Source organism: Beta vulgaris, chromosome 9 (genome assembly GCF_026745355.1).
Source record: "Beta vulgaris subsp. vulgaris cultivar EL10 chromosome 9, EL10.2, whole genome shotgun sequence".
Taxonomy (NCBI): domain Eukaryota; kingdom Viridiplantae; phylum Streptophyta; class Magnoliopsida; order Caryophyllales; family Amaranthaceae; genus Beta; species Beta vulgaris.
In genome coordinates, this window is record NC_079210.1 from 39,276,869 (window position 1) to 39,348,957 (window position 72,089).

The 72,089-nt window shown below is 31.0% G+C and overlaps 2 protein-coding genes across 4 annotated transcripts; both read left to right on the top strand.

Moving 5' to 3' along the window:
* The first annotated feature begins 31,326 nt into the window (after window positions 1–31,326).
* Window positions 31,327–36,078, top strand: LOC104883127 (auxin-responsive protein IAA26). Of its 2 annotated transcripts, none has more exons than XM_010667580.3 (7): window positions 31,327–31,414; window positions 32,109–32,155; window positions 32,295–32,851; window positions 33,619–33,896; window positions 34,451–34,598; window positions 35,178–35,242; window positions 35,575–36,078. In XM_010667580.3, the coding sequence occupies exons 3-7, from the start codon at window positions 32,391–32,393 to the stop codon at window positions 35,622–35,624; spliced, it is 1,002 nt and encodes a 333-aa protein (XP_010665882.2). In that variant the 5' UTR covers window positions 31,327–31,414; window positions 32,109–32,155; window positions 32,295–32,390; the 3' UTR covers window positions 35,625–36,078. The 2 variants fall into 2 exon arrangements, with proteins under 2 accessions (XP_010665882.2, XP_048492171.1); XM_048636214.2 differs by lacking the exon at window positions 31,327–31,414 and adding an exon at window positions 31,542–31,887.
* Window positions 36,079–66,647: 30,569 nt separating this feature from the next.
* Window positions 66,648–71,867, top strand: LOC104883128 (probable 2-oxoglutarate-dependent dioxygenase AOP1). 2 transcript variants are annotated; one of them, XM_010667581.4, is made up of 4 exons: window positions 66,648–66,708; window positions 68,678–69,073; window positions 70,716–71,037; window positions 71,342–71,867. In XM_010667581.4, exons 2-4 carry the CDS (start codon window positions 68,694–68,696, stop codon window positions 71,597–71,599), a joined length of 960 nt encoding a protein of 319 aa, XP_010665883.1. In that variant the 5' UTR covers window positions 66,648–66,708; window positions 68,678–68,693; the 3' UTR covers window positions 71,600–71,867. The 2 variants fall into 2 exon arrangements, with proteins under 2 accessions (XP_010665883.1, XP_057247832.1); XM_057391849.1 differs by lacking the exon at window positions 66,648–66,708 and having other exon boundaries at window positions 68,599–69,073.
* The last annotated feature ends 222 nt before the right edge of the window (window positions 71,868–72,089 follow it).

Here is a 72,089-nt window from a genome sequence, read left to right on the forward strand (position 1 = left end):
ACTTTGGTGCTTTCTCTTCACTCGACAATCCTTGAACTTATTTGAAATTATTTGAGCTTATTGAACCTGATTGGAACATATTAGACATAATTGGACTCATTGAATCTGATTGAACCTGATTAAACCTAACTATACAAATTAAGATGCGTTCTCTTCACCTTTAAAAAAACTCTAGGTCCTATCCGTTCTTTTTTTTTATTATAGGAAAAAACGATTTCATTCATAAGGGATAGCCAAACGACACTACAGTCAATACCTGAAAAAACCGAAATTCCAACAAAAATATAGAACACCTTAGAACTAGATACATCGCAGATTTGATTAAAAATAGCCTTAATAAAAAAACTTCATCGACAACAATACAATATGTCAGTTTGCTCTAATTCGACTTAACTTCCGCTGATGCATAGTCGTTTGGGTGAAAATACTTTTGTGGTCTTATAGATTCTTACAGATAATAGAAATTGTTAGATCTTCATTCTTCATCAAACGAACAAAAAAAGAAATTGAACACCCTAAAATATATATCATCGTAAGGATGGGATATTCTCATTGTAAACAAATGAGTCCAAGAAGAAAAGAGATGAAAGAGAAATAAGGTTAAAGAATGAAGGAAAAATCTAGCGATGGAGGCTAGGAAAAAACCCTCCCAAGGAGAAACCTTAGAGAGAGAAAAACTCTTTCAAGGAGAAGTCGTAAAGGGAACCGAGAAAATATCAGGTCCATTCAGTTTAGATAAGTTCAGGTAAGTTTCACTAAAGTTCAATCAAGTCCAATAAGGTATGATCAGGTAGAATACGTTTCAATTAGGTCCAATAAGTCTCAATCATGTTTAAGCATGTCAAATAAGTTCCAATAAGCTCTATATAGTCAATGATCAATAAATTAAAATTATATTTAAAGTTTTAATTAAAGTACCACTATATATATGTTTATACAATCTTATGATCGCATTATTGTCTATTACTCCCTCCGTCCCAAAAAGATTTGGATAGTTATCGGGACATGTATTTTAAGGTGATAAGTTATAATATGTTCATCAAATGTTATTTTATTTAGAATGTAGATATGATAGGAGTTAGGTGAGAGAAAGTTGAGAGAAAGTTGGGTAACTTTTTATTAATAAAAGGAAGAGTGTGTGCCGAATGAGTGTAAAAGAAATAATATATTAATAGTGGGACTATGCCAAAAATCAAAATGTTCAAATTAATTTGGGACAAACATAAAAGGAAAATGTTCAGACTATTCTGGGACAGATGGAGTATTTTATTATTTTTATTACTGTTAGTTGATTATGTTATAACTAAAAAAATATAATATTAATGGTCAAATAAGGTTAACAATAATAATCATAAGAGATCTTTAGAAAGTGGTATTCATAGGAGATTACTAATTACTATATTTTTGAAGGGTAAAGTTTAATAATTATTATGTCATAACTAATTTTGAGGGATAGTATTTTTGTTATCACTCATCAAATTTTTTGTCAAATAAGTTTCAATATGGTCCAATAAGGTTTAATAAGTTTCAACCAAGTCCAATAAGTTCCAATCATGTTCAATCAGGTTAAACAATTTGAACCATGTTCAATCCGGTCCAATAAGTTCAAATAAGTTCAGTTCTAATAAGTTCATATTTATAAAGTGAAAAGAACGCACCCTTATTGAAACTTATATTGAACCTGATTGGAACTTACTGAACCTAATTAAATTAAAAATTATCTATATCTACACTAATATATTAAAAGGCGTTCCTAAACAAGGAACTATGCCATGTGGCATGTTTCCTGAAAGTGTTTACTTCATATACTTCACATACAATAAAAAAATTAGAAAACGCATGCTATAAGATTTGATCCAATGACTTATATATTAAAATTAACCATTAAACTATTAAAGTATTAACCATTAAACTATTAAGTGATATTTGATGTTATGATTTTAAATTAAAATATTAATAAATGAAAATTATAATTATTTGGGGCATATTCCGGGCCTAAAAATAAGTTAATACTTATTAGATGGTCTTGTAATAATCTATCCATTAAAAATCATATAATTATCAATTAAGAAATCAATAATAATAATAATATAAATATAAATATAAATTATATCTTAAAAGATTGACTAATTGGTAATTATAAATTAATTAGCCAGTAGTAACATCTATCATTTTTAGGATCAAAAACATGTTTTTTTTTTTTTTTTTGATTATGAAATTAAGTCAGCACAAGGGCTAACCCCTACAAAGCTACTAGCCTGTAGGAAACACCAACACATTGGCTTGTAAGGTATGCATAGCATGCTAAGGAATACCCTAGCATAATGCTGGGGGTAAGGATCAAACCCCTGACCTCAAGGGCCAAGGAGAAGCGCTCTACCCACTTGAGCTAACTCATATTCTTTAGGAACGAAAACATGTGATCTCTAGTCATTTAAGGATGATTTGTGAATCAATGAAATTATGATTAGTATTAATATATGTTAGCCTTATTTGACCCAAATTATAACATTTTAGTAACAACATATTACTTTTCAAATACTCCTAGCCAACCATTACTTACTACTTAATATTGCTAATTATTAACATGTTACTAGTCTAATAATAACTAATCACTAATTGCACATTTAACATAAATTTATTTGTAATCAAGCTATTGAAACTTATTAGGGCTTGTTCTCCCCAACTTATTTCAGTTCAGTTCAGTTTAGCTCAGTTCGATTCAGTTCAGCTCTATTCTATTATAACTCTTTTGTTAAATATTATTATTATGTTGGTCTAATTTATTTTACTAATTACTCTTATTATTATTATTATTATTTATTTTATATATTATTATTAAGTATTATTATTATTATTTCTATATATTATTTTGTTTATTATTATAGCTTTACTCATTATTATTGCTATTATTATTAGGAGGAACATGGTTTAGGTCAAAAGCACATATAAACCCACGTTTTTTAGCCCATAAACCAATCAAATCGCGTCAAAATGGTTTATGATGCAATTTTGTGCGGTCCAACCCAATCGTTATTTTTATTACTAAATATTATTATATCATTAAATCTAATTATTAAAATAGTAATATTAACTTACTTCTTAGATATTATTGTTATTATATAGCCATCATCCTGTATTAATATATTAATATAAATAATATAAAGTAATTATTATTAATTATCATTATTATCATTAATTATTATTATTAATTTATGATTATTAATATTATTTATTTATAAATATCATTTTAAAATATCCAAAATACTATTATTATTATTATTATTATTATTCATAATTAATTATTCATTATTATTAGTTATAATTATAATTATTATTTAATATTCATATTATTATTGTTTAAATATTATTTATATATTTATTACATTCAATTCAATTTAATTCAATTCAATTCAATTCAATTCAATTTAATTCAATTCAATTCAATTCAATTCAATTCAGATCAGTTCAGTTCAGTTTTTATGCCGAAGAGAACAGACCCTTAGACCAGATTGAATCTTACTAGAACTTTATTAGACTTAATTGGGTCTTATATGAACTTATTGAATCTTATTTGACATGATTGAAATTCATTGGATCTAATTATAACTTTTTAAAACTAATATGAATTTATTGACTGGAATTATTTTTTCAAGGCGAGGAGAACGCATCCGAATGGGTGTTTGGAGGAGGGTAATGCTTAGTTGCACCAACACAATGAATAGAGACATAGAGTTCATGGATTGTTTCTAAATTAGTTAATTTTTCAACCCGAGTATATGTGGACTTTATTATCCCGTATGCTTAGTTGCACCATATTAGCTTAAATGCTTAATGACTTAATCATATCTCGGATGAAACTAGAGGAGGTAGGAAGGCATGCTATGACAATATTTAATCACATTACATGATTTGTAGCAAAATTAAAATATTCAATAATCATATAAGATAGGAAAGATCCGGAACAAAATCGCAGATAAAAGGGAAGGGTTTATACTTTATAGTGGCATTATAGATTTATAGTGACATGAAAAGAAAGTGGTTGAAGTATAAAAAGGGAAGTTGGTACCAAGTTGGAGTAATTAGTAAGAGATCTGAAAGGGAAGAAAATACCCACGAGAATAAATGTATAATGATCAGAATGAAAGCATACTAAACAAGTTAAACAACACATGAAATTTATAAAATTTTGTAAGTTGAATAAGGACCCACAAATTTAAAGGTTTGATCATTATTTACGTATTATAAGTGTTTTCCAAAGAAAGGTCGGCAACCCAAATTGATTTTCGGCTACTCTCAATCTCAGTGCTTAATTATTTTGGATCTACCATGTTTATGTTTTTTAAATTTTATTTTCTTATCTAATTTGTGCTTATGCTTTTTTCTTCTATTTTTTGTATGAATTTTGTTTTGATAAGAAATTATTATTGTAATTTGTAAAAATCAATTTCAATTAAAATATATGGTATCGATACGTGAAAGGGTTTTACTTGGGTTTCATTACATTCAACTTATGCTGATTTATTCAAACTAATCTGAATTTGTCATTTACCATAACTTGTTTATTTGAATTTATTTACACTTATTATAACTTACTAAAGCTCATTTGAACTTATTGATTTTTATTTTATAAGGTGTTATAATTTATTGAAACTTATTAGAGCTAATATGAACTTAGGGTGCACTATCTTTACTTTAAGAAATGACTTTCAGGTCATATAAGTTTAGATTAGTTTTGTCACCTTTGTATAAGAACTTCAGTAAGTTCATAAGTTTTGATAAGTTCAATAAAGATGAGGTAAATTAAGTTCAAATAGGTTTAAGAGACATGTGAAGAGAACTCACTATTATTAGAAATTATTCGAACTAACTTGAACTTATTTAAACTTAACAAAACTTAACGAAACTTAAACATAATATTGCCTTGGTACGGAATAAGCAAAAATCGGCCTTATCAGTATAGATAAGTTATACTCCCTTCGTTTTTTTTTAGTGTTTCTATTTGGAATCAGGGAAGAAACCATGCAACTAAGAAAATGGGAAAGATTTTACTATTTTAAATAAACTTAAGTTAATTAAAAATAAAGATTATAGGTCTTGTTCTTTTGGACTTATTTTGACTGAATTGAAATTAAATTAACTGAAATAAACTAAAATTAAATTAATTAAACTAAAATTAACTAAACTGAACTGAATTTAAATTAACTGAGAGAAAGTGAACTGAATTGTATATTTAATTTTCTAAAATTATAATAATCGATAATAATCTATAATTATTGACATGATATTATCAATACTTATTATTATTGTTGTTTTTGTTGTTAATTTATTATTATTAAATGACAATAATAAAAAAACAGTGAAAATAGAAAAATAAAATACTATATTAATAATAATTATATTAATATTAATAGTAATATCGAATACAAAAATAATAATTAAAACATTAGATAAGATTGAACTGAAACGAACTGAACTAAATTAAAATAACTGAATTGAAATTAAATTAATTGAACTGAAATTAACTGAAAATAAGTCCAAAAGAATAAGACCCCAGTCCTTTGAATTATTCAATGTCAGACAACCAATGACACAAAAGTTTGAGAGGTAAAAGAGTAAAAAATGACTACAATCTAGTGGGAACGCATTTATTTCCCTTTGAGATACTTTATGTTAGGCAACCAATGAGACAAAAAATTGAGGGGTAAAAGAAGTTTTTTTAAAAAATACTCAATAGTGTAATGACATTTATTACAACTTAAAACTAATGAGAAATTTAATTTATGGAAAAAGCTATATGCAGTCCTAAGGGCTGTATATAAGAAGCTAAAAATGGAAATAAGTTGCATTAATTGATCATTTATTACATCGGTTGTCGGTTGATGTAAATTTTTTTCATAATTTTCATTTTAAGTAGTGTATTTATGTCTTATATGCAACCCTAAGGGCTGCATATAGCATAACCCTTAATTTATAAATTACACTATGGTCATGTTTGGTAAATGGCTTTTTTATTGGCTTTTGCCTTTTCAATTTGGTCAAACAACCAAAAAAAGTGTTTGGTTATTGACTTTTTGGTTGGATGAAAAGTTGGTTTTTAAGCCAAAATGAAAAAGCTACCTGGAGCAGCTTTTTGGATTGGTTTTTGGCTTATTGGCCCACAAACTCTCCAATAAACAACCAACAACCACAATTAATTTTGCCAAACACTTTTGCAAACAGTTGGCTTAAACAACCAACTTAAAAAGCCAATACATATAGCCAATGTTTTCAGCCAGTCAAATAAGCCAACTAAACCAGCCAAAAGCAAACAACTAAATGCCAAACAACCCCTAAATATGGAAATATTCAGAATAGGAACAACAAATTGAAATTTTCCAACGGAAAATAGAGGGACTACAAAAGAAAACGGATGGAGTATTTAACAAGATTAACAACATAATAATATTTATAATCAAAATTTCTTCAAGAGATTGAAAGAAAGATGCAATGCTGAGACATTTTTTTAAAGGTTAACTATCTCTAATGTATAAGTAAAAAAAATATAAAAAGTTGATATGTTTTTCACTTGATTATGTTTTTCTTATATAATGGTAAGAAAGAATTTGTTAAAACTGGTTTATAAATAGTGACCAAACACCAAATGATGCAACTATTATGAAACGGAGGAATTATATATATAGACACACGTAAAAAAATGTTGTCATGTGATACACCTTAAAAAAACTATATCACATAATATTTCGTTATAGTATCAATGTGTATTTTTAAACAATTTTTCATAATTATTGTCGAATAATATTATATATATTAATGATCGAAATAATGTACTAATAAATATAAATATAAAATAAAAAACAATAAACGAAGTATATCAAAATTGCATGGAGTATTGGAGTTGATAAAGCATAACTAATCACTCCCTCTGTTTTTTTTTTTAATTTACTTACTCACCTCACCTTGGGGAGAATCAAGGAGGAAGTACAAAAGTATGAGAGAGAAACTGAAAAGGTCGAGAGAAATTGAAAAGAGAGAGAGAAAGAGAAATAAAAAGTGGATTAAAATATTAAAATGTGAATGATATTAGGTGGAAGAAAAAGAAGAAAATAGATATGATATTTTATCAAAAATAGAAAAAATAACAATATATAAATTAAAAAGAAACTGACTAAAAAAATGAGTAAATTAAAAAGAAACGGAGAAAATACTAATTAGCCTTTAATCCAAGCATGAGGGCACAAAGATATCTTTAACAAAAGCCTAAAGTAACGGCCTTGTTATGCCACACTAACTATTTATGCCAATTGAGAAAGCATATAGTAGAGAATAAAGATGTGACATTCATGCATGAAACGAAATGATATGAAATGATGTTTTAATAAGTTTGGCATCATATTCGAATTTGGACGGTTGGTTATCTAGTTGTAAATCAAACCGAAGATCAAATCCAGGAGTTTTTTTTTATCTATCGTTTTAGTGAAACTTTTTAGAGGCATTAAAATCTGATTTTGGTGATTAGACAAATAAAGCACATGCACTTTATTTGTTTGTTTTTTCTTTTTCAATCTTTTGGTTTATTTAGGGGTGGCAAATGCCAAGTAGTGCCAAGTGCGGCAGAGTGTCTGATTTGCTCCAGTTTGTAATATTCCCTGGTGACACCTTCCTATCCATCATTGCTTTGTACTAACCTCATTAGCTCTCTCCTTTCTTTTCATTGCTCAACATTACCACTTTCCTCACTATTTTCCTCTTTCTCCCTTCTTCTATGATGCAGAATTGCAGATGACTAATAAAAATGAAACCGCCCTGCCTCAAACCGACCAATATTTTCCATATCGGATATGGGATATGATTAGTTGTAGTGCAGATAAGATTTTATAGCTAACTAATATGATGTAAGATTAAGAAATTACAATTTTTTTATTTTCATATTTTGTGTTTTGGAGTTTGTTAGTTAAAATCTTATATCATATCAGTTTTAGCTATTAAATTATATATGAACTACATCTAATCATATCCCATATCCGATATGGAAAAGTTTACCCATATCAAATATGGGCAAAATACTTCCTCCTCCCTCCATCCTCTAATGACTTTACATCTTTATCTTTCATGACTGTTCCAAATACGTTTATGAAAGCAACTTCAATAGTAAAGCAAAATGAAAGTTGGCTTAGAATGATGTCACCTATTTTTCTAGCTAACTCAACTTATAGTCAAAACTCCCACAATAATTATTCAATATACTTGTTACTTGAGTAGGTATCACTTGAGTTAAAATAGTTTTTTTTTTAAAAGGATATAGAAATTATTTATCAAAATTCTCACGTGGGCCCATCACTTTAGCTGAAACAAATTGGCTTAGTTAAGCTACATTGAATAGCAAATGAAATTTCAACTACCCACTCCAATGGTTCGGCTAATTACTTTATTTTTTATTTGTTAACCAGTCCCTAAAGTTCACCATCCCAGTTACTCTCATTATCTTTATCTAACATGGATCCCACCTGTTATTGCTTAAAGATCAACGACTCCTAAAAAGGACACGTGGCTTCATCTAGCCCCTACACATGTCTCTTCCCTGTTGCAGGAAGTACAGGCCCAAAAGACATATGCCTGAAAGTACAAGCTTCTGAATAAAGAGTTGTACTAGCCCACTTTTTTTGCCCAATTTGTACTTAGGCCCAGCATCTTTAAATGTTCATTAGTATAAAGTGGATGATGTGTACTCTCCAATCAATACTTGCCACGTGTGATAAAATCATTGCTCAGCCAATCATGTACTCCCAAATTAGGGTGACCTCAGGGTACATCAATTATTTCAGACACTATAAATAATCATTGAAATCGGGAGAAAGATACGCTTTTCAGAGCAGTGTACTGTTATTCTGTCATAAATTATCTGTCTCTCTACCTTCTCTCTTTAAAAGTTTCTTTTTCTACTCCTGATACCTGACTTACGTTTCGGAGGGAGAAATACTACCCAAACCTCCAGGGTGGGTCCCTTTTTGCAGGTTCGGAAACAGAGCTGAAGATCGGGTTTGGGTCCAAGTATTGAAGAACCTATTGTTGGGGATAGTATTACTTTGGAAGTTTAGAACTACGTAACACCACCTATTAAAATATTATTTACCTTTCGTTTTTTAATTATATTGCTAACTATTTCATAAATCGATCATAGATTTCACCCACTTAAATTCTATCTCCTTAATAAAGAATTCATTAATAATGTAGCAACTCCAAATTTATTCTAATTTTATATGATTACCGGACCATCTAAGATTTCTCCTTAATATTTGTGCCAAAAAGAAACGAAAAATCTATTTAGAGACAGATATAATACTTCTATCTTTAATACATATGACTATGATGATCTAATTGTATGATAAAATAATTATAGATGAAGAATCTTGAATATGACCTAACCTAATTCTCAACCCATATTAAATGATTAGTAGTACTCATTATTTTAGTACAACTCCCATTTTTTAAAAAAGAATAGGGTTTATAGAGATTAACTTATGTAGAATCTATTTTAGACAACTTGTTTGACACATCTTTAATTTTAAGTCTAGTACAAAATAAGATAATGTTAATAAGTGATACACAAACAATTGCATTTTGGCTATATATAACTGTGTAGATTGAATATATAGAAAGATTGGATGGAGATGTATGGGTGGAATATTCACACATTAGTTAGTTACCTGTCTTTAATGGTTAAGTTTATGAGATCTATGTGAACTCTATATGTATCCATAATTTGATCAACATTTGGTTCTAATAATCTCGTACATTACAACGTTTTAATAGTGTTTATGTGTATCATTTGTACATTTCAATCAAGGTTTGGTTTTGTAGTAGAAATTGCAACTCATCATGACTTTAAAGTTGTGAGTTTAAGTACTATTAGAACTATTTTAACAAAGGGATTTTCTTAAAGTCTCATCCTCCTCCCTTCAAGATGTCTAATTGTTGTATTTCATGTTTACATGATGTCAAATAATTAGGTCTTGTATAGTTTTATTTTGAAAAATATAAAATCCCAAAAATATTGTCTTATTAATTTCTATATATCTTGTAGAGAAAGATTAATGAGTTTTAATCTAGTCAAGATATTATTTATATTACTTTGAAATTTTATTATATGATATGTTTAATAGAGTTCTAGTAACTTAGAATGTTTTGTATAAAAAGATTTGTAGGTTATTAGATCTTGTTGTTGTTACTTTCCTATGGTTTTTAGGTTGAAATTTTCGTGCTTACAAAGAAGGGAAGTAGGGAGAGATTTTCTCAACAACTCGCTGGTTGTTTGCGCACAACGGCTGGTGGGAGTTGGTTGTTTACCATTGCAAAGATCGTGGAAGATGTGCAACAAGTGACATGCCATGATCCCTAGGTTTTATTGAGCACACAACATGGAGAAAATGTGGAGTGAAAAACAAGAATTTACAGCAGCTATTTAAGGAGAAAGAATTGTTCGAATGAAAGATAATTTTCAAGCATTACAAGCTCATACTTACTTTGAAATTTTTTTGTATTTTTTTCTTCACTTACAAGACATATCATTGTAATATTCATAGTGTTTGGGTGAGAGAAAAATCTAAGAATCTTCTTGTAATCAATAGAGAGAAATAAAGAGAGAAAAGAGAAGAATTCGAGCGAAGTCAAGTGAGTGTCATCCATTCAAGGATAACTGAGTGACTGGGAACATTTTCCTAGAGGAACAGAAAAGGGTCGAGTAATAGGTTGTATAGAGAGTCTTTGGCCAATTATATTGAGAGAAGTATTGAGTCAAATCCCTTGAGGTCAATGTTGTTCTTCCTATTGGGCCTAGAAATTTTTCCTTGTAAAAATCTCTTATGCATATTCTCTTCATTCTAAGTTATTTATATTTCGCAATTTAAATTCGAAAATTTTTCCTCAATTAGAATTCACCCCCTTCTTATAGTTGGTCTAGTGTTCATACTAGAATAACACTAACTTTAACTTTACTCTGTAAAATCTCAATAGTGGGGTCCAACTTAGACCTAAACATTATAAGTAAAAAAAATGTATCGTTTTTACAACTCATTATCACTTATACATCACTACTACAAATACAGGACTATAGCAATGCCCTTTTATACAACACTTTTACTGGTGTCGCTATATCTTAACTGCTGGAACTATTTAATGAAATAATTATTAATTTGAGTAGACTTTAACTTTGAAAAACGTTGCTATAGAAAAATTATTGCAACGGTTATATAACATGTATATTTAGTCAATAGTAATTTGGTAGAAGTATGAATATAATTTAGAATTGCGTTATATTTGATACTATTTTCATCTCACATCAATTGCAACAAACTTTTGTTCACATACTTTTAGGAAGTAGATAAAATAGAGAATGTTTTTTTATTGTAAAAATTGATTTGGCAGAAGGTGGTAATTTTTACACGATGATTAAATTATGTAGTCCTTTAAATTGGTGTAAATGGCTAGGTGGGTATTATTATATTGTTCATATTATAAAAATCTATACAAATATATTAAAAAGCGTGCGAAGACACGAAATTGTGCCACGTGGCGCTTTCCCTAGGGAGTTTTAGTTCATGTAATCCATGTACAATAAAAAAATTTAAGAAAATTGCATAATATAGGGTTTGATCCCAAGACCTCAAGTACATAAACTAAAGTTTTAACCACTAGGCTAAGTTGTATTTAGTGTTACTATCATAAAGTATTATATTAATAAATGAATCTTTTTCTTACCCGGGGAATAGTCCGGGCCTAATAACTAGTTAATTTAGTAAAAGGGGGTATATTTAATTATAGTTAAACTAGTAATTTGACTCGGTGGATGCCTCAGATCAATTATAATAAACAAATATGTTATTATTCATAAATTTCATAATTTATTTGTTACTTCTCATATATTTTTTTGTCTAGTGAGAAATTGAAAAGTTACTTCAAGACATGATGAGTAAAAAACCATAATGGTTTATAATTAAAAATATATCTTAAAAGGAATTGAGGTAAGAGAGTATATCATCAATAGTCTCTTGGTTGTATCGTAATAATTAAGAGTGTTAAAGATCTAGATACTTGTTTAAGTCTTTTTAGTTAAATGTAATTATTATAAGACTTTATCATATTATATTTGAAACACACTATTAGAATAAATGCTATTTGCTGCGGTTAAAAAGTGCACTATTGCTGCGTTTTTGGGCGCGCAGCAATTAAGGGCGCAGCAATAGGTATTAATTATATTGCTGCGGTTTTAAACCGCAGCAATATCTCAACATATTGCTGCGGTTTCTAGCACAAAACCGCAGCAATATTATCATTTTTTATCAGATTTATAAAGCATATTGTTGCGGTTTCTAGTAAAAACCGCAGCAATATGCTATATTTAATAATAAAAAATGAACATATTGCTGCGGTTTCTTGGGAAAACCGCAGCAATAGGTACTGTACAGGTAAAAATTTTTTTTTTTTTTTTTTTTTTTGCATTTTACCATCAAATTTGAAAGACAAAAAATTTAAAAGAAAATAAAACACTATTGATTAATAGTGATGACAAAAAATTATTATACAAAATTTAAAAACATAAAAAATACAATATAAAAATTATAATACCAAAAAAACTACAAATATGAAATCACATATGAATATCATTAATATATAAAAATAAAAAAAACTAATTATATAAATGATATAAAATAAAACTAAAAAACTAAAAAAATAATTATTACAACTCACCTACTAATTACAAAAAGATAAATAAAACAAAAAATTAAGAAACTGACCTAAAAAAAATCCTAAAACACAAATCTAAAAAAAAGAAAAATCATAAAAAAATCCTACAACAATCACCAGATCTGATGAAACGAAAAAAGCAGAACAACTCTGATGAAACGAAAAAAAAAACATGTCGACATTAAAAAACGAAAAAAAAAAAAAAATACAGAACAGATCTGAGGAAACCAAGGTCGACATTCACCGTCGAGAATCACAGCCACCATTTCGAACGACCGGCCGATGAAGGAGAGATAAAAAAAACGAATCAAAACCAACGATCTAGAGAGATCTACTCCCGCAGCTGCTCACCAAGACTGAGGAAGAGCTCAAGGAGAAGCTGCTCTCGCAATTTATCAAGAAGCCCGACAAGGAGTCTCTCCAATTCACCGCAGAAGTGCGGACTATCTCCTGATAGTCGCTCATCAAGAAGCTATTCAGGGCACAGTGCTATCCACCGTCGACGTTCACCGACGAACGAATCTGACGATGAAGGCGACCCTTTTCTCTCTCTCCTTCGATCTACTTCTCTTCTTGCGGGTTGTTGAAGGCGATGAAGGCAGCAAACGAATTTGATGTTGAGACGAACAATTCTGACGTTGCGACGAACGAAGGTTGAATGTGGCGGCGACCAGAGACCGGCAAAGAAGTTACGCGAGAGGATGAGAGGGTTAGAGGAAGAGAGAAGGAGAGAAAGAGTGAAAGGTGCGTGAAATTGATGAGAGGAGAGAGAGAGAGAGGAAGTGAGGGTGAAATTGATGAGAGGAGGAGCGTGAAACTGCTGAGAGGAGGAGAGAGAGAAAGGAAGAGAAGAAGTGAGCCTTATATATTAAACCCTAAATGAGGAGCCTTTTTGCCAACTAATATTGCTGCGGTTTCCATGTAGGACCGCAGCAATATATTAAAAAAATATTTTTTTAATATATTGCTGCGGTCCTACGTGGAAACCGCAGCAATATTAGCTGTTCTGGGCCCCACATTTTTTTTAAATGTATCCGTTGAACAATATTGCTGCGGTTTTGGGCGGGAACCGCAGCAATGTTGTCAATTTTTATTTTTTTATTTCTTTTTGCGTGTTATATTGCTGCGTATAGGTAAAACCGCAGCAATATCACCGCAGCAAATAGCATTTATTCTACTAGTGACATTAAACAATAAAGTTATGGTGTATTGATGGCTAAATTCTCACTTTTGATTTCCATGGTCACATGTCGAATACCTTGCAGTCACACAATATTTATATTATTTAAGTTCACATGAGCATAAATCATGTGCAATATAAGTTTGAGGAGAGTGTCATCTAGGGGTGCTTATAATAGGTACCAGAGTTTTTGAATATTTGAAAAGGTGGCCTTTGTATTGACCCGGGAAAACCGGTTGTCTGGTTTACAATGTGTCGGGTCATATGATACCCAACTTAATACGAGTTTGAATCCTCTAGAGTTTTAATACAACTCTACATGGTAGAGTTGTATCGTAACCATATATTTCAAAATCAAGGGTTCATAATGGTGGCCTGCTGGGGAAGGGGAAATTTAGGGGGTGGATTTTGATGAGAAAAAAATAGGGGGAATTTCGGAAAGATAATATATGAACCATTGATTTTTTTTTTTATATTTAATGGTTAATATTGCTCAAACTCTACCTTATAGAATTACTAGCATTTTTTACACACTATGCATGCGTGTCATATTAACGTTATTTTCTTAATTAGTTATAAAAATATCAGTGTCACAAAAAATTTGATTCGAATAGACATTTATAATTAATTTTAATTTTTAAAATATATCTTTCTTAAATTAATGTTTTTTTTTTTAGCTATTTATTTATCATTACCAGATATAGTATTAAGATAAGGACATATAAAGTAGAAGAAAGCTTGTGCTCAAATAAAGTGGAAGAATTTGTGTATCAGGTTCAATCTTTGAATATTAATAAAGTGGACGAGTTAGATTTATATAATAGTAATTACTGAACGATAATCAACATTTAGATTTAAAAATATTATTAGTATAAATATTAATATGATATTCAAGTTTTTATTTTTCTTCTGATTGTGTCAATCTAGTTATATTGTTAATTTAATTTTTAATCAGTTGCGTTCACACATATGTAAGAATAGAAAATCATTATCATTCATTTAATATTTAACTAATATTTCAAATTCAATTTCATTGTTAACTTGTTCAATATATATGGCAAGTAGGATGAAGAAAATATTATTTTACATATATGACAGTTTAAATTCATTAATGGTGTATAAGACTTGGCGGATCGCCTCCTCTCTCCTTCTTTTTCTCTCTTCTTTCTCCTCTATCCTCTTCCACAAAACCCTAATTTTCAACCCAGGGGCTACCACCACTCTTTTGGGCGGTGGTAAGCACCCTTTTCTCATTTTATTACTAGCTTTTTATGTTTATGTTTCAAATAAATTTTAGTCTCTCTCTAATGGAGAGTTTTTCTACTCGTATATTGGGCTATGTCTACCCATATATTGGGTTTTATCTCTTTCCATGTGAGAGTTTAAAGAATTTGTTTTTGGGTTTTTGTGTATTTCAAGATGTTGATTTGTTGATCGAAATTTATGCGGAGTTGCAACAGATGTCAAGACTTCGTTTACAATCACTTGAATTGAATCCGGTTCTACTTCAAAACTACAAAAGATCGATAGACCCTCTTGCAGAAGGCTGCATCAGACAACGATGTGAAAGACAAGGGTTTTCAGAAGTGTTAGATTTACTCATCGATCGTGGTTTTATCATATTATAATTGTATTATTTATTTCATTTGATATGTATTTGTTTAGTTTTGACTTTTATTATAGATGTCGTATGACTTTGAATCAATGAATTAATGTTAATTTAAAAAAAAAATGGTATATAAGACTTTTTGTAAGAGGACACTATCTTACCCCTTCACTTATATAATAGAGATTTTAGAACTTTGGAAAAATTCAAACACACTTAATACATAATTTTTTTTTTTGATAAAGAAATGGATATTCACAATTCATAACAAATGGCAGTGACAATGTGACATTCCCCATCATCATTCACACGTCACGACAATAGCAAACAAAAATTACAAATCACCAAAAAATTTACACATAGTACCAAAAAAAAAAATTACAAACATGTTTATTTCCATTGTCATTGCATTTATACTGTCTGATATAATTATAAATGAGTTCTTGAATTGCAATGCTGCGGACCGTAAATCGAAAATTACAAAAACTTAATTTCGCAATTAATTTGAAAACCTTATATTGTATGGTTCTTTCATCATCTTCAGTAAAGGTGTGACCGTGTGAGGCATCTACATATCTAACATAAGCCATGTCAATTAACAAAAATAAAATTATCTTGCAACAAGATTTGAACTCGCAGTCTCTTGCTATTATGCATACTACAATTACCATCTCAACCAACTTTTAATCATACTTTAAGTGTCCACATTATTATATTTGTACCTTTTAAATATTGATTTTTCCTTAATATATTTTAGTGAGCATCTAAAAAAATGCATATCAAATTTGGAAAATAATATCAATCCGGAGCAACGTCCGGGCCCAAATACTAGTCTATCTCTATTATATAAGTGAAGGGGGGAGGAAGATGATATCCTCTTACAAAATGTCGAATATATTCTTAATTAATGAATTTAAATTGCCATATTTATATATATAATAGTCTATTTCTTTTTCCTACTTGCCATATATATTGAACAAGTTAACTATGGAATTAAATTTGAAATTTCAATTAAATGTCAGATTTAAGGAGAATGATTTCCTTTTTCTTACATGTATGTGCAAAAAACTCTTATAAAAAATTAAATTGACAATATAACTTGATTGACACAATCAGAAGAAAAAATAAAAACATAAATTTCATAGTAATAATTATACTTATAATATTTTAAAACCCAAATGTTGATCATTATTTAGTAATATCTATTATATAATTAAATCAAACTTTTCCCCTTTATTAATATTCTACAATTGAACCAGTGAATCTAATACACAATTTTTTCCACTTTATTGGAGCACAAACTTTCTTATGTTTTATATTTCTTTCTCTCGATACTATATTTGAATAAGGATGACCAAATAACTAAGAAAATCAACGAAATATTTATTCAGGAAAAACATATCAGAATATTTAAAATAATTGTAAATGTCTATCCGAATAAAAAAATTTATAACACTGATGAATAATTAATTGAGAAAAAAGAACGTTAATATGACATGCACGCATAGCGTGCAAAAAATGCTAGTACAAATATATTAAAAGGCGTGCGTGATAAAGTATATACGCCACTTGGCACCTCTGTTACTCCACTAGAATTGTCCAATGTGTACATAAGTCATGTCAATTAACAAAAGTAAAATTAGCTTGCAACAAGATTTGATCCCATGACCTCTTGTTATTATACATGACATAATTACCATCTCAACCAACTTTTAATCATGCTTTAAGTGTCCACATTATTATATTTGTACCTTTTAAATGTTGAGTTTTCCTTAATATATTTTAGTCGGAATGTAAAAAAAATGCATATCAAGTTTGGAAACACAATACCAACCTGAGGCAACGCCCGGGACCAAATACTTATATACTCAATGCTTAGGGCATGTTTTCCCCAACTTATTTTCAGTTCAGTTTAATTCAGTTCAGTTGCAATCAGTTTATTTCGATTCAGTTCATCAGCTCCAATTATTATTTCTATTAGTTATAATTTAATTCAGTTTAGTTGCAATTAGTTCAGTTCAACTGCAATCAGTTCAGTTCAGCTGCAATCAGTTCAGTTCATTTGTTTTATGTCGAATATAACAGGTCTTTATTTGGTTGCAATGTGAATTATTTTCCCATAAGAATTTGCAATTTATGGAAACTTAATTCCCTAGTGAATTTCCTAGTAATAAGTTTAAGTTGTTTGGTAGTCATAATAGAGTTGTAATTCATAGAAATTTATTACCAAGGGGAGGGCAGGTAAATCAATTCCTATATATATTTTGTGAATTTCAAATTTTCATGAATTTTCATTGCCCCCATTTTCGCCACTACATAAGTCATGACAACCTAAGTTTGGATTTTTCCCTCATCATCCGAAAGGATGTTTTAGGCTGGCCTCCAGATTAGGGGGTTAGCCTAAGTTTGTTCTCCTTATCAAAAAAAAAAAAAAGTCATGACATCCAAACAATTACCCAACTCAAAAATTCATATGAAATTCTATTGCCTACACAATTTCTTGTATATCAAACAATTCATACTCGGAGTATTTAATAAGAAACAACCCTTTTATTTCATAGTAAGTTCGTAAATCCATTAGACCCCCTGGACAGGCCCCCAAGGTAGTCTATATATAGACAATGACGACAAGAACAAGCCCTTCTATCTGGGCGAAATAACTGCTCTAGCTAGTATCCGCCAGGATCTGTGGCACATGCATGCAGTATTAACACTCCCAGAGGCGAACCTGAATTTTGCCGCCCTTGCGCCCAGTCAACAATAACAGTCAATGATACTAATTGTCGTGTCCCTTCGCTTCTTATACGGCGCCCATGACATGGGCGTGTGGCATACATGACCTCTTATTTCCCACGCACGTTCAATATTTACTTTGTATTAAGCGCGTGCCTATCATGCAGATATGTACATCACATAACCAAGCATCTAGCAACAATATGCTATGGCCACAATACGCTTGTAACACCCTTTAGGTGTTCAGGAGCCCACTAGTAGATATTGTCCTCTTTTGGCCTAGCCCGCGAGGTTTTGCTTTGGTGCAAAATCGAAGTTCTACCCAAAAAGCCTCTACTAGGTAGAGGCCCTTTGGGTAGAACTTCGATTCTGCTCCAAATCAAAACATTGCGAGTTAGGTCCAAAGAGGACAATATCTACTAGTGGGCTCATGAACACCTAGGGGTGTTACAAATGATATCAGAGTCACGGCCCATTTCGATGTCCTGTAGTGACGACAGGGACACACACTCTTAAAAGGAATGGAGAAGGTGACTGAGATCTTGGCTATCCCACATCGGAAGTTGAGTAGAACGGAGCCTTCTTTATTAAGAGGTGGAAACCTCAACCTAGTAGAGGCTAGGGATGAGCACAATCGAGTAATCGGTGGATTTTTATAAACATGGAACCAGAATCGATGGGTCCCAAAATACTGGAATTGGAACTGGTCCAACCAGGTACTAATTTTTTGGACTCAAACTTGGAACTGCTGGGTACCGGGTCCTAAACTGGGTATTCGATGGTCACTTTAATATCATACAAAATGGGTCGGTCGACTATAAAATTAAAAAAAACTGTTATATGGGCCTAAAGCCTACTAGCTTTTTATTTTGACAATTATTTACTTAATTATATTTGGGCCGTCTGACCACCTAACATATGCCAAAAACCAATTTCATGTATTGGATACCTAATCACATAAGCGGAACCATTGGGTACCGAGACCTAGAACTGATTATAACGGATACCCACCAGGTACTGGTCCAAAAAAATACTAAAAAAACTTGGAACCGTATGCAACCGGGTCTCCTTTTTTTGTTTACGAACCCAGTTGAACCGGGTCCATGTCCAGATCATGTCCGGGTCTGGGTTCGGGTATCCATAATTTTTGCTCAGCTTTGTAGCGCCTTTTTGGGTAGGACTTCGAATCTGCACCAAATCAAAACCTTGCGGGATAGGCCCAAAGAGGACAATATCTATTAGTGGACTCTTGAATACCTAGGTGTGTTACAACACTAGGACAAGGCACCACGATCCAAGCACACATGAGCCATGCCAATACCAAGTAACTCAGCCATCCAGGTCAAAAGACACTCGGTTTGGATATTTACAAGGTCACACTCAACGTGCATTGACTTCTTGACCCACGCTATGACGTAGCCTATATGTCTACAAGGTCGCACCGCCTTCCATACTCCACCTTGACTCAACCAAGATGACCTAGATCTTCCCAGAACCAAGGACATAGCATGCCTTCCCACGAGCACATATAGGTCTACAAACCACCCTCACTTGAAGAGCTTGACGCCCTCGTCAGGTACCCCTCAAAATTGTCCCCAAACTGCCAGAGTATGGTGTCTCTCTCCCAAGAAACCTCTGATTATGGACAATCTTTCCATTTGACCAAGTACTCGATCCCTCGACTCTTCTTACTTTGTCCCAACACCCGAAGATCCAGAATCATTTCCACTTAATTCCTTAGTCAACTGTTTCCAGATTGTTGTCGGGTTCCTCTTTGATGTTGGATGCAGACTTTCCACATTTTCATAATATGGCTTCAAGTAACTCAGATGTAATATCGGATGAACTTTTAATCTCTCCGGCAAATTTAGCTTGTACGCTACTGCACCAAGAGTGATGAGAGAGAAGGTTGTGATTGAATTTAAAATCCACGTGATTATGTTTTAAAAGAGGGGATGTACGTATCATAAACATGCATAATAGGAAATGCATGCATTGTGGAACATACAAAAGAGAAAAATAGTGCATGTATTATGAAGGCTGTAGAAAGACATATCAGTTTCAACTTGTTAACCAAAATTATTTTTTTAATAGTTTATCTCTAGTGGATCGGATTATCTAATTATTGTGTAGATGCATACCTAATTGTTTTGTAGAGAACAAAAAGGTTTATTAAACAACCTAGCAAGAAGGAATGGTGGTAGCTTAGCGAATTACCACCCCAAATTCCAAGGTGTTGCCCAGGTTTTGAATCCTCTTCCCAAAATTATGTTGGGGCATTTACTTGTGGTGACAATGAGCCTTTATACATGTTATCTTCTTGGTTGTATAACCTTATAATTAGCCTTTGAGTTGGTGTGCTCTGTAGGCTAGTAGCCTAGCATGGGTTGGTTTTTCGAACCAATCACAACAAAAGTTAGAGCATTACAGAAATAAAATTTGGCAACAAATTATAGAATTGTTGATAAACTAGGTTTTGACCCGTGCAAAATGCACGGAAATTTTTTTATTTATAAATTTTATGACTTTATGATGTTTTTCCCAAAATCATGGGGTGAATATTAGATCGTGATTTAAACTTTTTATAATCATATCGTTTATGAGGAATATTTTAAAATTGACTTATAACCATTCGCTCCATTATTGGGATTCAATCATGCAACCACTTCTTTTCCCACTTCCTGCCGTCCCTACTTTCCACAGTCCCTACTTTCCACAGTCCCTCTCACCCCCACTCTTTTGTTGTCTTGAGATCCCGTGATCTTTATCACAAATAAAATTTCAAACCCTAATGTTGGTAACTCTTGATATGGCTAACTGAACCCGTGAAAATTACAAACCAAAAATGGAGATTTAAAACATAGCTAGAATTGTTATATTTAATCGAACCTTTCTCCTGAATTTGGGCAATATCATATTTAAATAAAATGGAGATTTATTCAAAAAATTGCTACATTCGATCAATTGAATCTTATGTTATTAAAGAAAAAATTTCCCGTTCAATTCAAGATTTATTCGAAAAAAGTTATCCAAAAAGTTTGACCACAGATTCATCGAACACACTTGATATTTTCGAAAATGGAGAAAAATGAATTTGATTGTGTTTTTATCCATTAACGTTGGATGTGTGAGATTCAGATGTTATCTACATAAGTTTATTATATGAAGATGATGATTCACTTTCTAGATGTTCAAATTGAGATGGAAAAAGACATAATTTTTATGGCAATGAAAACTGAGAGTTCTAAGCAAGGGTTTGTTAGAGTTTGAAACTTTATTAGCAAACTTAGATTTTGTTAAGATTATATTCGGTTTCTAGATAGAAGTAAGATTCTATGCACCTCTCTTAGGGATTTAAAGCTTGTAAGTTTCATACTATTTTACCCATTTTTTTATTTATTTCAGAAAGTAAAATATAAAATAAATTATATTGTCAATTTTTTGTTACATGCACAATTCATCCTTTTTTCATTTCTATTGTGAGTTTGTGATTAGCTCATTGACCCAGGTCAATAATACTTGTTCCAAATGAGCGGTAATATATAGAAATAAAAATCAATTTATATGTGGAAATATATTATATGACATTTTATCTTTTCTTTGAGATGAACACATAGAAATTATGAGCTCTCAAATTTCATATGTATGGTAATATTATTTTTTAGTTGTGATTGGTTGTTGTGAATAAACTGAACAAATATACTTCCTCCGTTTCAAATTACTCGTTACACTTTGACTTTTACGCTTGTCGATGTACTATTTTGACTACTAATATCTTTATTATGTATTAGAGTAAAGTATAAAATTTTGATTTTCTGAAAATATACATTAAGACAAATCCAACAACATATTACAAAACATTTGATTTTATCTAATCTCTATATATAAGGGAAGGGGGGAGCAATGGTGTCCTCTTTTGAAATGCCTATTTTGCCCTCCCTCCCTTTCTAAATTAAAAAAGGAATGTCAAAATAAAAATTGGTACTCAAAGAAAACTACCGAAAATTAATTTACAACACTTACTCACAAATCAATTAAAAGAAGAAACTTTACAAATCACTCATACAATTGAGAAAATCACATTATAAAAATCACGCAAATCACTCAAATAATCGGAAAACTTTATTAAAACTTAAAATTAACATACAAACTAAAACTAATAACCTAAAATGTCAATACATACAAAAAACATTTACAAAAATTTACTTAAATCACTATTATCAAGAGCCATTCACAATTAATGGTGGTCATGATAAAAATAGAGGTGTATTTATAGTGAAACCAGAATTTAGAAGTTAGACAAGGAAAAAAATTATTTACTTTTTTATAGTGTTTAGAATTTAGAAGTTAGTACTATACTTAATTCAAAAATCAACTTAAAAAATTATAATATTAGAAATCATAAATAAATTCAATAAAATTTGTATTTTGTTCATAGAATTTAACTTTGAAAAGTAAAAGAAAAGACAAAGATAATGGTGAGAGATTTAAGTGACAGAAATTAAACCAATCAAATTTTGCAACTAAAAACAATTATACTTCATATGTCTAATGTTCAAATTTTGACTCTTGTCGAAGAAAATCGAGTTTTTGTTTCGAAAAAATTCAAGCACGCATTGCATGCAAAAAATTCTAGTAGTAAATAATATATGGTCAAACCTCATTATAAATAGTGGAATTTTCAAAGTGTAGCGAGTAATTCGAAACGGAGGAAGTATATGACTTATAAACTTCACAAAGGTACAACTACACTAAAATTATGGACAATAAATTTCACATAAGTTCTATATGTAATTTTAATCTTTAACCTTACATAGAGATGCCATATATTTACCAATTACGATAGCATAATCCTAGCGGACTTTAAATACTACGATGTGATATTTTGTACAATGAAAGGGGTCCCATTGTTATTATAATAAACTTTAAGACATCTCATGCTTGTTGTTACAATTAGGCTACCCTACTTTAAGTTTTACAAACCTCATGAGCCAAATAAAAGTTAACTTTTGTTGAGACTTTGTTATCTTTTCTTATCTATTTATATATTGGCTAATCCGTTTTTTAGTTGATAGTTTAATATTAGGTGTTAGTATATAAGATGTTTAGACTTTTGTGCAAGTATTAGTGCATAAGATGTTTATTCTTTTGTGCAAGCTAAGTGTTAGTACATAAGATGTTCATTCTTTTTATGCAAGTTAAGTGTTAATACATAAGATGTTTATTTTTTTGTGTTATACATGAGGTGCTAATATCAATTATTATTAATTTTATCATGGATCGTGTTTTGTATTGCTAAGCACATTGTAACTCACTAATAATTATCATCGTTTTATGGGATACACCGTAGTCTTTGTAATATGACGGTCCACGATTTTATAGTTTGCAATGAACTTATAATTTTGATGGTATGGATATGTGGTCAATGATCTTATAATTTGAACTTTTTAAAAAAAAAACTATAATACAACTTATTGTATGATTAATACGTCCCTTGGCAAACTTTAAGTTTAATATTATTATAATCTGTTAAGACTTTTGTTTTAATTTGGGTTTAAGAAGAGAGTACAACATGTTTATTTAAATAGTTGTAATACCTTAAGTAGTACCTAAAATATCAGCTTCTTGCTGTAAATTTATTTCTTAATTAGTGCCAAAATTTATGATTAGTAACTCAAATACCGAATTTAGGGGATATGAATTTTTAATTAGTTTCTAAAAAACCGTATTTAGGGGATATGATTTTTTTAATTAGTGCCTAAAATATTGGATTTTTAGGAGATATATTTTTTTTTTGGCAGTTTTATGATGCATAAGTAATTACTAATTAATAGCAATCGATTCCTAAAATTTAGTTGATTTACATTCCATAACAGAGAACTTTCTTAAATAGCTTTCCAATTATATGACTACAAAAAGTAATGCATAACAGAAATATTTAGAGACAAATACACGTGGCAAAAAAATTGTAAAAGATATTACAAAGAATTGACACATCAGCAATTCAATTTGCTCTTGACACATAAGCAAATCCTTATTGCTTTATAGTATTATATAGATAGCAACATAGATTATTTTTTCGTTGCCTATTATAAAGTGAAATTTTTTTCTCTCTAATTTTTCGAACAAATAAAAGCAACATATTTTTGATTTGTTGTTATTGAAAACCAGTTATTTAACTATTTGTTGCTATATGGCATCATAGTTTCAATTTGTTGCCATTTAACAACAAACTAATACAACAAATATTTGATTTGTTGACATGAGAAACAAGTTTTATATTTGTTGCTAATAAGTGGCATCATATTTCCACTTTGTTGTCATTTAATAACAAACTACGACAACCAATATTTGATTTTGTTGAAGTTAGAAACAATTTATTTTACTGTTTATTGCTATTTACATCATATTTCTGATTTGTTGCCATTCAACAACAAACTTGGATAGCCAATATTTTATTTGTTGTCATTAGAAACGATCAATTTTACTATATGTTGATAGATGACATCATATTATTAATTTATTGTCATTTAGAAACAATTATAAAAACAGATAAACAATTCGTTGCCATTGGAAATAATATATTTTATCGTTTCTTCCTAAAATAACATCATATTTTTTCTTGAACCGTGTCCTACATAGAAGAAAGATAAGTCAAAGTATGACCTTATAAGCTACGTTTCACATACTATTATCAATTGCAATTAGTGTGGAATATCCTTTAAACTTGTAAGTGTATTGATTATCAAATAACTAATAAAAAACATAATATTAACGTATGTAATATAAATAGTGCATTAGTCAGAGTACAAGTCTTTAACAATTAAAAATGATGAATAGTTTGTTTTTACTTTTAGCAACCAATGTTAATAATTCGTTGCTAATTTTTAGCAACAAAATATTAATAATTTGTTGTGATATATAACAATAATCATTCATAACTCGTTGCTAGAGTTAGCAACAAATTTGCGAAGTATAGTAACCAACATGGTAACAATATTTGAATGGATGCGATATGACAACAATATTTTAAATTTTGTAGTAAAAATCATATGGAGACAAGCCTTTTAGCTTCAACTATATTTTGTTTCCAATTTGTTGCTAACTCGACTTGACAACAATTTTCTTATAAATAGCAACAATTTTTAACAGTTGCTAAATTTGTATGTTTCTAGTGAATTATCTTTCTTAATCAAAAAAAAAATAACTAATCAAGTAATACTTGGCCTAGTGATGAAGGTTTGGTCTCATAATTTCAAAGTCATGAGATCAAACCCCATCAGGGGTTCTTTGGGCCTTGGGGTGAGATCATTTCCCTTATCATCCCCTTGCACTTTCAATGAATGGCACTCGCCAAGTTGGCGGGTAAACTTGTACTGAGAGATGTCAGTTTTTTTTTTAAAGAGAAATTTCATTAATTGAAGGACAGACGACATCTACAATAGATATTAAAAAAAAACAAGATGCAATTAAATAAGGTCAAATCAAATTCGTATTCAAATAAACTACAATGAACCAGATCGAGCAATTCCACGTCGTCCCCTTGTATTTACTGAATCAAGCAGCTATTGACGAGGAAGTCTAGGAAACAACATTCTTGATCGAGTTATGTTAACCACATCCAAGATTCCAATACTTTCACGTTGAGTCTCGAACTTCAACCAATGAGAATAATTTCTCATACCTAAACACAAAAAAGGCATACTCACAACTCCCATAGGGGAGAAGGAGATCTCCACAACTGAGACAACAGACCACATAATAGGGTTTGAAGAAATATCATAAAGAGATATTAAATTATTCAACAAAACAAGAAAATAAACTAAAAACTAAAAATAAAAGGAAAAAAGGAGAATACCATGGATGAAATCATCTATGACAGCCCCTAACTGATGAAGAAGGGATAGAGAAGGCTAGGGTTTAAGATAGAAAAGAAGAGAGAGAGAGAGGGGATGGCTCTCTTAATTAGATGTCAGTTTAATATAGCCCTTCTCATTATCTACCTATAAATGATAATTGCGTACATAATTGTTATACTTCCTCCGTTTTTTTAGATGTTACACTTTCTATTTTAGGAAGTTTTAAATTAGATGTTACACTTTTATTTTGGGTAATAACTTCTCTCTATCTCTCTCCTATCACATGTTTACATAGGACCCTTTTGTTTTTCATTCTCTCTATCTCTCTCCTCTCCAAAAATTACCTAAGAGTCTGTGATTTGAAAAGTGTAACATCTAATAAAAAATGGAGGAAGTATATGTTTTTATTGTGAATATCCGTTATACCCTTATATATACCACTTCATGTTGAATAAAGAAACTGAAATTTTCTTATTTTATATTGTTTCTCTTCTCTTCTTTCCTTGTGTCTCTATTTTCGTATTAATAACATATTACTAATAAATATAATAATATTAGAAGAACGTTGTTTTGTTAAATTCACCTAGCTAGACATAAGATATGCTATAACATGTGGGGGGTATTGTTCAACTTATATTTGCTTATCTGAACTTGTGAGTTTTTAGGGTGCGTTCTATTCAATTTATTGGTCCTGAATTTATTGGACCTTATCTGAACTGAACTTATTGAACCTGAACTGAACTTATTGGAACTTATTAAACCTGATTGGACCTGATTCAACTTATTGGACCTGATTGGAACTTATTGGACCTTATTGGAACTTATTGAAACTTATTAGACCTTATTGGCCCTGATTGAAACTTATTAGACCTTATTGGACCTGATTGAAACGTATTAAACCTTATTGGACCTGATTGAAACTTATTTGACCTTATTAGACAAAAACATTGACCATGAATAACATAAATATTACCACTAATTAACGTAATACTATCCCTCAAAATTTTTTATGGAGTAATAATTATTATAATTTGTCCTTTAAAAAATAATGATTATTAATTATCTCTTATGATAATTAATTTAACAAAAAGATTTACTATTTATATGTTTGCCTATACATAACTTTCATCACTAATATATCTAATAATATTGTTTTAATTTTATAAAACACTAGTAGAAAATCAAAAATTGATTTAATATTTATTGCTAACAAGTTAAAATTGGCACATATAAAAAATTCTCACTTCACTTTCATTAATGTGAAGATAAGTAGATAGCATTAACATTTATTGCTAACAACTCCTTCCTTCATTTCTTCTCCTTTCATTTATGTGAATGTACAAGAAGAAAACATGTATCTCTAGTTATTTAAAGACAAATTGCAAAATATTATAATTATTATTATTGTTAACATTAATTATTTGACCATGATTATAATATTATTTAATAGCAATATGAATAATCAAATAATAGACAAAAATACAAGTATAATACTATACATTGCGGTACTTTAATAAAATATTCTAATAATAACATAATCAGCTAATAATAATATGAATAATAAAATAATAGACATAATACAAATAAATAATAAAATAATAGACCTAATACAAATAAATAATAAAATAATAGACACTAATACAAGTATAATACTATATAATCATTGTGGTACTTTACTTAAAATTCTAATAATAAAATAATCCGCTAATAGTGATATGAAATTATGAATAACAAAATAATGGACAATAATACAAATTTTTATTAAACATTGACTATTTGGACCTTATTGGACCTTATTAGACCTGATTGGAACTTATTGGACCTTATTAGACCTAATTGGAACTTATTGCACCTGATTGGACCTTATTGCACCTGATTAGACCTTATTGGAACTTATTGCACTTATTAGACCTTATTGCAACTTATCTGAACTTATTTGACCTGAAACTTAATTTTTTAAGTTGAACAAAACGCACCCTTATTAGACTTATTTGAATTTAATTTGTGATTGTGTCATAACTTATTAGTCCTTATTTAAACTTATATATGAAAAATAAGTTAACATAACTAACCATTACAAATTATGACATCAAAAGATTTACAAGACAAAGAATTAATTAATTACTACTCCAAAATTAGCCAAATATTAATTCTTCCATAAGAAATGGTTAGGTTATTGGTATTTTTCAACTAAAATAGCATGGGTTTAGGGTTGCAGTGCAGACAAGGCTGTAATCTGGTAGACAAAGAATGTAAAGCGGGCGTCCTTTCAAGCTGCTACCATCTCTGCTGGGATGCCTGCTTTTCCTTGTTTAATGTGTTACCTTTTCTTTCTTCTCTCTGAATTTATATAATCTGTGATGCTTCTCTTTTCAATTCATCCAACGGTTGTAAAACATTTACCAACAATTTATTTTCTTAAATTAACCCTTCGGTTTAACGCCACAAATGAGAATACTGAAAACTGCCTGCTCTCCTGGAGACATTCATCATTAATCTACATCTTTTTTTACTGCCAATATCTGCTCTGTTAGGATCGTGCAAATCTTGCACTCGCACCATATTATCAGATGTATTTGCCATGTACGCTAAAAACTTTCAAGGGTAGGACAATAACAGCAAGACTCTATTTGTATTTGGCCAGTATTGACTAGTTAAATACACTACTTGTGTACTTTCTTGGTATTCAAGATTTGAAATTTTATGATATGATACGAATATACTGCTTTGATTATCTACATCTCTAACAATGTATTAATAAAAGTCATGAAAAATTAATATGTAAAAGCTACATATAAGATGAATATAATAAGATCTTATATGAATATCCTTTTTTTTTAATAATTGTAAGAATTTTTCGTCGAATTTTATAAGATTTGTAAGGTTATTATACAACATGATTTTTCATGTTTGAGATGTATTTCTTCATTTCATATTATCCTCTACTTCCTTTTCATCTTCTTACATAATTATAGCGTTTGATTCCGAAAGAAGAGAATTTGATGATGTTGAATTGTTGGTGACGAGAATGTCGTGGTACTAGACTACTAGTCCAACTAACTTAATTGTGTTCAAAGTACTTTCATTTGAGTTGTGTGGAGGAGTATCTATTATTGAAGAACTTCGGTTTCTTCGGAAAGAGGTCCTAGTTTCTTTCCTACTAGCTTTCTATGCACGTAATGCGTGCGATAATATTTTTTTCTAGTCGGACTTCCATATTCTTAGGCAACTAACTTTATATGCGTGCGATACATGCATTGAAAACTTTTTATAATAGTATAAGTCGACAAATATATTTCAATATGATTAACAAAGGATGCACTTATAAGTTATAATTAATATATCATTTAAAAAATAGACATATGAACATCAACTATTTTAATTTGCTAAGTTTGAATTTTATTTTATTTATTTCTTTGTTGATTTGATTACTTTTTATTTCTTCATTTTTATTGCTAATTCAAGTTTATCAAATATTTTAATCAATTTATGTTTGTCAGATTTCTTCTATATTTGTGGGCAAATTGCTATTAATTTCGACTTTTTAAATTGGTTTGTAATAGAATTTAAGGATTGTTCTAATTAATTTTGTTAAGTTACTCGATTTGTATTGTGAATATATATTAAGAGGTATATTTTAAGTTATTAAAGACCATGAGGGCTTTTGAGTAACTTAATAGGAGGATACCATAACCCCCCTTTCCTTATATAATAAAGATTTATGAAACAATTAATCTTGTAGAGTTAAATCATCATTTTTCATAATTGAAAAAGACGAGTCTCCTTAATCCTTCCTTCCACCCTCATAAAATGATTATGATTTAATGACCTAAAGGCAGTCTAACAATGATTTTAATTCAAATTCATTATTAATGGTAAGAGATGTTAATCTAGAAAAAGGAAATCTATACAAATATATTAAAAGACGTACATGAACAAGAAACTGTTCCACGTGGCGCTCTCCCTTGGGAGCTTTAGTTCATGTAATCCATGTACAATAATTTTTTTTAGAAATTATATAGTATAGGGTTTGATCTCGAGACCTCAAGTACATATACTAAAGTCTTAACTACTAGGCTAAGTTGTATTTAGTGTTATTACAATAAAGTATTATATTAATAAAAGAAATTTTATTTACCCGGGGCATAACCCGGACCTAATAACTAGTTTAACTAGCAAAAGTCAGAATCATTTTAGGAAACGGTTTATCTCCCCCCCCCCTATTTAGGACATTTGAACAATCAATGAGCGTTCACTAATTTATATGCACATAATAAGTTTGGCGAAGGAGATTATTCAAAAGGGTGTTTTACTTGCAGGTGATTGTTTAAGAGATGATGTCTTTAGATTCAAATAAAGATGTCAGGTATACTTCTACTTCCTCAATTTATTACTAAATAGATCATATTGACTAGATCTTTTGTTACCCCCTAGCTTAAGATCCAATGTTCGATATATTGCACATCAGGCTCTTTAATATAAATCTGAATATTCTTTATTATTGACCCTCCTCTTTTTTAAAAATCAAATAGCTTATACTACCTCAAATTTAGTTAGCTCGGTAAGAGATAAGAAAGATAATGGCGTTTGCAGAAAGTAAAGTTAGGATTATGTCTTCATTAAACTTATGGGACAAAAATATAAAGTTAATTATAATTGAGTCAAATATAAGTACTCTTTGTAATATGTCCTTTGCAATTAGTTCAAAATAATACTAGAACCATACTCACCCTAAGTCCCATACTTATCAAAAGTAAATTCATTAGATATGACGAATCTTATCAACTCTAATTTTATCTTATATTTGCATTTGATTAGGCATGATCCATCGACCTTAAATTTAAATTTTAAAATCAGACAAAACACACCCTAAAAAACAAAGTAATAAAAACTTTTCACTACCTCCACTAAATTATCTTCTTTCAGTCACTTAAAGTAAAAAAATTCCTCCACTAACTATTTCACAAAACAGAAAACTTCTTCCTATGCAAGTAATCAAAAACATTATACCAAAAGCAAACAATAATTATACTGCAAGACTACAAGTTAACACTTACACCACTACCCACATTTCCCAAATGTAACCATATTCATCTTTTTGGATAAAAATTTGTACACTAACAATAATCAAGTACTTAAGTAGGCCCCACAGGCCACACTCCCCCTTTAAAACTCTGTTTTAATAGTGTCATTAACTTAATCAACTCCCTATATAGTTATACCATATGCTTCCTATTAGTTCCTAGTGCTACTACTAAACTACTGAAATGACTCCATTCCAATTTCCATATGGTAAGAAAGAATCTCCTCTCTTCCTTTTTTTTTTTTTTTTTTTTGTGGGTGTTATTAATTTTGATTTTTTATTTATTTATCTTCCCACCCTTTTTTTTTTCTTTCTTTTTTCTGTGACCTTTTTACCCCCATCACTTTCTCTTGCCAGTTTAGGGTGTTGTGCTGCTTAAATTCTGATAAGAAGGAAGGTCAGCACTGCACGCTTTGCTTACTCAACCAAACTTCATACTCCTATTTTTTTGAGTCTTGTTTTTCTTTTTTCATGGTTGCGTGCATTTTCTTCTTCTTTCTCTGATTTTCTTCTTGCTTTTGCTTAAATTTACAGAGTAAAAAATCTTCTCTTTCTTTTCTTCATTTTATTTCATCAACTTAATCTAATTAGTAATCCCAAGAGCTCAAAAGAGGGAGACCCACTAAGCGTGCTCTACAAAAGAAGCTCATAATTATTTCTTTTTACTATATAGTTTTTAAAGGTGAGGTTTTTTTTTTGTATATTTAAAAATGGTGTTTCTTCCTTTTTGTGGGGTTTCATTTAGGCTGTTATATGTTGGTTGTTGTTGCTAGTTTTTGAGGTTTCTATTGAAACATTGAAAGCTATTTAATCAGTTTGTGCCAAAAAAAATTTATAAAATTTTTGAGTTTATGTTTTTCCAGTTTTTAGTGCTGAAAACAAGTGGGTTTTTCATGTTTTCAGGATGTGGGTTTTGATCTGCTATTTGAGTTCTGGGTAACACACTCTTGGTATGGTGTTTTTTCTATCACTTTTTTACTCACATTTTGTTAGTCTTGCCTTATATTATGTATATTTCTTCAGGTAAGTGTTTGATCTTATAATATATCATTTCTCTAATCAAATTTCATACTACTTTTATTTTTTCAGATAAATTATTAGTCAGATTTTAGTGATTTGGTGAGAGAAATCAGTAACAAGAGCATCTGGGTATATCTGTTTTCTAATATTTGGTGGAAAAAAAGAATGGGTGAAAGTAACCCAAAATTGTTGGACTTAATATCAAAGGAAAAACAAAGGATGATGATGATGAATAATGAAGAAAGAAGATATGGGTGTTGTTCATCTGATGAAAACAAGCTTGAACTTAGGCTTGGTTTACCTGGTGATGGAAACTGGTCAGCCAAACAAAGCCTTAAAAATGGCAACACAGTTAGAGAGAGAGAGGAATCACTTCTCTCTCTAGGATATTTTTCTTCAAACCACAACAATGGTGTTTCAACTACTACTAGTTCTCCATTCCTGCAAAATCATCATCATCATCAGTACCAAACATGCCCTAAACAACCCAGAAATTTGCCTGTTATGGGAAAAGAGTCATCACAGCCCTGTTGCACTAGAATAGTAGAGTTGCAGACTGCAGAAAAGAAGGCATTTTCACCCTCTTCTGCAATAAATACAGCTGTGCCAAACACCTCTCAGAAAAGGTACTCTCTCACACTTTTGTTTTTTTTTTTGTTTTTTTACTAAAATTTTGTGCTAATTTAAATGATTTGAATTAATGTAATAAAAAAATAAGATTTCCATGTTTATGCACAGAGGATATTCATGAGTGTTGAAGTCACATTTCTACTATGTTTGTGAAAATGTGGTCCATGCATTATTACATCTTGTCTTGTTTTTAGTAGTGCTATTTTATTGCAATCTTGGAATTTTATCATTTAAGTTCTGTTGGAGTTATGTTTTATTCATTTGGTAGCTGAAAGTATTACTATAAATATTAATAATCTTGAGAATAGTACTTTTTTTTTGTTCCAGGTTTGTTTTATTTAATGAGGAATTTTGTGACCTTGTGTTGGCATTTTAGGCTTTGATGTGCTTTGCTATTTGTTTGCTATCATCAATCTTGTCTGCTAGCCTTTATTTATTGTGTAAAACAAATAAAAGTTTATTATTATTATTATTATGAATCTCATCTATAATTGATGGAGTATTGTATTGATAATGATTTTGGATGAATTTAAGACAAAGGATTAAGGAGCATAATCAATGATCTCATGTTTATGTATTTTCTTGATATTCCATAATTTTGTTTATGTATAGAAAATTTGCTTTTGGTTGCTTCTGTAATTTGATGTGTTCTTTTTATTTTTTGCTTGTCTAGTTGCATATAGTAGCTTACAAGATTGAAAGTATAATTAGTTAACTTATTTACTTTGGTTTGATTGTTTCATGAATTGGTGAAATTCTCTAGAGCTGCTCCTACTCCAGTTGTGGGTTGGCCTCCAATTCGATCGTTCAGAAAGAACCTTGCTAGCACTAGCTCAGGAAAGGCTGTTCCTGAACCGCAGAGTGCGATTCCGAGTAAGCCTGTGAATGAAAAACCAGCTAACGATCACGCTCACAAGGGTCTGTTTGTGAAGATTAATATGGATGGTGTACCTATTGGAAGGAAAGTGGATTTGAGTGCACATAACAACTATGACAGCCTCTCCTATTCTGTTGACCAGCTCTTTAGAGGTCTTCTTGCAGGTAAAGCCGTCCACAGTTCGATTGCGATAAAAATGTCAAAGGTTCTCCTAATCTATGTCCGATATATGCAAATTGTGTATGTACCAGTGGCTTGTTAGGAGAAACTGATTGTTTTGGAAAGTTATGATCGCATGAATTACTAAAAATAACAATGATTATGTGCACCATTTGCATATGTCATATGTAAATTAGGAGATTCTCGGGATTTTTTGGTGGTAGAAATCTTGTTTATGTAGTGTTAATTTGTATGCATTTGAAAATATCCCCATACAATAACTTCTTGGTCAGTATGTCATATTAAACGGTTTACATATGTTGACTGATAAATGCACACGAAGGTCAAGTTGTTTAGGTAGGCATGTTTCCATGAGGTTGACATGTTATTGTAGATAATCTCAATTAGTATGTTACTTGTGCGGGGAGTTAGGAAACTGGGGAGGGTCATTTGGGATTGCTTTGTTGGTTTATCTCCTTAAATATTACTATTACTGTGAATTTCACCTAATTGATGAAAAATTGGCTCACTTAGTTTGTCTTGTGGTTTGTTCGATCAGCTCAAAAAGATTCTTCTGCTGGTTCGATAGATAGCAAACAAGAAGAGCAGAAACCAATTACTGGATTGTTGGACGGAAGTGGGGAATATACTTTGGTGTATGAAGATAATGAAGGAGACAGGATGCTTGTTGGTGATGTCCCATGGCAGTAAGCATCTTTAAAATCCTGGATCGTAGTTGTTTAATGTCTTTTTTTTGTATTAAATTCATGCGGCTCTAGACCATGTTGCGTCGTCCTCATTGGTCGCGATGTTTTGAAAACTCCAACTTGGTACCTTTTTATGTTGCTTAATTAAATGAAAAACCGGATTAGGATTCCTAATTGGTTGACAATTATATGCTTAATTGCGTATTTATCGTACTGTTTTGTTGGTTAGTGAAGCATTTTTTTCTGAAGTCCAATGTAAATGGTATATATGTTTTTTATAGATCAGTAAAAGAATCTATGTTGGCACTGTTGTAAGATTGAGAATTCATTATTATTTAATCCAAATATTTGACAATTGCATGGAGGTATTTGTCCCTTTGTGTTGTTTATGATATTCTAGTTTCCTTTGTAGCATGGACTTTGTTGCATATGGATTTTTATACTCCACTAGAATAAACCTATAATTTTGATCAACAAGCAACATCTGATGTGTGTCTTTGTCAGCAATGTTGAAGAGCTTGCAAGTTTTTCATCATCTTTGGCTTTTGTTGACATTTGAAATTTTTTGTCTTTTTGCAGCATGTTTGTCTCAACTGTCAAGAGGTTACGAGTGTTAAAGAGTTCTGATCTTCCCACACTAAGCCGTAAGTTCCGCTGTCTTAACCGCTTAAAAATTGGCTTAAGGGTCGTCTATGTTGAATCATATGTTAAAGGGTAAGGGTGTTCAATTCCTACAATTAGTCAAGATGAGCTAATCAAAATGCTACATGAATCAATTTATTTCAAATCCAAATGATTTGATTTATCTACATACTAATTTGTTTGAGCTAATCAAAACATGTGCAAAATAAGCCGAACACGACACTATGTTAACCAGTTCCTGTTTAAATCGAAAGTAGCCAACAACCCTTGGACTCTTGGGCATAAATGTTATGCTACGTTTTCAGGATGTTGAAATATTATCCTTTTGTTGTAGGCGGTGGCAATAAAGAAGGCAAGGTACTGGTGGAGAGTGCATCCAAGTGAAGATGCCTAATCCCATTGATGATGGGAGCTAATTTTTCTGTGTTTTTAAGTAACTTTGTTCAGTTCTTGCTTGCTGAAAACTACAAAATGTGCAAAATCAGAGCAGCAGATGTGTATTCGGTCTAATCTTCTCTCTATTCGCTTATGTATAAAAAGGAGATAAGCTAGACTGGTGGTTTTGTTTTGGATGTGTTTTTTTCAATGATATAAACTCTTCTTAAAACTCCGATGTCGTTTGCCTTTTGCATGTTTGTCTTATATATCGATTTCTGAAAGGAGCTCGTAACTGAGGAGTAATTTTGATGTATGAGCAAAGAAAGTAGGAACTAGGAAATGGTCTTACTTACAAAGTAGAGCTTCAAAATTGAAGCAATTCTACTTTTTTTCTTTATTTGGATTTGTACTTTTTATTTGAGAAATTTTAATGTATTTGAATGCTTATTTTGGTGGTTTACATCAAGAGATTTACCTAATTGCAAATTTTGTTGGGCGAGAAAGCTATTTCAAGAGGTGTGCTTGACTGAGACACCTTTGTTTTTGGCATATTTCAAGAGATTGACCAACTGAACTAATTGATACTTTATTAGTAAAGATTAACATGAAAATTACAACTATTTTTGTCTAAGTGGGCCAGCGGGCCAGGCTCTACAGTCCCCACAGGCCACCACAACTCCACAAGAAAGAGGCTGTGGGCACTGGGCAGTGGGTGAATAAGCATGGTACGGCCGGTAGTGGAGACAGTGGAGGTGTGTTTGAGGGTGAGAGATGATTGTGACTTGTGAGGTTTAGGCCAAAGTGAAATATGGCATCTAGACAACGGAGATGGCTGTTGAAAAAAATTAATCAATAACACTTTAGATTAAAGTACTATCTTTGCCGTCATTATGTCCATCATTAACGTGATTTTAATATCTATAAAACTCAAAAAAGAAAATTGTTTTTTTTTTTTGGTTTCAGTAAAAACCCAAATAGTGGCCTTCGTCTTTTTTGTTTTATTTTTTGAAGTATACCGGTATCATTGTAAAGGGTATATTAAACTTTTAATAATACTTAAAGACAGAAAATTGAAAATTACCTTTTTTATTTTCATATTTTTGTTTTTGATTTTCAAAAAATTGAATTCTAAAAATAGAAAACGTTAACAAACTACTCCTTTCGTCCTCTATTAGTTTACCCCTTTCTTTTGCACAGAGTTTTAGAAGGAATAGTATTGTGGGGCATACAAAGAGATAGAAAAAATTATTTATACTTAAAGTTGAATATATGTGTGATGAAAAGTTTGTGGTCCCATTTCAAAAATAGCAAAAAAAAGAAAGGGGTAAACTAATAAGAGACACCCTTAAAAGGAATATGGGTAAACTAATAGAGGACGAAGTATCACTTAGGACCTATTCTCTTCGGCATAAAACAAGTGAACAAAAAAGAACTGATTGAAGCTGAACTGAACTGAACTGAACTGAATTGAATTGAATTAAATTGAATTAAATTGAATGTAATAAATATATAAATAATATTTAAACAATAATAATATGATAGTATTTTGGATATTTTTAAATGATAATGAATAATAATAATAGTATTTTGGATATTTTTAAATGATAGTTATAAATAAATAATATTAATAATCATAAATTATTAATAATAATAATTAATGATAATAATGATAATTAATAATAATAATTTTATATTATTTATATTAATATATTAATACTTGATGATGATATATAATAAAAATAATATCTAAGAAGTAAATTAATATTACTATTTTAATAATATAATAATATTTAGTAATAAAATAATGATTGGGTTGGACCGCGAAAATTAAATCATAAACTGTCTTGACGCGATTTGATTGGTTTATGGGCTAAAAACGTGGGTTTATTTGTGCTTTGACCTAAATTATGCATGTTCCTCCTAATGATAGTAATAATAATGAGTAAAGCTATAATAAACAAAATAATATATAGAAACAACAACAACAACAACAATAATAATAATAATAACAATAATAATAATAATAACACTTAATAGTAATGATATAAAAGTAATAATAATAATAATAATAATAATAATAATAATAATAATAATAATAATAATAATAATAATAAGACTAATTAGTAAAATAAATTATACTAACATAATAATAATATTTAACAAAATAGCTATAAAAGAATGGAGCTGAACTGAACTGAACTGATTGAAGCTGAACTATACTGAACTGATTGGAACTGAAATGAACTGAAAATAAGCTGGAGAGAACATACCCTCAGTTATATCTAGCCATTTCTCCGATTACCACTATCAATAATATCGAAGAAAGAACCTTCAGACGGTTCAGTTAGCATAATAATTTGACCAGAGCAGTTTAAAAAGAAAAAATGGAGCAGGTGAAGAAAGTTGCGTCAAAGATAGAATCCATTATGCATGTCTTATTCAAAGAAGTTAATTGGACTGCTAGCCTGCTATGCTACCAATATAGGAGTACTAATTCTCTCAAACACTCTTAACCTATGTCTCTTTGTACTAGTTAGAGGGGGAAAGTAGGTTTTAGGGGAGAGCCGATCCCCAAAGGTACAATGTTGGTTACCTCTTTTCCAATTTCTATTTTGGATCTAAAAAGTTGTCTTTTATGCTATGTTTAATTCACCTCAAATTTTCTGATATCAACTTATTTAATCTGATCTAAACTTATTTTTTCTGATCTGATCTGATCTGAACTTATCTGATTTGATCTAAACTTATTTTTTCTGATCTGATCTGAATTTAATTTTTCTGATTCAGAAGATCTTATCTTTTATAAAATATATTATTACGATTATATTATTAATTTGTAATTCATTATTATGCAATACATTATACTCCCTCCGCTTTTTTTTATTCGCTACATTTTGGTTTACACAAGAATTTAGGAAATGTCATTTTCATTCTTTTTTAGTGTACTTTTTGACCCCTTTAGCATTAAATAGGGTGAGAAAAGAGAAAAAAGTAGTACTTTTTGCTGGAAAAAGAGGAGAAACAAATATAATACTATTACTTTTTGGTGGGCCAAGTCTCCTAATAAGGAAATGTAGCAAATAAAAAAAAGCAACCCTTTTTGGAAAATGTAGCAAATAAATAAAAGCAGAGGGAGTAAAATCTTATTTATAGTATTACTATTATCATCATTTTTATTTCTATCACAACTTTTACACAAAGTTATTATTAATAATAATAATAATTATTATTATCATTATTATAATAACAACAATAATAATTTTAATAATAATAATAATTACTAAAAATAATTATATAATCCAAGTCATTAATTTATAAGAGTACTTATAAAATACGGTTTTTTCACCAGGTACCCCTGTACTTTAACAAAATTCATGGGGTACCCCTAACTTTAAACTAATGCACAAGGTACCCTTATTGTTTCAATAAAATGCACCAAATGCCCTTAATGACTAACGGTGTCAAGTTTCCGTTAGTCATTAGAGTTAATTAACTCCTTTAATCCTAATTAAACCCTAATTAAGCCCTAATTAAGCCCTAATTAACTAACTAAACCCTAGCTCCATAACTTGAAACCTTAACCCCCAACCACCACCCAACCACCACCACCTCCCTTCCTCTCCCCTAGCCCACCACCCCTCCAACAACCACAGCCCCCCACCCAACCCCCTCCCCCTCGCCGGCAACCCCTCTCCGTCGCCGGCAACCACCTCCCTCTCGCGCCCACCCCCGACAGCGTACCCCCCTCCCCTAGAAGCAACTACCACCATTCTTGATTTCAAATGCTGTTTTCAAAAAACAATTTCGAAATCATTTTCGAAAATCAATTTCGAAAACATTTTCGAAAATCAATTTCGAAAACATTTTCGAAAACCATTTTCGAAAACATTTTCGAAATCAAGAACCATTTTCGAAAAGGTTTTTGAAAATGGTTTTCGAAAACATTTTCGAAATCAAGAACCATTTTCGAAAAGGTTTTTGAAAATGGTTTTCGAAAACCTTTTGCGAAAATTTGCGAAAACCTTTTGAAATCATTTTCGAAATCAGTTTTGAAATCAGTTTTTGAAATCAAGAAAATCAATGAAGAAGAAGGAGAGAGAAATTAAGAACAGCGTTCGCGGGGGTGGGGGAAATCGACGGGAAGGGGGAGGGGATAGGGCTGCGAGGGATGGGGGAGGGTGGCTGTCGTAGGGGTGTGGGAGGGGAGGGGTGATGCGGGGGGTGGGGGAAGGGTGGCTGCTGCGAAGGGTGGGTAAAGGAGGGAGGGGTGTTGCAGGTGGTGGTGAGTGGGGGGGAGGGGCTGGGGAAGGTAGAAGGGGGATGTAGTGTGTGGGTGGTAGTTAGGGTTTAGGTTGGGGGTGGGTGTGGAGGTGTTAGGGTTAGAAGGCTTAATTAGAGTTAGAGGGCTAATTAGGGTTAATGACTAACGGAAACTTAACGCCGTTAGTCATTAAGGGCATTTGGTGCATTTTATTGAAACAATAAGGGTACCTTGTGCATTAGTTTAAAGTTAGGGGTACCCCATGAATTTTGTTAAAGTACAGGGGTACCTGGTGAAAAAACCGTATAAAATATTTCAAACTTTCGCCTTAAAAAAATGTTTCACACTTGAGAATTCGGCAGACTCAACTCTTTTTTTTCATATAAAATAAATAAGATATACAAACAATTATGACTTGCGCAAGAAAGAAATGGATAGCGTGCAACTTCAAATAGCTAGAGTGATTTGGAATTCGGTAGGAAGAGGTATACCAGATCTATTTATACTCCCTCCGTCCCAAAATAATAGTTCTCATTTCCCTTTTTCACGGTAATTTATGCAAGTACAATTTGATAGGGCTAGTAAAGATTTTTTGTTTGTTTAAATAAATATTGTACGGAAAAAGATGATTTTAGGAGAGAGAATGGAGAATAATTGGTGAAAAAGCATTAATTGTAACATTGTGGTTGAATAAACAAAGGAAAAAACAAAATTCAAGAACCAAATAAATGATGAGACACGATTTTTCTAGACAAAATACGAAAAAATGTGGAACTAAATATGTAAATGGGAACTATATTTTGGGACAACCAAAATAGAAATAGAACTATATTTTTGGGACAGAGGGAGTAATTTGTATCTCGCACTTAGGGCCTGTTTCTCTTTGGCATAAAACAGCTGAGCTAGTTGAACTGAACTGAATTGAACTGAACTTAACTCAAATGAATAGTGATATGTGAGAGTAAAAGTATTGTCCAGAGCTGAACTGAATTGATCTGAACTGAACTGAACTGAATTGAATTGAACTGAACTGAATTGAACTGAAAATAAGCCGGGGAGAACAGACCCTTAGCTTATTTTGAAATGTAATCTGAACTTAGTAGTTTCGTTGTCATAAATTTGAGCTATCATATTTTATATATATCTTATTTTTGCGTCAGTCTTATGTTCTTAACACGTGGCTTTTAATTTTCTATTATTTAATAACAACAAAATGACTTAAAATAATGATAACAATGACATTTATAATGATAACAACAAGATTAATAACAATTATCAATATTAATAATTAATAAGTACAACAACAATAATAATAATCCTTTTGAGCACATGTACTAGTAAATAATAATATTAATAGTAATATTGAGTTTTAAGTATAAACATGATCTGATCTGAACTTATTTGATATGATACGATTCGATCTCATTAGATCTGAAATAAGCAAAAATAAGGTGAACTGAACATAGTCTTATACATGTCTTTTTTTGCCAATTCTTTTCTTTTAGACTTTTTACTTTATAATTAATTTTTCTTGTATCAATTCACTTTTTTCTTTCTATTTTTTATTTCTCTAAAAATTGAGCCAAAAGCTAATAAAAATATAAAACTTTTTAGAAACCGAAGTATAATTTGAATACGGCTTAATATTTGTTTTCACAAGACCTAAATACCTAATGCATAGAAACTTTTTGTTTACAAGCGGAAATTTAGTAATGTGCAAGACATTTCTATCAAAATTTTGGAGGGGATATTTACCATCTTTATACTTTTCAGCATTTATTTTTGCATGATCAGTTCTGATATTTTTATATGGAAGTCTGAAGATTGTGATCTTGGAGTATTAAATGTAATTTTTGCTCATAAATGAGAAACTGTGTATCTAGATTCTAGAATCTATAGTACATAAAATCTCATGGTCTATACTTTGCTTCACTCTTTTGCCACCTCTAGAATCTAGATGAATCAAAGTAATTTTAAGGTAAGACTTTGTCTCTCTAAATCCACCACCTCTCCTTTATTTTCCATTCTTTTGAGGGACTCTAAATAATAATCATTCCATTCTTTTGAACAACTTTAAATTTAATCAAATTGATAAGTATGATACACTTGCATTTTTAAAATAAATGCATTATATTAACTTGATATACTTGTCAACATATAAATTTGAACATTAATCTATTTAATTATTATAGTATTAAACATTTTAAGATAATAATTCGAATATATGCACTAATATTTACCCAATAGCAATTAAAATAATGATATTATCTTTACGTATTAAAATAACGATTTTTTCACCAGATCCAATTTGCATTATATTTAGTCGCAAAACATATGTCAACATGTTAATAAAATATTAGCAGGCAATAATTGCAACCACACAGGAATGTCAAGTAACATGGATACAAAAGTTCTCAACCTAAAATCCAGTACTACATTCAACTATTGGTCAGATTTAGGCTAAAAGGTTCCATGACTAAGATCTTGATCCCACGCTTCGTACCTTTGCTAGAACAGGTGGTCATCTTTAAAACGCACTCCAATTCTCAAGTCAGGATCAAAAGAACAATGTCATGGTTGGGTAGGTTTGCTTGTAACTAAGATCCAACATCATCACTCATGAAACTTTTTGGAAGGACAAAGTGCAAACCCCACGGGGGTAACCTCACACATAGAACATGTGCTAATGAGGCAAGGTAGATTGTCCTTATAGTGGCTGAACAAAAGCCATGGTTATGCAGAACTGTATATATATTATTCTAAGGCATAAAATAAGAATGAGTAGTATTTTTCAAGTTCCACCCAATCATTAAAAAAAAACGTTTTTTTATACCAAATACCCCGAGTTTTTTGATTTATTCATGAGGTACCCTTGCACTTTTGAAAATACACGGGGTACCCTTCAGTTACTTAGTAATACATTCAAATGTCCTTAATAACTAACAATGGTTAATTTTGTGTTTTAATCCCTGTTCCTAACCCCTAACCTTAACCCCTACCCTAACCCTAAGGCCTAACCCTAAACCTAACCTTAAATATAACCTTAACCACCAATTCAACACCCTTCCCCCACCCCCCACCCCCAACAACCCAAACCACCCAACCCCCACTATGTATGCAGACCCCACTCAACGCCCACCCTCCTCCCATCCCCGCAGGCTGCAGTCTCCCCCACCTCTTCTTCCCTTTCCTCTCCCGTCGATGCTCTCTTTGTAACTATCTTCCCTCACCCTCTTAACTCCACAAACCCTAAACCATCCCTTTTCCATCACTACCCTCTTCGTGGACGTCTTCCCTCTCCCATCACTTTCGCAACTCCACGAGAATATGACCCAACGTCCCTCTCCTTTGATTTTCATGAGCATACCGAAATCATGAGGTGATTCGGTGCTGCGTGGGGATAATGTTGATTCAGGGTTGGGGTAAGGGGTTGGTGGGAGCGAGGTGCGGTCAGGGCTGGTTGGGGTAAGGTGGATTCAACGATTGGTTGGGGCTGGGGTGGCGGTGCTGGGTGGCGATGGGGTCGTAGGGGTGGGGTGGAGGATAGGGTGGCAGCTTCGTGGTAGTGGGGTTAGGGTTAGGGTTTGATATAGAGTTAGGGTAGGATTAGAAGTTAGATGTTAGGGTTTAGTTAGGTTAATTAGGGCTAATTATTGGTAATTAGGGTTTAATGAGGTTTAAGACTAACAACAATTAACGACATTAACCATTAAGGGCATGTGGATGTATTAATAAGAAACTGACGGGTACCCCGTGTATTTTCAAAAGTGCGAGGGTACCACGTGAATAAATCGAAAATTTGGGGTATTTGGTGAAAAAACCAAAAACAAATTAATTTTTTAAAATCCTCCCCAGTGGATTCTCCAAATTGTAGGCCTGGATTTTTTATTCCTTTAAGCCTACAGGCGGTGTGAGCGTGTTTATTTGCCTACCCCATTGTTAATGTTTTATTTGAAATTCCTTTTGATGTCGCCAATAATTCTTTAAAGAAAGAAACACAAACCTAATTGGATATTGAAATGGTAGGACATCATAGAGAGTTATCCAATGTAGATTTTCTCATCATGACTCCATAGATGGCGAGGAACCAAAAATTGAGCTTGAGGGTGAGGGTACAATACAGTCTAGAATATCGATTTATTACAGATTCATTACAGATTTTATATTACCCATTGCTGGTCTCTATAGAATATCGATTCATTACAAATTTTATGCAAAAAAATAATATTCATATAACGTTTTAAAGCACCCTAAAAATAATTAGTCTAGGTTGTTTCAGGAAACACATAAAACGATTACATTTTTAGTGACAAGTTATTGAGAAATCATATTACAAAGTTTCTAATAAGTTGTCCAAATTATCTGAATTAATTAGAATATTTCTTTAGGTCTTGTTTAGCAATAATAACATGTGGGTGATAAATAGCATGCATAGATCAAATAAGGCAATCAAGAACATTATATAAAGGAATATAAAAGGGTTAGAATTTACAAAGAATCATGATTATCAATTAAAGATCTACATCATGACAAGAAAATTGTTAGTAACTTCAATATAATAATATTATTCAAGGATCCTCAATATTATACATATGCTATTTAGATCGAAGAACGTAACAATTTTCAGGCGGAGCAATCGTGGAACCAGGAACGTAGTATGATTAGTAATTGAAATTGATTTGAAAGGGTTGAAGTATTTTGAGATTCGTAATAGTATTCAGAATTATTCGTAAGGATTTTGTGTTCATAAAATAATAATGAAAAGTAGTCTTTGATTCGGGAAATCAGCCCGTATTTATAAGCAAAAGAAAACTGCGTTGCACGCGCGTCCTACACTAGGCGCCGTCCTACATGGCAAGCGCAATAACATGCGTCAGGCGCAGATTGGCACGCCTAGCGTGGTATGTCCAATTAAATTCAAGCACGCATAAAAGCATTTTTTTAAAAAATAGAAAAGTAGCTTGCGTCTCACACAGGACTTGCGTCAGATGCGACTCTGTGTGAGTCAGAATTCCACGTGTAAGGCGTTTATTGGCGCGCCTAACGCGATCTGGCCAATGTGTGGGACGCACGTGGTGGGCTGGGCGCATCCACCGCGTCCGACGCATATTCTAGCATATATTTGTTTTTTATTCTAAGTGTGCTTGAATATGCTATTTTTATCCCTAAAAATTCGGAGATTGAATTTTACGGGATGAAAATTTTCATTTATGCTCAAAGTGTTTACTAAAGATAATAAAAGCATTTATGAAAATATTTGTTAAAATAATAGATATTTAATTGGGCTCTTAAAATGAACCTAAAACGTTTTACAGGTTTAATTTAGAATTAATCATCATGGATAATTAATTGGGCTTTAGAATATTAATTTAAAACACACATTGCCTAGTTATTCGAACTGCTCTTCCATAGTCCGTGTCAATTGATACCGCAATATATTTCATCATTGGATCCTTAAATAGGGAGATACAATTATGTGTCTACTAGAATAGACCACAAATAACTCCCCTTGGACATGCTAATGTCTTCCTGACCAAATTAAGAACAAGTCACCAGGATTTGGAAACCTAATAAGCACCCAACCATTCCCTATTTCAAGATAGTGTACATCCCCTTTACAAAATAATTTCCAATCAGCTTTAGTTCTTGCTATAATATATAGTTCTTAGGTCTACTGAATCACCAAGTATTTTACCAACTAAATAGGTTTTAGTTAAATCCTCAATATCTTTTTGCACTGGAGGTAAGTCATCTAACACTATGCGTATGAACTTAGGAAAAGTAGGAGGACCAGAGGGGTCAAGATCATGATTCATAGACATAACATGAAAATTACTAATTTGAAAGGACTCACATGCAACCTAAGAATCAACAACTGAAGAAGTTATATCACCAGAAGAAATACCAGTTTCAAGGACAAGAACCTTGAATGACTTAGAATTCTCCATAGAACCAATTATACTAGCACACTCAGCACACTTAATAAAGCAATTAACTTGGCAATTTATAAAAATTAAGACTAGAGAGGTTATGAACTTTGCAAGATAATAAAAATTTACCTGAGTTTGGTTGCTTATATAGTGTAAGAAATTAGGGCAAAATGCATCACTAGTTAGCTGTAATTGATTGAATTGATTGAAACTTACTATCACATTTAATGCTTGAAGTGATTAATGGGAAAACTTCCAATACTCTCCTTCGAACTCTGCAAATTACAAGAACCAGCCTCCACGTCACCAGTAATCATGACCTTAAGGCCAAAATAATTTAAGATAACCCTTCTAAAAGAGGGGAAGTAATGATCTTTCCCATCCTCTTACGGAAAACCCAAAATCCTAGCTTTATATTTGTACTTGAAATTTAGAAATTGATGCCACCTATACCTCTTTAATGGATTTCCGAGAGATTTGACAATAAATTACTAGAAATTAATAGGTTATTAGGCCTATAGCCCTTTGCAATTATGGGTAACTATCCTATTTGATTTTGCAGGAGTAGTCTTAATTTTCGCATGGGAAAGCAATTTAGGAGTTACACTCTTTGCTAATTATCCTGACAAAAAAAGGAAAACTATGAGAAAAAGGACGAAGAAACAACATAAATTAAGAAAATATTGTAACGATTTGTCTTTAATCTGGGTAATTTGGGATTTTTTCAAAAATTTGGGGCTAGGGTTTATCGGGGAATTGAGGGGAAAGAGCTGGGGACTTCTTTTTCTAACTTTCTCTCTGTTCAATTTTTTTTTTACTTCATGGTAATATTAAGTTTTACACTAATTCTCATTTTTTTAGCAGAATCTAAAAATGACTACGTAACAAACCCGACCCTACCTTGATCCATTGACCGGAATTGTAATCCGTACTAGATATATATTTCCTCCATCTTTACTAATTGCAACATACTAATTGCACCATTTCTAATTACAGTGGGATTGTTTAAATATCAGTTTTACACTATTAGTTTGAGAAGATGGGGTATAAAGGTGAGATTGTTTCGAGATTTCAAAGAGGTGGGATTGTTTTGATCAGAAGTGACAAAGATAGGATTATTGGTTTTCATTTTTCCAAAAAAAAATAATTATGTGTGAATTAAAAAGAAACGGAGGGAGTATTCTTTATGACGTAGTTAGATTGTTACGGCATTCACCATTTGTGTTCATTTGTAGTTTCTAATTCAGGTATCGTAACCACTTTAATACTTTATCCACTATCTATTTACCTGGGATTAGCACAAAGCAAAAGTTCTTTAGGCATGCAAATATGCAATGAAGGCTAAATAACAAAAATAAAAGTGGTCGACAAGAGTTATCAGAATTCCTTTCCCTTAGCTAATTTTCATTCTTTGTAATCTTTAAACAACCCCTTTCGAATTTAGATAGTGATGTTCTTCGACCCAGTTCAGCTCCTGCTACGACTTCAATGTTCAAACAAAAAATAAAAATGTACATGTAACATCTTTTTCTCCTAACATAATTTTAAGCATCTATTCTAACCCCACCCCAAACCCTTTCTTTTTATGATACTGTTCCTTTTTGCGCCGCATAGAAAAGTGATGTGCATAAAAAAAATGCTTCATCTTTTAGTGGCCATATCTTACTTCCTTTATTTTCATTTGACTCTTTATGATTTGCGCTTTTAAGCAATAATGAGTTTTTTTTTTTGAGGGATTGCCAATAATGTATTTAGTTACTACATTGGCCTCAAGATTCTTTTTCATTTGTTTTTTATCAACGTGAAAATAAACCAATTTTGACCATGTTGAAATTTATCCAAGTGTATATTCCAATTAGTAGCTAAATTATTCGCTTGTTTGTATGAACTTTAGCTCGGAAAATGTTTGGCTAATCCTAAGGGTTGCCAACCCTCATAGACACATTGAATAAAATATTGGTACACTAGTAATAAAGTGGAGAGAGAATCACCACAAAAATAATGAATTAATGCATGATTGATCGATGAGAATTCATTATCAAGAGGGTTGGCACCCTTAAGGTTGCTCAATCACTCTCCTTTTAGCTCAAGTACAACCATCAGACATGAACTTGACACTATTGGAGAAATGGTAGAACGTGGCAATTGTATGCAACCAATACCAAAAATGTCATTAGAGCTCTATAATTATTGGAAAATTACTGTGGCATCAATTTTGTTATTTTAACACTTCTCATTCATAAATCGCCATACTTCCCCACCTACTTTCATACAAGAAAAAAGGAAAATATTCATACTTAGGCTATGTTTAGTTCACCTGAAATTTTCTGATCTGAACTTATCTGATCTGATCTGAACTTATTTTTTCTGATCTGATCTAATTACAAGATCTTATCTTTTAGATATTTCTCAATATATAAGAAAAAATATAGTCATGTGGGGTCTTGTTTGATTCGTATCAATGAGTACTTTATTAATATTCAAATTATTATAACTTTTACTAATATGTAATGAAAGATATAATGATTTTTAAATATAAGCATGATCTGATCTGAACTTATTTTTTCTGATCTGATCTGATCTGATCTGATTAGATCTGAAATAAGCAAAAATAAGGTGAACTGAACATAGCCTTAATCGATTGCATAAAGTTTTAATCGTTTTTTAATCTTCTAGTGATTTTTAATTATTTATGGAGAATTAAACTGTTTTAGAATTTTATTAGATTCAATAAAAAGTATATCTAATATGAGTTTGTTTTGTAAGAGACTGCCTACTTTTAAATTAAAAATAGGCAATGGTAAGCTCAATATTAAAAAGAAAATTAGTCCAATAATGACTAGGATAATTTCATTTGGTGACTAATTTAATCAATTTAGTGACTGGTCTATTTTCACTATAATTAGACCGTGTCTTTTAATAATTTTTGATCTGATATATATCGTGACAACATATATCAATGGAATACGTCTTAGTGACATTCATATGTTATTCATTGTATAAATTAAATTTACCAAGTTAGAAATATTATGTAATAGCATAAATAAGTTTCTATGTATTAATGGTTATAGTTGTAAATAAAGTAATGAAAATCCCCATAAAATCGAAATTGGTTGTTGGGAGATGTCATGATCACGAAAACAGCCATACAAGAGCCACACTATTCTATATTACACTTGTACTGATTCTAACATAAACATAATACTACATAATATATGTACAAAAAAGGTAAGAAAAAGATGGTGGTCCAAAAAGTTGGAAATGTAAAGGGAAGAAAGAAAGGGGGTGCAATGAAGGGTCATCATCTTTGAGGGCTGCCTAACTGTTGGACAATCACACATTCATATACTCATTCAAAAGTTTGGTCTTGTACGAAATTATTTTTATCTTGTGACTATTTTTATTTTTATTTTTATTTATTTAAAATATAAATAAAAATAAATCAAGGGGGGATGTTTTTCATCTGCTGGGCTAGGGGATTCACGCGTGGGTGTTGTTTGTTAGTTGTTACAACACTCTAATCTTATCACTAATTTTATCACTTTGAGTGATAACAACTTTACTTTAATATTTCATCCGTTTCAAAATATAAGACACGTATAATGTTTAAAGTCGAACTTTGAGCATTAATTACTCTCAATTTACATGGATAAAATTTTTAAAAAATTAATGTTATTATAATATTTTTCAGGACGAATCTAACGGTATAATTTTTATTTATTATTTTATGAGAGATAAATTTTCGTAAAACGTGAATGTCTTATATATTGAAACGAAGGGATTACTCTGATACAATCATACAATAGAACAGTTTAAAGTAATAAATTTACATAATACGCATGATGAAAGAGGAAAAAAAATGGTAGGTTTGAGATAAGGACCGAGTTTATTACATGGTTGACTTCAGTCTTAATGTGATGGCTTTGACCCAATTTGACCTTATCTTTGTTTTAGCTTGGGTTGGGGGCCCGACTAAATGGCCCGTCTTGATAGATCATTTGTCTTTTTTCTTCTCCTCCACCCTACGGAGTGTGTGTGTGTGACAGTAGTGTGAGTACTGAGACAGATTGATAACCTAAGAAGTTGATAATCTTGGGAACTCTCTTGGACACTTGTTTGTTTATCCAAAATAGTCATATTTTTTGATTTTCTTTTTGCAATTAATAGTATTGTTGCATATTTATTGTTTTGGAGTTTATGGAAATTTACTAGGGTAAACAAAAATTGATGGGTCCTTTGTTATCAATGGTCAGGATTGCATATTTGCATGAGAGAAACTGGGAGAACTTTTTTTCTCTAGTTTAGGTGCTAGAATTTAAAAAATTAAAGAAAATTAATGAAGATGATCCTAAAATGTTAGATATTTTAATCAGAGGTGACAAGGATTACATAATTGTTTAGATAACATGTTAAAATGTCATATCACTTTTGTTTCTTAATACTTGTAACATATTACACACATGTCAGTATATTACTTTGATTGTTAATATCTCTACTAACTGATATTATAGATGACAGTTTGGATCAACATGTCAGATTTAGGTTTGATATTACCTATGCATTGTACTAATTGCCACAACTGAGATAGACAATTAAAAGAAAAATACTAGGGGGTGTTTGGTTCGTTGAGAGGAAAGGAAAAGGTATGAGAAAGGGTTACAAGAGGAATGGAAAGGGTCTCCCTTTGATTAAAGATGTTATTTGGTTGGGAACATTAAAGCCAATGGATATTATTATTATTATTATTTAATAGTAATACTAATAATCACAAATAATATTAATAAAATATTAATAAAATAATTTTAATAATAAAATAATAATAATAATAATTAAAATAATTAAAATAATTAAAATAATAATAATAATAATAATAATAATAATAATAATAATAATAATAATAATAATAATAATATAATAATAATAATAAATAATAATAATAATAATAATAATAATAATAAATATATAATAATAATAATAATAATAATAATAATAATAATAATAATAATAATAATAATAATAATAATAATAATAATAATAATAATGTAGAGGGATATGGAGTACTCCCAAACCTTGGGGGGTGGTGGAGAATCAATCTAAGGGAAAGGAGAGTAATCCTAATAAGAAAAAAGGGGTAAAGAGTTTGAAGAAACACACTAACCACACACAACAAAGGGAAACAAAGAACTCAATTCCCTTTCCCTTTCTTGAAACCCTCAAACCAAACGCCTCCTAACATCACTAGTCACTACCTCATATTCGAAATAGAGATTTGACATGAACACCAAATTTGTGGGGCTTCCCAAATCCTAAGTTTGCTGGTTACGTTATCCAGGCCACATTTGAGATGTAAACACCAACAAACAATTTGATGTCATAAATGGGCTTTTGTATAGTACGTTAAATTGGGCCTTCGGGGGCAGACTCGACTTCTAGTTGTTGCCTTATTGGACTCTTCAGGCCATATTAATAGAGAATGAACAAGAACATATAATTTTGTTATGATCCGCCTTATTGTGGCTACATTTTTTAGAAACAATGTTACAAATTTGGTAATGTAAATTATTGAAATGTTCTACTTTTAAGTCCGTATTATATCCAACCCGTAATCTCTATCACATCCCCAATAGTGATGGCCACTAGTGTGAGTTAGGACAGGCCAGGTTGTAGGCCGTAGTGGGTTGGGTGAGATTTCACGGCCCAAGACTACACCGTGAAATTCATGGGTTGCGCGGGTTGGTCCGCGGGCTGAAAAATCTTGACCCACACCGGTCTGTTACCGGTTTTCACGGTTCAGAAAGCAGTTCGGACGGTTCGTGGGTCTTGTGGGCTGGATCGGACTGGCGGGCCAACATGAGAATTTTTTTCTTAATCATTGAAATCATTCATTATTGTTACATAAAATCTTTAAAATGAATTAAAATATATACAATTATTAATATTAATGAATAATTTTATTATTTTTAAATTTGATTGAATTATAATATACTTCCTCCATTTCGTTTTAAATGCAACAAATGGATATTATCTGTGAGATATAAAATATTAGTTTGTTGCATTTAAAACAAAACGGAGGAACTATGTAATTTGATTAAAATATATACAATTTGATTAAAATACATACAATTTGATTAAAATATACACAATTTGGTTCAATATCTACTTGGATTGGGCTGGTCTGGTTCATGAGCCTGGCTGGACCGGTTTCGTGAACCTAGCTGGGTGGTTTTAGTAGCGAGCTTTAGTTGGCTGAGCTCAAGAAATCTGGCCCACAACCCAGCCACCAATTTCATGGTTTGAGTTGGGTTGGACCGGGACTTTTGCGGACCCGGCCCACGCGGCTCACGAGGTGGGTTGGGCTGGATGGGACGGATTGGCCACCATTGTTGGCCATCTCTACCCCACAACCAGAATTTCCCTTACACCTAATTGATAGATGGAAGCAATAACCAACTCCTCCACCTTCTAATTCTTTCTTCTTGTATACAATAATGCAAAATTGAAGTTATGATGTTTTTTACATGCAGAAAGAAAGTGAATGGTCTTTTAGTTTTCCTTTGATGATCAAAGTGTTAGGATTTTATTTTAATACCGTAAGTATACATGATTGTAGAACATACAGATCGAACTCAAGGAGGTACAAGATTAAACACTACTTGATTTTAGAATATGAAATAGTCACACAATCCAAAAATATGAAGATCAATAGTCTGTAAACTAAAGGCTAAACTAATGACGATATATATATAGAAAACTATATAAATATGATAATTAAAACACTAGAATTAAGTATCATCGCTAATATGAATTGATCAAAATAATACTCACATCCCAGTTATTCAATTAAAGTTTAGTCGAGATTGATATTCTCTTATGACTCTGTAATAAAGCACAGCTGCGAACTAAAATTAAATACTTGGTCATTCCTCAAACCTAAAACTCACTTTCACGATAGCAAAAGGCCTTACTAACATGTATGTAACCTATTTTTATCGCTTACTCACAGAATTAGAAGCATTAAGAACCAATGTCAAATACCCAATGACGACTGCTATTAAACATGAGGGAAAATTTTGGGGTGGAAACACACTCCATAACCATGCTAATATACTGCTCTGGAAAGTTCAAACCCTTTATCATTTCTTCTAAAAGGTCCAATCAACAGTATTATATGGTTTTTGGATGTCAGTTTTCATCAAACACCCAGGACTAGTAGATTTCATCCCATAATGCTTCACAATATCCTGGATTATCATAATATTATGAATAATAAAACGACCATGAACAAATCCACCTTGGTTTTCATTGATAATATCAGGAAGCACCTCTCTTAATCTATTAGCCAAAACGTTTCTAATGCACTTATGAAGTACATTACAACAGGAAATAGGTCTATCCGGCCCCAACATTATCAGGGCATTTGATTTTGGAAATAAGAGTAATGGTTGTAACAATAATCTCTTTAAGCAACTTGCCCTCCTTGAAAAAGTGCAGCACAACAGGACCCAAAATTCCCCAAACCCATCAGGTCCAAAAGATTTATCGCCCGAGATTGAAAATAAAGCTTTTTCAAATTTCATAGGAGTATATGGTCTCTCTAACTGAGCTCTTTGATCTTCATTCAGAACAAGCTCACTGGCAACAATCTGATGAACAACCTTCCTTTTAGACTCACATTTAGTACCAACGGATCTTGATAAAAATCTAAAAAGGCCTTAGAAACCTCATTATGAGTATCCTGCCACACCCCATTTTTATCATATATAACATACACATGATTATGGACCCTTCTAGCCCTGATGCTTTGGGTAAAAGTTTAGTATTTTCATCACCATCCAAACTCCAAGCCATCTTTGCTTTGTCTAAGGAATTCTACATAAGCCTGATGCTTTACTCTGTACTCCTCCACTGCTAAAAGTTCAGCATCAGCAAGGAAAGAATCTCCTGGATGTTGATGCATCATGTTCTAAGCCTGCTGCATAGCTTGAAAAGCTAGAGATCAGTGGTACGTGTCGTTATGCGTACAAATTAAAACCTTATTTTATCCACATTAATATTATCTAAGTTTAGTACAGCGATAAATAAGGGTCGATCCCACGGAGAGGTTTATATAATCCTAAAATCTAAGTTCAACTAATTAAGAGTACTTAACTATTATATACATGTTATTTACTAATATATACATATACACATTACTTTTGGGGGGTTTACGAGACATTTTTATGACTTTAAAAACTACAAAAGATAAATCTATCCTATATATACAAGTGATGACAAGTAATTCCGCTTTACGCTAATAATATTTTCAGAGATTAATCTTTTCCTGACCTCGATTATACTTCGAATTTCATGAATCCAAGATTGATTAGATAGATTAACTGTAGGAATTCAAGTAGCCAAACTCCCCTATACTTCCATACTTTTAATCAACATTGAACTAGGCCGAATATCGATTCTAAACTAATCTAATCACCACAAGTATTTCGCAACTTCCGACGATTAAACTAGAAGCATTATAGAACAAGAAGTACATCATTAATCCCTAGTTAATCTAAACATAACATATCTTTATGTTTAAAGAACTAGTCCAAGTTATATTCTAGTTTGAACTTACAACCATCTTTGCAGGCCTAAATTAAACTAGTTGCCACTTGTTGTTATACAATTTAGACTAGGCTAAACTACATAACTAGCAATAATCTCAACTTTATACCTAATAAGATAGCAAATTAAGCATAACTTTGAAATCTAAAACATACACACAAATATAACTCATGTACCTAAGATCAACAATCTTGAATTCCACTCCATATTCAACACCACAATCCAAACATACTTCAATCCATATGATTCAAACTCGTTCCAAATATTCCAATCCAACTTTCAATTCAAACCATATCATCCACACTTTTAAATCAATTATGAAATCCAACAACATAATTCACAACATAATCCAATTGAATTCACAATCTACTTTTCGAAACAAACTAACAAATTCAACATTACAATCCAACATAATTAAACTAATACAATTCATACATACTATGAAATTTAGAAATTATAATCAAGAAACTTCAAAGCTAATATGAAAGTGCAAGAGAAAGAAAGAAGACTTATGTAAAGCGCGGAAATTCGCCTTCGAAATTCGGATTTCGTACCTACAATCGAGCTTGAACTTCACCCTCCCGGTTGTGTGCTAGGACTCCAACCCAAGGCTATCTTCCGTCGAACTCGCGCACCCCCACACTAGCCTCGAAGCCTCACGTAATTTCTCTGATTTTTCACTCAAGTTTCTGTGGAATTTCTTGCATCCTCTTTTCGGAACCCTTAATTGGGTATTTATACCCAATTCTGCCGCCCAAGAGGAAGAATTTCGGCCAATTGGAGAAGAGGATTGACCTCCACGTTTTTGCCCTAGAAACCGACCCTTTTTCATTGGGGCGCCGAAATTTCGCGACTGGGCCTCCATCTGATTGGCAGATTGATGAAAGTTGCAGGTGTGTTGCTGATTGGTGGAGATAAGTGGTGGAACAAGGCGGTTGATGATGAATGTCGAAGAAGGAGATGAAGATGGGGTTTTGTTTTGCTTCCTCTTTCATTTTTTTCTTTCTTTCTAATTTTTCCTTTCTTCTTTTCTCTTATCTTCCTCTTATTTCTTTCACGTGCATTCTCAATCTAACGAGCTCCTTCTTCTTTTTATTTTTCTTTTCTCTTTTCTTTTCTTTCTTTTCTTCTATTTAGTTGGAGCTTGGGTTGAATTTTTTACATGAGGAATTGGGCTTGCCCTGTAGTTGTTGGACAAAATATTTCATTAGCAAAAATATTATAACTAAGCAAATTTAACAATAAAAATAAAACATAAAGTTATACATATAAGCTTACTATAAGTATATAAAATCTATATAATAATAATATAAACATACTTATAATAATAAAATAAGGGGAGATAAATATATTATTTTACGCAGTTATCAATCAGCCACTTGCACATCCTGAAAACCAATTCTATTCAACTCTTTCAATCCATTTTCACATGCTTCAGCTTTTGAACAACATAAAACGTTTTTGTCCCTTCAATCATAGTATTCAAAGCAGTGGAGGCCACATTGCTGAAGTTGTCAGCTAACCTCCACATTGAAAAATATCTAAAGGGTTTTTTGCCTGAATCCTACCTAGGATAGACAGTTAACAAGCCAGGAGCATGATCATAAGAGTCTTCATTTAAAAAAACCTACTTCAACAGTAGTAAAAATCTCTAGCCAAGCAGAGTTAGCCATAACTCTGTTAATTTTAGAATAAACCCTGAAACTCCCCCGCTGCTTATTTTTCCAGGTAAAAAAGTTACATGTAGACTTCATATCAGTCATATCATAGTCTTGCATACACAAATTGATATTCCTTAGTTTTACTATATCTAACCAGATTTCAAATCATTTTATCCACATTCATAACACAATTAAGATCTCCTCTAATTAGCCAAGGGTTCCTAGTGTTATGCATCCTCAACTCTTCCATAAATCAAGCATTTTATTGCTGTCGTGAAATGCATGAATGAACGTGCAATAAAAGCTTTCCAAACCACAAACTGGCTTTACCAAGCAATGAATAGCTTGACTAGACCCACCAAGCACACTCACAGTGAACACCTTAGGCCTCCAAGCAACTACAATTCTACCTCTATCATGAAAAGTAGAATTAGTTGTGAGACACCAATCCCTAAACATCCTTTGGTAAAGACCTCCCATATTGAAAGCCTTTACTTTTGACTCCAGAAGACCAACTAGCCCCACCTTCTATTGAAGAATAAAATTCTTCACATCAATTGCTTCTTAGCTAGATTGATCCCCCAGACATTAAAAAAAAGAATTTTATCCATTTGAAGGGGAAGAGGGGCCACTTTATTAAACCCCTTTTTCTGATCAAAGTCCACATTTACATCCAGATTTCCAACCAACTCATCCTCTTTGTCCAACATAACAAAAGTATTCTGAGTTAATGTAAGCTTACTCACAGATTGCCCAGTTCTAATCGGTTTGAGAGCCATTTGAAAACCATCTAAATCAACTGAATTCTTGGCTATCTTCATAACCTTCTACAGTCTCTTTCTGCACCCAAACTTGCTTCCCTTTCTTAATTCTACAATCTTGCACTTCATGGCTTCCATTCATAAGAGATATGAGCATTTCTTTTCTCTCCATATTCATCCATGAATGGTAAAAGTATCAGTGAACTTTTGTTTCATCTTCACTTATATTAAAATCCTAGCAAATTGCATTTTCTCTCTTCTCTTGGTAGCTTCATTCCTCTGTAATGGCCTCCCCAGTTGAGCTTCATCCCTCTGTAATGGCCTCCCCAGTTGAGAGACAATCTTGAAAATAGACTTTTCTCGATAGTATTTAAATCATACCTTCACCTGAACCAAGATTGGAGGACTTGTAATTTCATCCTTTTCAAAATCCATATCCAAGGACCAAGGTTTCATAATCACTGGCTTATTATCAAAAAAAATAAGCACCTCCAGAAATCCTATCTCTAGAATCCGTGGCAGAAAAACAAACAATAAAGACCCTTTTTTTCACTAACACCACCTTCTTCACATTGAATTGCTTTCAAATCCTCCTTATGAATCCTTTCATCACCGGTAATGGTGGATTCGCACCAATCACATAACAAACAATATAACTATTCCAATAATCAATTTTATCTTGAATGTCCTCTATTTCAATTTGAACAAATTCATCATTCAAAGTTTCGGGAATTACAGATTGATGCATTGTTTTATCAAATTCTACCTCTAATTCATCAACAACATCCTCAAATTGCTGCAAAATTGGAATTACAGACGTACTCTCCACATTCATTGGGTCAATTGTTTGAGATTTTGAACTTCTATGCAATGACTCCAACCATTCATTGAAAGTATGACGAATTTTCGATTGTTGCTGGAAGATATTGTTTGTGCTAGTAGTATGTTACATAATGTGTCTTTGAGTTTTGTTAGCAGGGATGAGAATAGGGTTGCTCACGAGCTAGCCCATTGTTTGCCTCAGGTTCTAGCCAGGTAGGAAAGTTTGTGTTGTTAATTTTCCTTTTTATATCGTTTCTTTATTGCCTTTTCGATTGTTCTTCAAATGACATTTAGTTGCCCTCTTGAGCTTTCCTTAAAAAATGCTCATTTGTTCGATACGTGTCAAATACAAGTACTTACAGTTAGGGGTGTGCACCGGTTCAGGATCGGATCGGAACCGGCTGGACCGGTGGATCAGAATCAGGTATTTTTTTGGACTGGGTTCGGACCTGTGAGGTCCGGTCTTGGACCTGTTGGAATGGAATTCATATTTTTTTTTAAAAAAAATCTTATTTATTTTATTTAAATATATATATTTATAAACTAAATACATTAAAAATTGATAATTTTAATAACAATAATCCAAAAGTAATAAATAGTAGATTTTTAACTTTCTCACTTTTTTTAACCTATAAACTTATGGAAAATTTCATAAAACTAACTTTCATAATCAATTTTTTTTCAAAAAACTACATTATAAAAATTTTCTTTCAGAAACCTACCTTATATAACAAATTTATTTCAATATACTACCATTTTATAATAAATGGAGTTTAATCACTAATAATCGAGTCACCGTAAATTGCTATTCTTTCTCCCTATCATTTCTCTCTTCTTTTCTCGCTACTCCATCGGCAACAACACCTAAGGCGATTGTCATTCATTGATTAGTATTAAATATAAACATAACATGGTAGTATATTAAAAGAAAAATGTTATGTAAGGTAGTTTTTTGAAAGAAAATTTTTAAAAGTTAGTTTTTTGAAAAAAATTGGTTATAAAAGGTAGTTTTTTGAAATTTTCCTTTTTTTTTTTACTAAATTATGGAAATTCAAGTACAACCGGTCCGGACCGGACCGGACCGAAAACCCAAATTCAGGTTTTTTTAGATCAAGGACTGGATCGGTTACCGGCCTGGAACAAACCGATCAAATGTCAATCCGATTGGATCTAGATTCCGATTCGACCCTGGTTTTTGCACAACCCTATTTACAGTATCACCCCAGCTAACATTCGCGGGATTTCTCAGAACAAATGCTGCGCGTTATTATGCATCCAACAAATAAAACAACCGGTTTACCAAAAAAAAAATAAAACAACCAAATTAATGCTGTTGTTTGCTTTACTATAAGACGAAAATGTCAATGGCAACATTTCAATATTTATTATTATGTGAAGGTCAAGATTGAATTAAATAAAATTGATTATTCTCAAGAGTACCTATCTTAGGCCATTTCTTTATTATATATTTTGAAGTCAACCTAATGCCACATTTTTGCCAGTCAACACCCTCTTATTGTGTTGTGAGTTTTGTGATAAATACTGTGGGTAGAGAATCGGCCGACCACGACAAGGCAATCTCTAGGATCATGAACATAACGTATTTTTGAATGCCCGTCAACATGTTAAGGTTGTTATTTAAGGATTTAAGGGCATGCCACACTTGCACTTGCCAGTTGCCAGCCAAAGTACTTTGCTGTACTTTAAATTTTTTACGGTTCATACTACCTTCTGTTGGAACTAGTTTTAGGGTTGACATTTGACAATATAATGTTAAATTCACAATTCTACGTTTGTTTGTTTTGGTGTTTAGAGAATAGTAAAGTATAAATAAAAGATGAGATGCAAACACGAAATTTGGTCATGTCTCATGTGCATATTTGGTAATTATCTGAAAATTTAAGAATAAATAAGTTAGGAAAAAGAAGGAAGTGGCTTAATTTTGTTGGAAAAAGTAGCTTGATATGTTCATTTTCGAGTAATTTTTTTCCTTTGTATCAAAGACAGGAATTACTACACAATTGTTTTTGGTTTTTTTACTTCGATAGAAGACTTGGATTGGTATACTAGGGGAAAAATTAATCTTGGTGTTTATATACTTGAAATATCTAAAAAAGAAGTTTCAATTTGTTTTCAGTTTTATGCAAAATCATATATACATCAAACTAATACATAGAAAAATGAAAGTCTTAAAATGTACAAAAAACCTCGCATAAGCATGCCATATTATAAAGTAAGTCGTGAATAAAATATACATACTAACTATCAAAATATTATTAGAATTAACTACATGAGAAACTAGTAATTAGAATTAAGTTTAACTTGTGCTTCATACTAATTATCAGAATATTCTGCTACATACTTGATTACTTGATTGTATTAGTCGATTAGGTGATTGTATTAGTTAATATATAATCATTTAAACTAGAATAATTTCCTAAACATAATGTTGAAATAATAACCATTTTATAAATCTGCCCACATATATATAGATGTATATTTTTTTCATTTGATTTATTGTAAATTTGAAATAATTTACACTAGGGGAAAAAAAGAAAGGGCTGCGCTTTTTCTAAAAGCGGAGCCCTATTAGTGAAGGGCTGCGCTTTTCTTCAAAAGCGCAACCCTACTTAGTCAGAAGGGCTGCGCCTTTTATAAAAGCGCAGCCCTTCACTTAGTAGGGCTGCGCTTTTTAAAAAGCGCAGCCCTTCTGACTAAGTAGGGCTGCGCTTTTTAAAAAAGCGCAGCCCTTCTTAAAAAATTTGAAAAATTCATCTGCGGGCTTTAAATATTAGCGGGATTCGTCAAATATATTATCCTCATTCTCTCTCACGTCCCTCATTATTCCTTTCCTCCTTCTCTCTCATCCTCTCTTCTCTCATCTCTCTCTCTCTCAAAAACTCCCATAAACTTTGCGACAAAAACCTTGAAATGATTTGCACTAAACATGCGACGGAGTCCGATTGCCTATTGTGATACCTTTTCGGAAGCGGAACGAGCCAACGAGTCAAACTCAACGCTATGCCGTGACGTTTAGGCTTTTTAAGCCATCCGAGTTCGTTTAAGCCTCCAAATAGCCATTTTAAGTTTTTCCGAAATTTTTTTTTCCCTTAAATTATGTATTTGGGTTTTGTTTTATGTATTTAAACATTATTAGGTTGTTGAGTTTCTTGTATTTTCAGATCTATAATGTTCTTGTATACTTCTCTTTGTTTATATTTTGATTAATGTTCTTGTATACTTCTCTTTGTTTATTTGATTAATGTTCTTGTATACTTCTCTTTGTTTTTTGATTAATGTTCTTGTATACTTCTCTTTGTTTTGATTAATGTTCTTGTATACTTCTCTTTGTTTATTTTGATTAATGTTCTTGTATACTTCTCTTTGTTTATAATTTCTTGTATTTTCATCTTTGTTTTGATTAATGTTCTTGTATTCAGTCTATATTTTTCTCTTTGTATATTAGTTTTTGTTCCTTTTTTTCATTTTCGTTTCATTCTTTTGGGTTTAGTATTTTCGTTTCGTTTCTCTTCTCTTCTGTTTAATTTCAGAAAATGTGAGATTATGAGTAAAAAAATGAAAAAAATTTTTTTTTTATTTTTTTTTTGGTAGGAAGGGCTGCGCTAGTTAGGAAAAAGCGCAGCCCTTCTAGAGCTAGAAGGGCTGCGCTTTTTCCTAACTAGCGCAGCCCTTCTGCTAGAAGGGCTGCGCTTTTTCCTAACTAGCGCAGCCCTTCTAGCTTAAGGGCTGCGCTTTTCTAGCGCAACCCTACTTAAAAAGTGAAGGGCTACTACTGAAAGGGCTGCTGTCAAAAAGCGCAGCCCTACAGGCCTTTTTCAGCGCAACCCTTCTTTATTTTTCCACTAGTGTTATATAACATTTATTGTACTTATAATCAGACTTGGGTCTTGTTCTTTTGGGGACAATTTCAGTTCAATTCAATTCACTTCATCTTAGTTCAATTTCAACTCCAATAATAATAATAATAATAATAATAATAATAATAATAATAATAATAATAATAATAATAATAATAACAATAATAATAATAATAATAATAATAATAATAATAATAATAATAAAAAATTCAACTCTTATTATTATTATTATTATTATTATTATTATTATTATTATTATTATTATTATGGGCAAAGTTTAATTTAACTTAGTTTAGTTAAATCCAGTTCACTTCAGCCCAAAAGAACTAAGCATAGTAGTACTTCTTAGAAGGTATGCTTACTTAACCTCTTCGCTAATTCACTTGGGTGAGGGAATACCCTCGTTTTCCCTTGTAGATATGATTATTTAATTTTGTTTAATCTTTGAAAGCATACCTGATATATACCTTTATAAAGAAAAAAGTATGATTGAATTTTATAATTCAATTCCTAATAAATCATGATGTTTCATTTTTTTGTATGTACTATATAATCATATATAAATTACTTAAAATTATGAGAACAATCACTTCATACAACCTTTATTATTTATTGTTTGCAAGTACATTGTATGAGTTTAAAAGTTAGTATAACTTATTTTAAATCAATTATACTTTCTATATCATATGAATTAAAATTATAAAACCTAAAATTAAAAAGGCTAAAATGTGAAATATTGCATCACTTGTTCCTTTCTGAATATCGATCATTGATGATGTACTTTGTCCTTATCCATCAATTAGCGCATTAAGATTTTGTTACTTCTAAATTTAATTGGTTGGCTGGATCTAGTTGATGGAAGAGGAAAATGATGAGGACTAAGGGCATGTTTTCTTCGGCATAAAACAGTTGAACTGAACTGAACTGAATTGAACTGAACTGAATTGAATTGAATTGAATTGAATTAAATTAAATTAAATTGAATGTAATAAATATATAAATAATATTTAAAAAATAATAATATGAATATTAAATAATATTATTATAATGATAAGTAATAATAATGAATAATAATAATAGTGTTTTGGATATTTTTAAATGATAGTTATAAATAAATAATATTAATAATCATAAATTATTAATAATAATAATAATAACTAATGATAATAATGAAAATTAATAATAATTATTTTATATTATTTGTATTAATACATTAATACTTGATGATGATGTATAATAACAATAATATCTACGAAGTAAAATAATATTACTATTTTAATAATTAGATTTAATAATATAATAATATTTAGTAATAAAAATAATGACTGGGTTGGACCGCGAAAATTACATCATAAACCGTCTTGACGCGATTTGATTGGTTTATGGGCTAAAAAACGTGGGTTTATTTGTGCTTTGACCTAAACCATGTTCCTCCTAATAATAATAGTAATAATAATGATAAAGCTATAATAACAAAATAATATATGAAACAACAACAACAACAACACAACAACAACAACAACAACAACAACAACAATAATAATAATAATAATAATAATAATAATAATAATAATAATAATAATAATAATAATAATAATAATAATAATAATAATAATAATATAATACTTAATAGTAATGATATAAAACTAAATAATAATAATAATAATAATAATAATAATAATAATAATAATAATAATAATAAGAGTAATTAGTAAAATAAATTATACCAATATAATAATAATATTTAACAAAATGGTTATAAAAGAATGGAGCTGAACTGAACTGAACTAATTAGAGCTGAACTGAACTGAACTGATTAGAGCTGAACTGAACTGAAAATAAGCTGGCCTGGGGAGAACAGGCCCTAAGGGTGCGTTCTCTTCAACTTATTGGTCCTGAATTTATTTGAATTGAACTTATTGAATCTGAACTGAACTGAGGGTCTGTTCTCCCTAGCTTATTTTCAGTTCAGTTCAGTCAGTTCCAATAAGTTCAGTTCAGTTTAGCTCCAATCAGTTCAGTTCAGTTCAGCTCCATTCTTTATAACCATTTTGTTAAATATTATTATTATTATGTTTGTATAATTTATTTTACTAATTACTCTTATTATTATTATTATTATTATTATTATTGTTATTATTATTATTTATTTTTATATCATTACTATTAATTATTATTATTATATTTATATCATTACTATTAAGTATTATTATTATTATTATTATTATTATTATTATTATTACTATTGTTGTTGTTGTTTTTGTTTCTATATATTATTTTGTTTATTATAGCTTTACTCATTTTTATTACTATTATTATTAGGAGGAACATGGTTTAGGTCAAAACACAAATAAACCCACGTCTTTTAGCCCATAAACCAATCAAATCGTGTCAAAACGATTTATGATGTAATTTTTGCGATCCAACCCAATCATTATTTTTATTACTAAATATTATTATATTATTAAATCTAATTATTAAAATAGTAATATTAATTTACTTCTTAGATATTATTATTATATATCATCATCAAGTATTAATATATTAATACAAATAATATAAAATAATTATTATTAATTATCATTATTATCATTAATTATTATTATTATTATTATTATTATTAATTTATGATTATTAATATTATTTATTTATAACTATCATTTAAAAATATCCAAAATACTATTATTATTATTCATTATTATTACTTATCATTATAATTATTATTTAATATTCATATTATTATTATTTAAATATTATTTATATATTTATTACATTCAATTTAATTCAATTTAATTTAATTTTATTTCAATTCAATTCAATTCAATTCAATTCAATTCAGTTCAGTTCAGTTTAGTTTACTTCAGTTCAGTCCATTTAAGCTCCAATAAGTTCAGTTCAGTTCAGTTCAGTTCAGTTATTTTATGCCGAAGAGAACATGTCGTGATTGGAACTTATTAAACATGATTGGACCTGATTCAACTTATTGGACATGATTGAACCTGATTGGAACTTATTGGACTTGATTAAAACTTATTGAACTGATTGAAACTTATTAGACCTTATTGGCCCTGATTGAAACTTATTAGACCTTAATGGACCTGATTGACACTTATTAGACCTTATTGGATCTGATTGAAACTTATTTGACCTTATTAGACAAAAAAATTGACGAGTAATAACATACTCCCTCCATTTCCTAAAGATCTTCCCTCTTTCCGTTTAAGGGTGTTTCCAAAAGATCTTCCCTCTTTTGCTTTATTCCTTATTTGGCAAAACAAATTTCCCTATTTACCCTCTCATGTCACTATCATATGGCCCACCATTACATTATTAATTCAATTTTACTCCATTTCTCTCTCCTACTTTAACCCCTTTTTATTTGTTTATTTATCTTAACCCCTTTCTCTCTCCTACTTTACTCACACCATGCCCACACAACTTGATTTTCCTTGGTATCTGTAGGAACAGTAAGTGGGAAGATCTTTAGGAAACGGAGGGAGTAAATATTACCCCGAACATAAATAGTACCCCTCTTTATTATGAAGTAATAATTGTTAAAATTCGTCCTTTAAAAAAATTATTATTATTATTAATTATCTCTTATGATAAATAATTTAATAATTTTTTTGTACTATTTATATATTTGCCTATACATAACTTTCACCACTAATATATCTAATACTCTTGTTTTGATAAAATTTATATCTTTCATTGTTATTAGTAACGAAAACATGTTATCTCTAGTTATTTAAAGACAAATTGCAAAATATTGTAATTATAATTATTATTATTGTTAACCTTATTTGACCGTGATTATAATATTTTTTAATAATAATATAATCAGCTAATAGTAATATGAATAATCAAATAATAGACAATAATACAAGTATAATACTATACATTGTGGTACTTTAATAAAAATTCTAATAATAACAAAATCAGCTAATAGTAATATGAATAATAAAATAATAGGCAATAATACAAATATTTAATAAAATAATAGACAATAATACAAGTATAATACTATATAATCATTGTGCTACTTTAATTAAAATTCTAATAATAACATAATCAGCTAATACTAATATGAATAATAAAATAATGGACAATAATACAAATATTTATTGGACCTGATTAAAACTTATTGCACATGATTAGAACTTATTGGACCTTATTAGACCTGATGAGAACTTATTGCACCTGATTGAAACTTATTGGATCTTATTAGACCTAATTAGAACTTATTGTCCTGATTGGACCTGATTGCAACTAATATGAACTTATCTGAATTTATTGGACCTGAAGCTTAATTTTTTAAGTTGAAGAGAACGCACCCTAAGACCTTATTTTATTGGACTAAATTATTGAAAATTCAGTTTAGTGTGGACAAATTCAGCTCGATTCAATTTAAAGAAATATTACCTTAGTATAATGGATTATGTAAAATTAAATAGTGATCCCGTGATCATATTTATATAGTTTTATAGCATCCAAAAAAGACAAACAAGGATGAAGGGATTAGTTGCTTCAGACTATTGCTTATCTTTGATTAATCAATGTTGATTGCATGTTAGCCCTAGATAAAAAAAAAATGAGGTAAAAACTATAACAAAATTATTTAAATTGCAAATAGGATTATTAATAACAATTTCTTCTGACCATCTTGTTCATGGTCAAAGGGGTTCTAACAATTAAATAAAACTTAATTAAGATACGATTATGGCATGGATGACGTAACAAAGATATGATCCGCCGCAGTAACTCAGTAAGGCAAGTATCCAACTGAAATTGCCGCCCCCGCCATCTTTCCAACTGCCTCCTAAAGACCTGATACACCTTTGATGACACACATTAATATGATTTCTAAACTACCCATTTTATGTGGGACCGACTATTCCAATATATTGGACTCATTCATATGTATGACTAATCACTATTATCTGTTTATTATCTTAGGATAATGACAATTTGCCAATTATATGTGATTTTGTAACCTCATTTTGAAGTAGTCGGTTGTCAGATTATTTTATCTCATCATAACTTTTGATGCATTGGTGACTTGTGAACTCTATATAAACCTAGCTAACTCTCATTTAGTAATCATCATCATTTCAATCAAGTTGAAACAAATATTCCAACATTATATTAGTGATCAAATTAATTGCTCTCATTAAGAGTAAGTTTTCTGCTTGATTTCTCTAATTTCTCTTTTATCAATTCGCTTCTATTTAATGTTATCATTAATTTTCATCATCTTGTAATAAGTACAAACTACGAAGATATATAGCAATAATATAGCTCACACTCAATTCACTATAATTAATTACTTCCTCAGTTCGAACATGTTACTTGTTCATCAAAATGGTTATGTTTTTCTTTCATGATCATAGTGTAGTTCGATAATTGTGTATATGTAAAACTTGATAGTCAACTGAAATGCTCTAATTTTTTTCACCATATGTTGTTTATGTATATGTTTCATTCAACTTTAAACCATGCTAAAATTTGTGAGACAAAGCACTTTAATGATTTAGGCAACTGCTTATCAATCAAGTTCTTGCCTTAAAGAGTGCTCGTTGGGAGGAAAACAATTTTCGAAAAAGTGGCTTTCCGTTTTCTAGTTTTGAGCTATATAGAGAAAAAATGAGTCATACGAAGAATCATAGAAACTCATTTTAATTTTAATTGTATGTGTTTTTCAATTTTTTTTCCTTTCTCTTGTTTACCGGCCTTCCTCTTTGCATTGTCTTCTCCTATACACCTTCCCTCAATTTTCATTTAGCTAGTCATTTGCCTTTAGCTTTAAGCCTTTAATTGAAGGAATGTCTCAATTTTTAACCAAAACACCCCTACTTTAGAAACTGAAAATGAGTCATACGAATGATCATAGAAAATTATTTAAATTTTAATTGTACGTGTTTCTCGATTTTTTTCCCTTCTCTTGCTTACCTTTTTCTTTCTCTTCTCCTATACACCTCCCCTCCATTTTGATTTGGCTAGTCATTTACCTAATTTTTAACCGAAACACCCCTACTTTAGACATAAGATACAATTAAAAAATTTGCAGCATACTAATAAAATTTCTCATATTTTACCCTTTAGTAATGATTATATGAGATGAGAGAATCCTCAGGGAGGAAATTTAGGGAACCATGCAGGGTATTGTAGTTTTTTGATGGTAAGGATCAACCGAGCCGTACTGACATTATCAGCTAATGACTTGTTAATGATATAATTAAATTCAGCTCTAACAGGATATCAAGTATTTGTATTTCATTTTCATGTTGACATGTACAGCCAGCATAGACCTAGGATTAGTACTTATTCTTCATATCTGACGTGCCAATATTAATTATATAATTACTACTTGCTAATTAATATATATATGAGCTCAGATTTTATTTTGTGAGATTGACTTGCAAACTGACGATTCAGCTAATCTTGATGTGCCCACAAGTATAATTAGTATGCTAAAAAGCTTAGTTTTATATTAATTTTGTGATGAGAAAAGTAGGATTTGATTAACTAGTCATACATCTTGAATGTTCATCTTATTCATTGGTGATAGTGTATCATTTTGGTAGATCACTTTTGCATGATTTTGATTCTCTTATATATTCTGAAAAGTCACCATTATTTTGGTCAGTCTATTTTTTTCAAGTTTAAAGTATTTGTTTGTTTAACTTTTGGGTCTATCAAGATTTTACTTAAAATTGGCCAGCCAAGTCTTTCTCAAGTCAAGTTCTCGAAGTAGGTACAATTAGTATGGTCACTGGTCAGGTCAAATTCGAGTTAGTAAATTTCACTTATTGGGTTTGGGGTGCCTCATATGGAACTTTAATTTTTGTTATAAAAGAAAGCTTTTAAGATTTCAAGTAAGTTGTTGTCGAATTTTATTTCACCTGAATTGGGTTTCAGCTTTTAAGAAGTTTTAGTTCGTGTAATCCATATACAATAAATTTTTTAGAATTTGCGTAGTATAGAGTTTGATCCCGAAACTTCAAGTACATATACTAAAATCTTAACCACTAGGCTAAGTTGTATTTAGTATTATTATCATAATTAGGTGGTTTATTTTTGTTAATAACATAATTTCAGCGCGCAGCTAGTTTTATCAATTATCTGACTTCTCCCTTTGATCGCAGAAACTCAGCAACAGCCATGGTTTCCAAAACTCTTGCAAAGCTTCAGCTTCCTACCATCAACCTCGGCGGCGAAAACACGAACCCTGGAACAAGTTCATGGACATCAACATGCAACAACATCAAGCAAGCACTCGAGGAATACGGTTGTTTCATAGCAGTGTATGATAAGTTTTCTCTAGACCTCCATAACAAGGCAATCGATGTTATACAACCCATGTTTGAACTCCCTACTGAAGTCAAAGCTAGAAACTCTTCAAATCTTCCTTACCATGGCTACTATAAGCCCGGAAACCCCATGCCTCTACTTGAAAGTCTAGGCATAGAGGATGCGCTCATGCGTAACGCCGTTCGGAGTTTTACTAATCTTTTGTGGCCTAGTGGCAACCATCAATTTTGGTAAGGTTCTCCTAGCATATCATAGTCTTAAACCTAAAGTCTAAAGATTCTATGGGATTTTTCATTATTTATAGGAAAAATGGTTAGAAACTACCTATTAAAGACACTTTTTTTTAAAAAACTACCTTATATCATTTTTATTTTATGAAACTACCTTATAAGTTGAAAAACTTTAAAAAACACTACCAAATTTAGAATTTATTAACCATGGTTAACTATTCCCTCCAATTATCCCTCTACTATAAGATTACTAAAATATCCCCTTAAATTACCCTAACCCCTTTTTGTTAATTCCCTCACAACAGTATTAAACTATCCCTTCTGCCAAGCAAAAAACTTACAGCAGCGTTAAACCCTCAATTTTGTGACAATTGACTATGGATACTCGGTGAATTTTTTCACTTTCTCACTGAAAATAATTTACTCTCGTCATCAATCAAATTATAAGGGTACAACTGCAACATTTTTTTTCTAAACTCGGTGAAAATTATCGTATCACTTGTTGCCTTACTCGGGGATTGTTAATTCGTCAAACTGTGAGGAGGCTATTGTGAGAGAATTTTCTTTTTCAGGGATGCTGTGAGGAAAATTAATAAAGAAGGGTTAAGCTAATTTAAGGGGGGTATTTTAGTAATATTATATTAGAGGGATATTGCATTGGAGGGAATAATTAACCAAAGTTAGTAAATTCTGAATTTGGTAGTGCTTTTTAAAGTTTTTCAACCTATAAGGTAGTTTCGTAAAATATACAAGATATAAGGTAGTTTTTTTTTAAAAAAGTGTCTTTAATAGGTAGTTTCTAACAATTTTTCCTTATTTATATATCGCATATTGCTAGAATAATTTTTACTTAATAATACTCCCTTCAGTTCATAATATAGTGATTATTTCTCATTTGTTACGAGAATCAAGGTAAGTGGAACAAGAATGATAAACAATTAATATTGTGGGAAATAAAAGCTGATTTTAGGGAATAGAATGGTGAATAATGAATGAAAGAGCATTAAATAAATGATGGTTGCATGGTTTTTTAGGCAAATCAAGGGAAATTGTAGAATTAAAGAATAGAAACAAGAACAACATTTTGAGACACCCAAAATGAAGTGCAAGCACTATATTATATAGCTAGGACGGAGGGAGTACATAGAAAAATAGATCTTCGTAGATAACTAACATTTCAAACTTATTGACAAAAGTTGTGTATTAACAAGAATAAATGTCAAACTCTTGACGTCATTCTAGCTAATTAATTTTGATTCACATTTAAAAGTATTTTTAACATATCAAAACAAACCTATTTCTTCATACAACAATATTTTTATCATATGTACTAACTTGTTTAATTCAGTAAAATTTTGTTTTAGGATCTAGACTAAATTGTTGTGATTGAAACTATTTTTATAATTACTAAAAAGCAGTTCTTTTTCAAAATAATAATCTATAAGAAAGAAGATAATAGGTCCTAAGAAGTAAAATGCTTTCTGGATACTATAATTTCTCTCCCATCTTGCTTAAATTGGTGATAATCAAGTCATTAAACATTAATTATACTAAGAAGGGAGGATAAAACATATTTAATTTGATCATCATTATTATTGCTATGCCTATCACTTAACCCTTTTTTTTATTTGTCTTAAATCAGTGAAACTATCGATCAATATGCAAAGAAAGTAGCAGAACTAGAGCAATTGGTACTAAGGATGGTGTTTGAGAGTTATGGTGTAGAGAAGTACCACAACTCGCATCTCAACTCTACTTCTTACCTTCTTCGGATAGCCAAATACAGGGTACCCCAAAAGAATGAACACAATCTTGGGGCTGTTGGTCACACTGACAAGAACTTTATTACTATACTTCATGAGAATGATGTCAATGGCTTGGAAGTTCAAACTAAGGATGGTGAATGGCTTAGTATTGACTCTTCACCACAGTCTTTCATCGTTATGGCAGGCGAACCATTCTTGGTACGTCTTGTTTCGTTCTTAAAATTCTTAGAGCCCGTTCATTATCCATTTTAATTCTAGCGTTCAATTTGTTATTAAAATAAAAAACGCAATCATGTAAACGACTAAAAATAGTGTTAATTGTATACTATCGTCAGTTTTCAAAATAAAAATGACAAGTTTAAGTTGATCAAGTATAATTTACATCATATGAGTATGACTTCAATCTTATTTAAAAAGCCACAATATATACAGGCTTTTGAATTTCTTAATTTTCAATATTTCATGATTTGATGCCCTAACTTTTAGATGTGGGATAAATTAGGCATGGAGCAATAACAGAATACATGCACCTCTACATCGCGTGATAATGAAGGGAGACAAGCCAAGATATTCATTTGCGTTGTTTTCCACTACGAAAGACACTATTGAAACACCAAAGGAGTTGGTGGATGATGAACATCCTTTACAATTCAAGCCTTTCGATTATATGGGATTGCTTCAATTTTATACCGAAGATGTTAGTCGAATGGCTGTGTGTACCATCAAAGACTATTGTGGTATTTCCGTATGTAACAATTAGTCAACTACTTCCGTTTAAAATATGATAATAAATAAAGAAATCATTTTCTTAGTCAATTATATTCCTTGTCCCTACTTGCATTACTATGTGCTTAATTTGTCATTAATCAGCTAATCATGTAAGCGGTTTGTGACAAAGAGTATAGTCATAGGTCTAAGTATGATATAACTACCACAATGAAAAACTTTTGAGAAATCATCCTTTCTTTCTCAAGTTTGATTCATAGGGACATATATAAGATAATACAAGGGTAGCTAATTTGGAGAGTGGAAGCACAAAGTTGGCAACCAAACCCCTTATTAGATTGTTTTTTCCCCTTTAGTATCACATGTTTTGATTTTCAAGTCTAACAAACAAGCAATTTTGTCTTTTACTCTCTTTTTTTCTTTTTAATAGTTACACTTTGAGTTTTGATACTATTTAAAAATAAATATTTGACTATTATTTGTGGTTTATGGGTAAGAAAAAAATATAGTCATGTGAGATCTTG

Excerpts from the sequence above, each read along its gene's own strand:
- LOC104883128 (XM_010667581.4), top strand. The coding sequence starts at position 68,694 with ATGGTTTCCAAAACTCTTGCAAAGCTTCAGCTTCCTACCATCAACCTC. Across the intron at positions 69,074-70,715 it reads AGTGGCAACCATCAATTTTG|TGAAACTATCGATCAATATG; the intron begins GTAAGGTTCTCC and ends GTCTTAAATCAG. Across the intron at positions 71,038-71,341 it reads TGGCAGGCGAACCATTCTTG|GCATGGAGCAATAACAGAAT; the intron begins GTACGTCTTGTT and ends GGGATAAATTAG.
- LOC104883127 (XM_010667580.3), top strand. The coding sequence starts at position 32,391 with ATGGGTGAAAGTAACCCAAAATTGTTGGACTTAATATCAAAGGAAAAA. Across the intron at positions 32,852-33,618 it reads CCAAACACCTCTCAGAAAAG|AGCTGCTCCTACTCCAGTTG; the intron begins GTACTCTCTCAC and ends GAAATTCTCTAG. Across the intron at positions 33,897-34,450 it reads CTTTAGAGGTCTTCTTGCAG|CTCAAAAAGATTCTTCTGCT; the intron begins GTAAAGCCGTCC and ends TTGTTCGATCAG.